General features: G+C 40.2%; 1 protein-coding gene across 1 annotated transcript; it reads right to left on the reverse strand.

The window, feature by feature from the left end:
• Positions 1-13,643: 13,643 nt before the first annotated feature.
• On the reverse strand, positions 13,644-42,368 carry FAM47E (family with sequence similarity 47 member E). Its single transcript, XM_017514739.2, is given in 8 exon segments — positions 13,644-13,721; positions 15,847-15,924; positions 18,241-18,396; positions 22,013-22,219; positions 24,650-24,797; positions 29,608-29,747; positions 36,866-37,211; positions 41,994-42,368. Coding segments are annotated over 8 exon segments (1,227 nt in total). The 5' UTR covers positions 42,068-42,368.
• Positions 42,369-72,089: the final 29,721 nt, after the last annotated feature.

The raw sequence follows: 72,089 nt of genomic DNA on the forward strand, positions 1-72,089 counted from the left end.
GGAGGGGAATTAGACGCCACATTTTGAAAGAGTATCAAATAATTTGTGGACATATTTTAAAACAAACACAAATCCCCAAATCAGAGGCTCTTTGGAATTTGCTAAAGAAATATCATGTCTTGAAACTGTTGAACTGGGAGAGAGAGAGATAATGACTGTTTAGTTTGCCAAGGTAAGATGTCATTTGAATTCACAGCTTTGTAGGATACCTTATGTGAAGACAGAACATTGGAAAAAGTGAGTCCCTGAATCCTGAAATGGGAACATATGGGAAGATGTAGTCAGCTCCAAGTACCTTAAACTCTCAACCCTATGAAGATATGCTGCTCAGATCATCTGCTGCAGAGAGCATCACTGGCTAGTGGACCAAACTGCTCCCTCCCTGGATCCTCCACCCTCACACTGAGGCCATCTCATGGGCTAACCCTAGCCAGTGACTGAGCATGCCAGAAGCTCCAAGGTAGTCCCATTCTGGCAAGATGTGAGACTCCTCCTCTAGGTAACTTTAACTTCAGGAATTTCCACTGGGCTGGCAAACCTTTATTTGAATTGTGCTGCAGTCCAAGATTATTCTCATATCAATCCTCCTTCCTTCCCTTTTTCCTTCCACAGAGATCATAAAGTCATCATAGCCTAAAGGCTCTCCGTCTTTTCCCATTTCTTCCCTCCGTAAAGCTTATGAACATCTATTCCCATCTTTCCATCTGCTTCTCGGCACACCTGAATTAATGCAGCCTTCCTCATCAGATGGCTACTCTTCTTCATGATGAATCTTTTTCCATCTTTCATGAAGACTCTGTAATGTTATCTTTGTGGGAGTGACTTTACTGGAGGTAGGGAAACCAATTCTCTTCATTCTTTGCCCCTAGCATTCCTCATTGCCTTGAATTCTACAGTCAATAAGATGCTGCAGACAGGTTGTACCAACTCACAAAGGTCAACTGACAAATTTTCAAAAATTTGGTGAGCTGATTGCTAAACACAACCATTATTAAAACAAATTATATATATTTACAGTTAAATAAATGATGTGAAAAGCAAAGATAATTACAAACTCATCACTTCCTAGTTATTTGATAACTTTTCACTATTCTTTATGCTGCTCAGATTATGTATATGTATTATATCTGGGTGTTGGAAATACTCTATAATCCTGTGCTGCTTGCACTTGTCTTTGAATTTTGGAGATCTGATTTAGACATGCTATTTCAGTTCATTTTTTAAAATAATCTGAGAGGTTGCCGATTTTGAGTGCAGCCTGAAGCAAGGGTAGGCTTTCTCGCTGATCCAGGAAGCTCTGTCTTCTGATCCAGCGGATCCAATGTTCTTGAAATGCCTGTGGCAGATAGGGCTGCTGAATGGAGCTTTGGAACATCCAGAAAGAGGAATAAAAGAACAGGTTCTCAGGGTTTTGCAGCCAAGCCATGGATTCTGTGGCATATAGCTTTTCTCCTTTTGAGAAACAGGAGAAAAGTTGGCTTGTTGCTGGGCACTGGTAAATACAGCAGCGTGATCTCATGGCTAGTGCCCATCATCAGGGGGCTATCTGGTCCACCACGCAGTAAAGGCAGCTAACATTTAGTGTGTGTCCACAGTGTGCCAAGCTCTGCACTAAGTGCTTTACTTGCAGCATTTCCTTAAATCCTCACCACATTTCTGGGAAATAGTACTATTATTGTAATCATCCCTATTTTAGATGAGAAAATTGAAGCAGAGAGAGGGTAAAAGCAATCTGACCATAGCCATTTGGCTAATAAGTGGCAGGACTTGGTTAGAACCCAGGATCTTTGGCTTCAAAGTACCCGTATTAAGTTACCAAATTGTATTGCTTCTTATAATCAAATGGAAATTTCCTATATAAGAATGGGCTTGAGCAGAAATTGAAGACACAACAAATTGCATGGTGTTCTGACTCCTATGACAACATGACAGCACCAGCCACAAGTGGACGACAGCAACATTATAGCCGAATTTGAAGGTGACCCTGAAGATCAACAAAGGGGAATCTTTCAGAGGCAGAATTTTAAGCATTTCATCCTGCTGACCACGTTGTCTGAAAGGAGAAATGGTATGAGGTGCAGATATCACCAATTAATGCTCAGTAGCTGACGGTTTAGCTCAACAGCCAAGACATGAAAGGATAAAGAATGCAAGTCTGGTGACAAGGATGTTTGGAGGAAGAGGTATCTATGGGATCTCTGAGAATGAATTGAGAGCATGAGGATATTTGGTTCCTTGTGAATGCCACCCAAAGGACTCCACTGGAGAGGAGGTAGGTGCTCAGTAGTCAAGAGAAGAGGTTGACCCGGCCCCTGCATGCCAACACTCTCCTTTCTGCAGACACTCCACTGTTGCCCAATGAGCAAAGTAGGCCTCGTGGCAGAAACAGAGGCTACATGGGGGTTCAGCAACTTGGATTTCCCTCATCAAACCTGATCTGGCCACCGCTTCTGATGAATACTTATTTGTCCAGGAAATTAAACTAAACTTAAGTCCTTGATGAGAATTAGGTTTGAATGGAACAAAGCCAGAAACAATGTGCCTGGGTAAAGAAGTGGCTTTTCTCCAGACCACCACTAATAGCTCTGTTGCTCAGCACCTGAAAGCCAGACTGGCTTGCAGAGGATCAGCTCTCCCCCTGGTGCTCCTTTGGACTTCCAAACATGTGGGCACTTTAATGAGTTGAAACTTTAAGGGAGTATGGGAAATGCAGCCATTAATTTTCCAGCCTCTACGGTAGGAAGGCAAGCTAAAGGGAGTCATAATGGTTGTTGAGTGAGTGGGTTCAAAGAATGTTCCAGACTTCTTTCACCATCTTAAAAGGGGCAGTAATTTATCTTTACTGGAATAGTAACTTATTCTGGATTGGGATTTGCTGACCCTGCCCAGTGAATTTCTGCCCACACCAACATTCATAGACTTACTGAACACTTACCATGGTATTTCACTCAACATTGGTTCTCACTAAGAAACTAATTTTACACCAAAAGTAACAAGGCAATGGGCTGTCATATTGGGCTCACTGCTTCTGTGGTGTCCGCCATCACCCAAAAGTGTCTGGCCTCATAGACAGTATAGTAAAGACTCATTTACAGCTTCAACTGAGAGACAATACCTTTCAAACAGCAGTATTTATTCTGCACCAGCAACCGCATATGCTGTTTCTCCATGTCCACCATACACGGGTAGAGCATCAGGAGGAGCACTTCCTTCAGAACCACTTGCAAAATTGTTATGTCTTAGCTGGTGATTTAAAAGCTTGAGACAAGGTGTCTATCAGTAGAAAAAAAAATAATAGTTTCATTGAATTAGAATCTGAGAGTGCTACCTGGTCATTGTATGGGCTCCTCACAATCCCTGAAGAACAAGAAAAAGAGAGAACTATATGAATCATCAATAACAAGTGAAAATTGATTTACAATAGAGTCATGGAAATCAAAGGATCCCTTGGAGTTCCACCTAGTGTTGTCATGTCTACTAATAAAAATGTCCTGGCTGGTCAGGACCACCAAGGCTCAGGCCCTTTGCAAATAAAGGCTTAGGTCACTCTCTTGAGTCAATAATTCCTAGCAGCTAAGGGACTGGCCAAAGGTGAAAAGAATGTGAAATGGGAAGTAGGGAAATTATATATAGCAACTATGGCCTCTTGATCAGTTGTAGAAATGAATGAATACTGTTGCATTTTCTTTCTTGCCATGTCATTTTTATGCCATTTTTTTTTAAAGTTTCTTCTTCTTCCCTTGTCTCTTTCTCCACTAACGGTGTGTTATCAGTGATCAAATTTAAAATGTAGTCAGTTCAGCATACAGATTACTGAGATGAGATTGTGACAGGCCCGGAGGATGAAAGGCCAGCCCCCAGGGATTTTGCATTTGAAGGCAGATTCAGTAATGGATAAAACTTTGAACTCATCCTTTTTGAGAAGATGATTGTGTTCTCGTCTGTAGGAGGGATGGTTGCACTAATTAGAAGAAAGGGTTTTTTTTGTTTGCTTTTTAATTTTGTCATTTGAGATGGAGTCTTGCACTGTCGCCCAGGCTGTAGTGTAGTGGCACGATCTCAGCTCGCTGCCATCTCTGCCTCCTGGGTTCAAGCAATTCTCTTGCCTCAGCCTCCCAAGTAGCTGGGACTACAGGTGTGCACCACCACATCCAGCTAACTTTTTTGTATTTTTAGTAGAGACGGGGTTTCACCATGTTGGCCAGGATGGTCTCAATCTCCTGACCTTGTGATCCGCCTGCTTTGGCCTCCCAGACTGCTGGGATTACAGGTGTGAGTCACTGCACCTGGCCAGAAGAAAGGGTTTTTTTGTTCCTTATGCTTTATTCTTTATGATAAAAAGTAGATACTGATATTGGACATTCAGGAGGCTAGTTATCTGAATTCCATATTCTAAAAGGCACCTGAACTCCCTGACCTATGGCAGAGTCCCCTCACACTGTTGGAGCTGGAAAGCCATACACTACTTTTCTCTCCATACCTCACTCATAGGCATGGATCTGACTCCACCATTTAAGTCCTTCAACTGAGACCCTGAGATGAGTAGGCAGAACCCACACTGGGCACAGATGCTGCTGCTGGGTAAGGTGCTGACACTAGTGTTGCATCCATTTTCAAAGACAGCAGTGATGGTGGCCCTGGAGGTGATTCCAGCATCTGATGATGGTGACTTCGTGCTGGTTGCCATGTCTATGCCAAGGTCATCAGTAAAGATGTGTTCTCCAGCTCAGTTTTGAAGCGTGAATTCAGGTATTGTTCCTGGGAGGGCAGATTCCAAATCTGAGCCTTTGTCCATAAAGATATTCTGTGGATCAAGATGAAAAGCAGGAGATCTAGCAAGATGGCTGATTAGGAACAGCTCCAGTCTGCAGCTCCTAGCAAGACTAATGCTGAAGGTGAGTGATTTCTGCATTTCCAACTGAGGTACCCTGTTCATCTTATTGGGACTTGTTAGGCAGTGAGTGCGGCCCACAGAGGGTGAGCAGAAGCAGGGTGGGGTGTCACCTCACCTGGGAAGTGCAAGGGGCTGGGAACCTCCCTCCACTACCCAAGGGAAGCTGTGAGGGACTGTGCTATCCGGCCCAGACACTATGCTTCTCCCACGGTTTTGCAATCCTCAGACCAAGAGATTCCCTCGTGTGCCTATGCCACTGGGACCCTGGGTTTCAAGCACAAAACTGGGCAGCTGTTCAGGTGTGGAGGGGAAACCCTGCAAGAGCCGAGGCAAGTGTCTGAAGCCTCATCATGTTCTCATATAAACCTAGAATTAGAAAAGAATTAGAGATATAGTTACATAGTTATTCCTATATATATAATCCTAAATAATCACATAGCTATTCATATGTAATCATAAATATATACACATATATAATCATATAATCTTTAATCTTACTAATAAGTCTCAGGTTAAGAAGTATGGGACTGAAGTGGCATTGGAAAAGAGGTGACCCTAAAGCAAGATGCTCTAAGTCCTCTGCCACTGACACCCGCATAAGGCTGCTGGAGGATGCCTTGGCTGTGCAACAGTGCCAGCGCTGTGAAAACGCCCGCTGTTTAGCCAGCTACGGAAGGAGACGTCCAAGATGGCCGAGACGTCTCCTTCCCTGGAGGAGTAAAGAGAAAACTCCACTTTCCCAAGCTCTTGTGGTAAGCCTGACGGCTGTCAGGAACACCCACAGACATCCAGGGGCTTAATTGTCTCTGTGTGGTGCTGTGCTTCAGCGGTCACGCTCCATGTCTACTTTCAAGTTCTGCTTCTGCACCTGGTTCCTCTCTTCCTTAGAAGATAAGAATTAGTAATGGTAAGATAAGTCTTAGTGACCTTGTTATTTCTTGACAAGTATGAAAAAGTGCCGACGCCTTAGGTTTTCTCCTCGCCTCGGTTTCTTCAAAGTCTTGGGCCCCCTATCTCCAAGACACGTGATTTACCTGACCCTATCACTGACCGCCATTACCTCATCCTACCTGCCTTTCCCCCTGGTTTTGTACTCAATAAAAGTCAGGGTGTCCAGGCACTCGGGACCACTGCTGGTCTCTGTGATTTGGTAGTAATGGGCCCCTGGGCCCAAACTCTCTTTTCTCTTTCTCGGTGTCTTGTGTCTTTTATTTCTACAGTTTCTCGTCTCCACACCAGCAAAGAGGGACTCATGGGACCCCGTAGGGCTGGACCCTACATTCAGGCAGACACCGAGCTAGCTGCAGGAGTTTTTTTTTTTTTTTTTTCATACCCCAGTGGTGCCTGGAACCCCAGCAAGACAGAACCATTCACTCCCCTGGAAAGGGGGCTGAAACCAGGGAGTCGAGTGGTCTTGATCAGTGGATATTACCCCCATGGAGCCCAGCAAGCTAAAATCCACTGGCTGGAAATTCTCACTGCCAGGACAGCAGTCTGAAGTTGATCTGGGACACTCGAGCTTAGCGGGGGAGGGGCATCCACCATTACTGAAGCTGGAGTAGGTGGCTTTCCCCTGACCATGCTAAGGACTGGGAAGAACTAAACACAGTGAGGCAAAGTCACTGTGGCCAGACATCCTCTCTAGATTCCTCTTCACTGGGCAGGGCGTCTCTGAAAGAAAGGCAGCAGCCCCAGTCAAGGGCTTATAAATAAAACTCCCATTTCCCTGGGATAGAGCATCTGGGAGAAGGGGCGGCTGTTGGGGTAGCTTCAGTGGACTTAAACATTCCTGCCTGCCTGCTCTGAGGAGAATAGTGAATCCTCACAAGGAGGGTTCTCCCAGCACAGCACTTGAGCTCTGCTAAGGGACAGACTGCCTCCTCAGACTTCAGACTATCGTGCTTGCAGTGAGAATTTCCAGCCATCTCTCCTGACTGGGAAAAACCTCCCAACAAGGGTTGGCAGACACCTCATTCAAGGTAGCTCTGACTGACATCAGGCCGGTGCCCCTCTGGGATGAAGCTTCCAGAGGAAGGAGCAGGCAGCAATCTTTGCCGTTCTGCATGATACCCAGGCAAATAGGGTTTGAAGTCAACCTGCAGCATGCTGCAGCAGACCTTCAGAAGAGGAGACTGACTGTTAGAAGAAAAACTAACAAACAGAAAGCAATAACATCAACATCAACAAAATGGACCCCCACACATGGAAACCCCATCCAAAGGTCATCAGCCTCAAAGATCAAAGGTAGATAAATCCATGAAGATGAGAAAAAAACAGCACAAAAATGCTGAAAATTCCAAACACCAGAATACCTCTTCTCCTCCAAATGATTGCAACTCCTCTCCAACAAGGGCACAAAACTAGACGGAGAATGAGATTGATGAATTGACAGAAGTAGGCTTCAGAAGGTGGATAATAACAAACTCCTCCAAGCTAAAGGAGCATGCTATAACCCAATGCAAGGAAGCTAAGAACCTTGACAAAAGGCTACAGGAACTGCTAACTAGAATAACCAGTTTAGAGAAGAACATAAATGACCTGATGCAGTTGAAAAACACAGCATGAGAACTTTGTAAAACATACACAAGTATCAATAGCCAAATTGATCAAGCAGAAGAAAGGATATCACAGATTGAAGATCAACTTAATGAAATAAAGTCTGAAGACAAGATTTGAGGATAAATAATGCAAAGGAATGAACAAAGCCTCCAAGAAACATGGGACTATGTGAAAAGACCAAACCTATGACTGATGGGGTCCCTGAAAGTGACAGGGAGAATGGAACCAAGTTGGAAAACACATTTCAGGATAGTATCCAGGAGAACTTCCCAGCCTAGCAAGACAGGCCAACATTCAATTTCAGGAAATACAGAGAACATGACTAAGATACTCCATGAGAAGAGCAACCCCAAGACACATAATCATCAGGTTCTCCAAGGCTGAAACAAGGGAAAAATGTTAAGGGCAGCCAGAGAGAAAGGTCAGGTTATCTACAAAGGGAAGCCCATCAGACTAACAGCAGACTCTGCAGAAACCCAACCAAGCAAAAAGAGAGTGGAGCCAATATTAAACATTCTTAGAAAAGAATTTTCAACCTAGAATTTCATATTCAGCCACACTAAGTTTCATAAGTGAAGGAGAAATAAAATCCTTTAAAGACAGACAAACACTGAGGGACTTTGTCACCACAAGGCTTGCTTTATGAGAGCTCCTGAAGGAAGCATGAAACATGGAAAGGAACAACCAGTACCAGCTACTGCATAAACATGCCAAATTGTAAACACCATTGATGATATGAAGAAACTGCATCAACTAATGGGCAAAATAGCCAGTTAGCATCATAATGACCTAATCAAATTCACACATAACAATATTAACCTTAAATGTAAATGGACTAAATACCCCTAATTAGAAGACATAGACTGGCAAGTTGGATGAAGAGTCAAGACTCATCAGGGTGCTGTATTCAGGAGACCCATCTCACATGCAAAGATACACATAGGCTCAAAATAAAGGGATGGGGGAATATTTACCAAGCAAAAAAAAAAAAAAAAAAAGCAGGGGTTACAATCCTAGTCTCTGATAAAACAGACTTTAAACCAACAAAGGGCATTACACTAGTAAAGGGATCAATGCAACAAGAAGAGCTAATTATTCTAAATATATATGCACCCAATGCAGGAGCACCCAGATTCATAAAATAAGCTTAGAGACCTACAATGAGACTTAGACTCCCACACAATAATAGTGGGAGACTTTAACACACCACTATTATTGTGTGGGGTGTTAAAGTCTAATATTGACTATTATCTGTCAATATTAGATCAACAAGACAGAAAATTAACAAGGATATTCAGGATGTGAACTCAGCTCTGGACCAAACAGACCTAATAACTATCTACAGAACTTCCCACCCCAAATCAACAGAATATACATTCTTCTCAATACCACATTGCACTGATTCTAAAATTGACCACATAATTGGAAGTAAAACACTCCGCAGCAAATGCAAAAGAACAGAAATCATAACAAACAGCCTCTCAGACCACAGGGCAATCAAATTAGAACTGAGTATTAAGAAACTCACTCAAAATCACACAACTACATGGAAACTGAACAACCTGCTCCTGAATGACTACTAGATGAATAATAAAATTAAGGCAGAAACAATGAAATTCTTTGAAAACAATGAGAACAAAGATACCACGTACTAGAATCTCTGGGACACATTTAAAGCGGTGTTCAGAGGGAAACTTATAGCACTAAATGACCATATCAGAAAATGGAAAAGATCTAAAATTAACACCCTAACATCACAATGAAAAGAACTAGAGAAGCAAGAGAAAACAAATTCAAAAGCTAGTAGAAGACGAGAAATAACTAAGATCAGAGCAGAACTGAAGGAGATAGAGACACGAAAAACCCTTCAAAAAAATCAATGAATCCAGGTGTCAGTTTTTTTAAAAGATTAACAAATAGACCACTAGCCAGACTAGTAAAGAAGAAAAGAGATAAAAATCAAATAGACACAATAAAAAATGATCAAGGGGATATCACCAGTTATTCCACAGAAATACAATCTACCATCAGAGAATACTACAAACACCTCTACACAAATAAACTAGAAAATCTAGAAGAAATGGATAAATTCCCAGACACATACATCCTCCAAAGACTAAACCAGAAAGAAGTCAAATCCCTGAATAGACCAATAACAAGTTCTAAAATTGAGGCAGTAATTAACAGTCTACCAACCAAGAAAAGCCCAGGATCTGATGGATTCACAGCTGAATTCTACCAGAAACTGGTACCATTCCTTCTGAAACTATTCCAAACAATAGAAAAAGAGGGACTCCTCCCTAACACATTTTATGGGGCCAGCATCATCCTGATTCCAAAACCTGGCAGAGACACAAGAAAAGAAAATTTCAGGCAAATCTCTCTAATGAACATCAATGTGAAAATCCTCAATAAAATACTGGCAAACCAAATCCAGCAGTACATCAAAAATCGTATCCACCATGATCAAGTCAGCTTCATCCCTGGGATGCAAGGCTGTTTCAACATATGCAAATCAATAAATGTAATCCATCACATAAACAGAACCAATGACAAAAGCCACATGATTATCCCAATAGGTGTAGAAAAAGCCTTTGATAAAATTCAACACTCTTTCATGCTAAAAGCTCTTAACAAACCAGGTACTAATGGAACATATCTCAAAATAATAAGAGCTATTTATGACAAACCCATAGCCAATATCATACTGAATGGGCAAAAGCTGGAAGCATTCCCTTTGAAAACCGGCACAAGACAAGGATGCCCTCTCTCACCACTCCTATTCAGCATAGTATTGAAAGTTCTGGCCAGGGCAATCAGGCAAGAGAAAAAAATAAAGGTATTCAAATAGGAAGAAAGGAAGGCAAATTGTCTCTGTTTGCAGATGACATGATTGTACATTTAGAAAACCCCATCATCTCAGCCCCAAATCTCCTTAACTTCAGCAAAGTCTCAGGATACAAGCATTCCTATACACTAATAATAGACAAGCAGAGAGCCAACTCATGAATGAATTCCCATTCACAATCGCTACAAAGAGAATAAATACCTAGGAATCAACTTACAAGGGATGTGAAGGAGAACTTTTCAAGGAGAACTACAAACCACTGCTCAAGGAAATAAGAGAGGACACAAACAAATGGCAAAACATTCTATGCTTATGGTTAGGAAGAATCAATATCATGAAAATGGCCACACTGCCCAAAGTAATTCATAGATTCAATGCTATTCCCATCAAGCTACCATTGACTTTCTTCACAGGACTGGAAACATCTCCTTTAAATTTTATATGGAACCAAAAAAGAGCCCACATATCCAAGACAATCCTAAGCAAAAAGAACAAAGCTGGAGGCATCAGGCAACCTGACTTCAAACTATACTACAAGGCTACAGTAAGGAAAACAGCATGGTACTGGTGCCAAAACAAATGGAATAGACCAATGGAATAGAACAGAGGCCTCAGAAATAACACCACACATCTAACAACCATCAGATCTACAGTAAACCTGACAAAAACAAGCAATGGGGAAGGATTCTCTATTTAATAAACAGTTCTGGGAAAATGGCTAGCCATATGCAGGAAACAGAAACTGGACTTCTTCCTTATAACTTATATAAAAATTAACTCAAGATGGATTAATAAAGGTAAAATCTAAAACCATAAAATCTCTAGAAGAAAATCTAGGCAATACCATTCAGGACATAGGCATGGGCAAAGGCCTCATAACTAAAACACCAAAAGCAATGGCAACAGAAGCCAAAATTGTTAAACGGAATCTAATTAAAGAGCTTCTGCTCAGCAAAGGAAACTGTCAACAGAGTGAACAGGCAACCTACAGAATGGGAGAAAATTTTTGCAATCTATCCATTTGACAAAGGGCTAACATCCCGAATCTACAAAGAACTTAAACAAATTTACAAAAACAAATAAGCAAACAAATAACTCCAACAAAAAGTGGACAAAAGATATAAACAGAGACTTCTCAAAAGAAGACATTTATGCAGCCAACAAACACATGAAAAAAAGCTCATCATCACTGGTCACTAGAGAAATGCAAATCAAAGCCACAATGGGATATCATCTCACACCAGTTAGAATGGCGATCATTAAAAAGTCTGGAAACACTGGATCCTGGGGAGGATGCAGAGAAGTAGGAACAATTTTACACTGTTGGTGGGAGTGTAAATTAGTTCAATCATTGTGGAAGACAGTGTGGCAATTCCTTAAGGATATAAAATCAGAAATATCATTTGACCCAGCAATCCCATTACTGGGCACACCCAAAGGATTATAAATCATTCTACTACAAACACGCATGCACATATATGTTTATTGAAGCACTATGCACAATAGCAAAGACTTGGAACCAACCCAAATGCCCATCAATGATAGACTGGATAAAGAAAATGTGGCACATATACACCATGGAATACTACACAACCATAAAAAGGAATGAGTTCACATCCTTTGCAGGGACATGGATGAAGCTGGAAATCACCATTTTCAGCAAACTAACACAAGAATAGAAAGCCAAAGACCACATGTTCTCACTCATAAGTGGGAGTTGAACAATGAGAACACATGGACACAGGGAGGGGAACATCACACACCAGGGCTTTCCAGTGGGGTGGGGGACAAGGGTAGGGAGGGCATTAGGACAAATATCTAATGCATGCAGGGCTTGAAACCTAGATGACAGGTTCATAGGTGCAGCAAGCCACCATGGCATATGTATATGTAACAATCCTGCACATTCTGCATATGTATCCCAGAACTTAAAGTAAAATAATTTTAAAATAGATATTCTGTGAATAGAGTATCTTTTTAATAAATAATTTTCCTTTTAATAAATCATTTTTTGATTAAATTATTCCAAGTGTGTTTCATAGAAAAAAATCTAGGATACATTCCAATAAGTGAAGAGCAGTTATTACGGACCCTAAAGGAAGAATTAGTGTTTTCTATGTTCTTTTTGCTAGTCTATGTTTTCTGATTTTTCTAATATGAGCATTAACTTTTTTTCAGACACAAGATCTCACTCTGTCACCTAGGCTGAAGGGCAACTGGCCTGATTCTAGCTCACTGCAGCCTTGAACTCCTGGATTCAAGCCATCCTCCTGCCTTGGCCTCCCAAAGCACTGGGATTATAGGAGTGAGTGGTCATACACAGACAGCATTAGCATTTTAAAATAAAATATAATTTTAAAAGGTAATTAAAACACATGTCATCTTGAGTTTTCATTAAACTTTCTGACCTATGACCTTATATTATAGATACACAATTATTATCAACGCTAACATGCCTGTCTTAGTCCATTTGTGTCGCCAAAGAGGAATACCTAAGGCTGGGTAATTTGTAAAGAAAAGAAATTTATTTGGCTCAGAGCTCTACAGGGTATACAAGAAGCATGGTGCCAGCATCTGCTCCTGGTGAGGGGTGAGAGCTTCAGGATTCTTCCACTCGTGGCAAAAGTCAAAGGGGAGTTAGCATGTGCAGACGTCACATGATGAGAGACCAAGCAAGAAAGAGAAGGAGCCAGGTGCTTTACAATAACCCATTCTCACTGGAACTAGGAGGGAGAACTCACTCGCTCCTGTGAGAATAGCACCAAGGCATTCAGGAGGGATCCACCCCATGACGCAAACACCTCAGACCACTCCCCAACTCCAACACTGGGGATCAAACAGCAACATAAGATTTAGAGGGGCCAAACAAACCATATCCACTCATGGCAATGCCAACAAAAGGAAAAAACATCTCAGTAAGTTTAATTCAAAATGAAAGAAAATCATATTGTAAAGGAAGAGGAAAGGAGGTACTCACTCAATACCAAAGGGAAAGCCTGAGAAAAGGTAATAGAGTAATTCTGTTTTTATTTATGGTTTTATTTATTTTTACAAATAGTTGATATGACTATATAATATTGATAGCTCTACAAAAATGTGAGATTACATGTGACTATTGATCTCATGGATGATAAAGTATACAAAGTGTTGATTAACTGAAGCAGAAATCCATTGAGAAACATGTATAAGCATCAGTTATTCCATTAATAGATGTTGCCAAGTCAAAGTTGAACATCCACAGTGGGACGCTCATCACAAATTTTGTTTAATCTTTAAAAGGAGACAGAGAAATAGCCAAGTATGTAGTAATAAAATATGCTTAATCATTCTCCTATGATTCTTCTATGCTTGAGTTCATTTTATAGGAGACTTATTACATGCACGTTTACATTCCTTCCCTATATACATATTCTCAAGGAACTAAAAAAAAAATGAGAGAACCTTCATTAGATTGACAAACAAAAGTGGTACAGTACAGTCCTCCCCCATAGCCACTACCATACCCAACTCAAAATTTCACACTCTGATATATATCCTTTCACCACACAAAATCACATGTTAATAATCTGACCATGATAGATGTTGGTCTTTGGAAGGTAGTCACACAGTATCAGAAACACTCAGATGGAATACAGACTTGTTCTGTGCCCAAGCCTGGCCCAGCCCAGCTCAACATAGCCTTGTGCTGCCCATCCCTGCTGCTAAGGCTTGGGAACCATCTGTGCAGCAGAGGGAATGAGGTTGTGGGTGATGCATCATAGAGATATTCCAGCAGCAGATCCTGGAATGTAGGTAAGTGCATATGTTCACATAATACATGTGAATGTATATATACATAGGAGGTTAAAAAAAGAATGAATGTTCACATATATATTTAAGTAATGACTGTGCATACACACACACAAATATATTTATACACTCTGTGTGTAATGCATATATATCTTATTCCCCGAGATAGAGTCCCTTCTCTCATTCAGTTGAAATCTTATTGATAAAATAAGAAGCAGGATGTAAGAATAAAGGGACAAAATATTGCAGGGTGTTGACTGACAGGTGTTCTCAGAGGACTCGGTTGTGATCAGAGGCATCGTCTCTCTAGTCATGTGACTGAGAAGAGGGCAGCCAGTGTGTCAGGCATGCTTCCTTTTGCCCAGAACTGAACTAAATGTTCAGTAATAGCATGGATTAAATCAATAGGGGACACATCAAAACGGAAAAAAAAAGTGTGTTTGCCACTAAAAATGTTAAGATACAAAAATGAGTCACAATAATATCAAGAGCAAATAAGGATTTATACATACACGCACATATACCACAGAGGTACATCTTCACATATCTAATATGGACATGTAAACACACAACCATGTAATATTAAAGCTATATATGCATATTTTATATTATATATATATAAATATACTTATGTAAACATTATATACAGATTATGCCATTATTTGTATAAGTATATTAAATATATCTAGGAGGCCTATTATTGATATTCAAAGCTAAAGGGAGCTCCTCCAAACCAGTTATATAATGGAGTTTCCTAATCTCAAATCTCCATTTCATGTTCTAGACTTGTCTGATTTTACTCTGAAACCAGCTGATTCTGAGCTTGGTCCTACATTTATTTGCCAGCAGTATTAGCTATTTTTAGTTCTATCACTCTTGGAAAAACAGAAATCAAATCTCCCATTTCCAGGAACTTCTGACCATCTCAGTTGTACTGTCCCCTGAAGACCCCAAGGTACGTGCACACAGAGGACAGTGGACAAATGCATGACATTATCAGCTATCACTTCAGCCCCAGATGCCTATTTTGTCTCCTGCTGCAGCGACAGGCTGATCTGGGCACACTGCTCCAGGCAGCAGGCCCTCCTGCTCCATTTTCCCTTCTGCCGACTTCCCACTCCACCCCTGTTACAAGTGACCATCCAAAGGGAGCTGCATCTTGTGGAGGTGCTGGGACCATCTTTACAAGTTAGTGAGGGGAAACCAGGAGGCAGAAAAGAAGAAAGGAATAAAGACAGAAGACACTGGCTAGGCCTCCCAGGAAGTGAACGTTTGCCTTAGCCTGTTTCCACCTGAAGCACAGCTAATAGTGCAATGATAAAATTGCAAATCCCAACTCTATTTTGTCCTAACCCAAGACACAGCTCTTTGTCCTTAGATGAGGATGTAAAGGAGACTTGAAACTTCCTAGAGAATTCAGGGTGTTGAGTAACAGTTGGAATTTGCAAGGCCCGTGCCCCGTACATAGACCTCTTACTGAGGGCAAACCCAAGAAAAACGAGTCAAAGATCGGCAAGGAAATAGCATCTCTGACAATAGCGGAAACCAAATAGGCAGAAATAATAAGGAGAAAATGCCATATCCTATCTCTGAGTCCCCATCTGGGGAAAAGCATGCCCTTTCTTCCAGGGGCCTGTCTTGGTATGTGCCTATCAGAGAAGTATTTGGGTTTTGTCAGGGTCATAACCTCGTCCCATCAACAACTGTGAGCCACAGAGCCCCTCAACATGGCCTTCTGAAATGGCCCTTTACTCACACGTGGCCTCTGGTAGCCCCTGCTTAGAATGAAATCCTTAAAGGCAACTGTTCCATGAAGGTCTGCAAGTGACTCCTCCTACATTTAAAGAAAAGAGTACCCACATTTAAAGAAAGGTCAGCCATTAGAAGTTGATTTCATATTTGTTCTCATCAAAAGTATGTAGCTCTTTATAAAGTATCTCATTTTAAACCATGTCCTTATTGTTTTTGAATATGTGTGTCATGTTCATGAGTTGATGAATAGGAAGGCTTTTAAAGATGTCCAACTTCTCTCCTTTCCCTTCCCTTTTCCTTATCCGTGTATTACGGATGGGCAACACATTTTAGCAATTAGACAATTATTGACCTATGATGTCTGGAATCTAACCTATTTAACATTAACAGTATGTCCACAATTCATAGATCTGAACTCCAAAGGACATGACAATAAAATAGGATTTGATCAGTTGCAACATCTGCAATATTTATGCATATTTTTAGTTTTCCTTTACATTTATTTTAATTAAAAAGTGGATGCATAAGTTTACACAATTGCAATTCAGTACTTTAAGACCATTTTTACCTTCCAAACAAAATCTGTCAAGAACAGTCAAAACTCATGAGTTCCCAGAAAGACAGTCATGTTGTCATAATTACTGTCTCTTACCAGTACCCCAAAGTGCCTGTGTCTTGTAAATTGGGGTGCCACGGCCTAGTGGTACCACCTATAGTAGATAAGGTACACCATTCCTCGGGTATTAAAGAGGTGTAATTTATAAAAATTATTGTAGAAGAATTCCATTGTTATGAATCTTTCCTGTGTCTAAGCTTCCTGATAAACAATTTTTTACTATAAGTTATATCGATTATATTTCCAAAATTTACATAATGCTAATTTATTAGCTCACTGTAACCATTTTGACAAACATCTTTACTAGCATTTGTCATCAAAATGAAATATGTGTTATAAAACTTTTGAAGTCTTTAAGAATTAGTCATTAAGAATATGGTGTTATGTTTTGTTTTGTTTTGTTTTTTGAGATGGAGTCTTGCTCTGTCACCAATGTAGGGGCATGATCTTGGCTCACTGCAACCTCCGCCTCCCAGGTTCAAGTGATTCTCCTGCCTCAGCCTCCCAAGTAGCTGGAACTACAGGTTCCACGCCACCACGCCTGGCTAATTTTTGTATTTTTAGTAGAGACAGAGTTTCACCGTGTTGGCCAGGATGGTCTTGATCTCCTGACCTCGTGATCCGCCTGCCTCAGCCTCCCAAAGTGATGGATTACACATGTGAACCACCTTGCCTGTCCAAGGATACTTTTTAAAAAGAGAGCTCTAGACACCATTCATAGCTATTTTTCATTTTAAATATTAAATTTGAGAAAATGGCGTTTTTTTAATAATAAAGTGCAACTGGAATAGCTTTATGTTACATATTAGATTCACATAAATTTAGGCTCTCCAAAAACCATACTAAGAAATTTTGGACTTATCTAAACATGTGGTGCTCATAAATTTGTGTCATACCTCACACCTGAAAATAAGAATTTATATCCAGTACTGGAAAAGATTAAAATGACCATCCTTCCTGTCTTAGCTTTCCAATCTGAAGAAGACAATTGATAAGTGATTACTGATGAATAATAAGTCTAATTCATATTGTATTTGACTTTCTCAAAGTGTTTTCACATGTTATCTGGGAGAAGTTTGGGGTCTGTTGAAAAAGAGGTTCGCAAATATCCTCATTAAAGTACTATGCAAGTGCTGCATCAATATTTCCAAATGTCAGGGCTATAATGAGTATCTTCTTTCCATTAGATAATTTTACACAAGCAATGGGCAGGCACAGAGTTTGTCTGTAGTAAAATTGGAGCACATCCTTGTTGCGAGTGTTTGTTGCTTTGCAATATCAAACAGTGCTGAACCTTTGTCCTTTTCCTCTCAGACAGCTCCTGCAACTTGGACCAATTGCCTAAAAGAAATTTCCTGGTTGAAATTTTGAATTTTTTGACATTCACCCACAGCTGATAGCAAACAAGCTTCACATTTTGTTACCCAAAGAGAACTCATGATATCATATCTATTCTGGGCACTGAGGTGGTCCTACCAAGTCACACCACCCTTTGAACAATTATCCTTGGGATAAATTGTTCCAAGAATGGTGGAATACCATGAGTAGCTGTCCAATCTTTAAAGATGTTGTGTCTACCATGAAGCCAGGAGATTCCAAGTCTTGCTTATTACACATTATGCATGATTTGACTTGGCTTACTTCTTGCTGAATTCAATATGCAAGTTGTAGGGCTTTCAGGAGCCTTTGTATTATGCCACAGAGTCTGGTTCAGTATGAGGGTGGAGGACACACTGTGATCATCTTAAGCTCAGATGATCAAATCCTAGCGTAAATACATTCCTGTTCCTGAAGCTCCTTTTTAAAATTCTTCTCTTGAGCTTTATGTGGGACCTCACGGTCAACCAGAGGCTCGTCAGCTCTTTGCTTTTTCCAGAACTTGGGGTTCAAATACCATGCTCTATACTTCATCTTCACCCACTTTGGCTTACAAGGATTCTACGGAGAGTAATATAATTCCCAATGCCATTGATTTTTTGTTTGTTTGTCAATACATCTAAAGCTTAACTTAGGAAAACAGGATCATTACCTTGAATTTAGGTTGGTTCTTGCCAAAGTATTTTGTGAAGTTTCAGCATGCTTTGATTTTACAAAGTAAACATTAAAGTTCATGATTTAAAAAATAATGCAGTGGTTAATAACATGGCCTTTGCATTTTGACAGACCAGGGTTCACATCCAGCTTTCCCCCAATTAGTAGGTGTGAGTCCATGATCAAATTACATAAACTCTTTATCTGTAAAATGTAGAGAACAACAGTATATACCCCCACAGGGCTGCTGTGAAGATTAAAGGAGAGAATGTATGTAACACAGCTAGAAATCACGTATAAATCACATACTTCCCTCTAGAGTAAAGACCTTGAACAATACTCAGTCAACCAAAACAATCAGCTGTTAGACTTACCATGAGCCCAGCACAGTGCTCAGCCTTGCACATGCTACATTATTTTTTATCAAACTGCTAACACCAAGCTCTTGGCTTAATTGGAAGAGAGAAAGAGGAAGATGAACCTATCTCATTCCCTTCTTTCCCCACTTCCTCAGTAGCACATCAAGGACATCAGGAGAACCTCTTGTTGGTTCATAGACTGATACTGTGAGTGCAATACCCACACTGTCTCATCACAAAAGGGGTTCTAACTGTTGCATGTTAGAAACATGAAACCACAAAGATTCTGTCCCTCTCTCCTCTCATGCACATTTAAACTATATGGTGGAATGCGTGGGGCATTCTAGAGTTGAGCCAGATATGCCTGTCTAAGATAGAAAGAATGGGACAGGATAGACAGGAGGGAAATCTCTTCTAGAGTTGGATTCAGCACTGTGATCTCTCGGTTCCAAGCATACGTACCACCTTGCTATTTCCAGAGCACCCCGTCATACTTCTGCCTCAATGCCTCTACACACACTGTTCCGTCTGCTGTAGTGGGAGCAGTGGCTTGCTCCTTTACCTATTTCATGTCATCTTTTCAGTGGCATCTTCCCTAGCCATCCAGTTTAAAAAATGGCAACCCTCTCCCACACTCTTTGCCTTCTTTCTCTTCCTCACTTTTTTTAATGACCCTCATTACCATTTCTATGCTGTATATTTTCTGATCATTTGTCTGTCTCTCTTCTCATCCTCTAAAATATAAGCTTCAGAAATTATTCCCAGCTACATCTCTTTGGCATCTAGAATAATACTTAGGACATAATGAGTGCTTTATAAGTATTAGTGGAATGAAAGGTTTCTTAGCTTTGGCACTAGTGACATTTGGTACTGGGGAACTCTTTGTATGTGAGTGCATGGCTGTCCCATGAATCATAGGATGTTTAGCAGCATTCCTGGATGTGTGTGGCTGTCCCATGTATCATAGGACATTTAGTAGCATTCCTGGCATCTACCCACTAGATTCCAATAGCATCACCCAAGTGGTGACAACCAAAAATGTCATTTCTAAATATTGCCAAATATACCTGAAGTGGGGGAAAGAGAGCAAATTGCCCTCTGATGAGAACGACTGAAATGAAATAGGGAAGGAAAGAGATTGGAGAAGAGAGGGGAAAAGGAGAGGAATGGAATCTATACACTGCCACGCTGAAGAACTTGAGTTCTGGAATATGCTATGTTGTTGGGTAACTGGTGGTCTTTCCAGACTCAACATAAATGTAATTCCTGATGTGACACGTTCGTGAACATGCCCTCACCCTGTGCTTGGTGGAATTGATTACTTCTTCCTATGTCCTGCACACACCATGACATCATTTCGCTATAGCTAATCATTCACCTGTTGACCCCACTAGGCTGTAATCTCCGTCAGTGCAGGAAGCAGTCCTCCATTTTTGCTTCATTCATTCCCAGCACTTTTGAACACATAGTGGTAGGTGATCAGAAACCTACTACTGTTTTTGAATAAATGCATACACAAACGGATGAATTAATATGGAGGGCAAAGAGAGATATATAAAATGGAGGCACACAATGCTGTGAGAGATTAGATGTAAGAACAAATTAATGTCAACCAAGGGACCTAGAAAAGCTCCATGGATGAAGTATTAAACGGAAAATTCCAGAAATAATTCATAAGGTTTAAACTGTGTGCCATTCTCAGTAGCATGATGAAATCTCAAGCCATCCTTGTTCCATTCCTCCAGAGATATGATCATCTCTTTGTCCAGATCATCCACACTGTACACACCACCCGCCCTTAGTCACTGAGTAACTGCCTGTTACCAAATCAGAAAAACAAGCATATTTAGGAGATAGTACTATCCAAAGTTTCAGCATCCACTAAGGATCTTGGAACGTAACCACTACAGATAACAGGTAACAGGCAACTACTGAATCTTTTTAAATGAGGTAGAACAAGGTTTTGTCAGACACACAAAAGCTGAAAGAATCTATCACCAGCGGATCCACACTGGAAGAAATGTTAAAAGAGGTCTTTCTAGTCAGAAGAAAAAAGACACTATGTGGAAATATATTTTCAACTTTTGTATAGTGACCCTCCATTTCCCAGGCAAAAGCTCAATTTTGGCAATAACTGCCGTGGTTTGTAAAGCAGTGTTTACACAACTATTTCTAAATACTGGGAATTGAGCAATTTAATTCAGCCCAGATTCAGGACAAGCAGTGGTTCAGGCCTCGGGTGTGATGGACATAATTTGCCTGTCTAATATCATTTTGCATTTTACCTTTTAGAAAGATGAAAGGAAAATGGGAAAATAAAAGTGCTGATATTCATGATGAAATGCATAATTTTCATAAATCTTATGCAGTGGAGTCAAGGATAGAAATATCATGCGTGCCAAAATAGGTTGGCAAATGTGTTCAACTGTAAAGGACAGCATTATGTCCCAAATATTGGAAGTATATCAAAGATTATGTATAAAAGGCAGAAGATAATTAGAAATAAAATATTGCTTTTCACTTTCAGGGAAGGGCTCTCCCCTCCAATTAGGCACTTAAATCTGTTGTTGACTCACACAATTTGACTTGTGTATGTATGTTTGCAGTGAAACACTGTGTAGAAAAGTAAAAAAAGTACTTTAGGGGCCTGTAGTCCTTCCCTTTGGAACAGGACATGTTATTTTTCCTTTCTATTGCCTTGTTCTTCCATCTTTACAGCAACTTGGTGTTGAGGAAACTTGTTAATCATTAGGCAAGCATGTGGTCAAGAATGATGGCTTGTGGTCAGTAAGACTCCAGCAAAAATTCAAGTATGCTTTAGACATAATATGAACAGCACTCACAATAATTAACTGCAGGATTTTACTCTTGCATTCATGTATATTTCTACTGACCTTTAAAATTTCAACATATAAAACACCTAACAAATTATCTCTGAAAATGACTAGTCAGATATTAAAAATAGTCCCAAATGGCATGCCTTGTTTGTATAACCGACTTTGTTATAGATATTAAACATGCATTTGTTTAACAAACATTAATCATGAAAAAAATCAAGAATTATACTTTACAAAGCCGGTACCCTTGGCATACCAGAATTCGAGAACTTTAAGACTTCAATACAATTTTCTTTGATTTTCAGTCTGATTCCCTTCTGCAGTTACCTGTGGTTTCTGGAGTTTCATCTCGTATCCTGGTTTCTGGAAGAACTCTGGCTCCTGCAGTTTACTGAGCCCCACACTGGAGCTATGCTTTATCTCCAGAGGAACCTGATTTAGCCTCACCGTGTGGAGCGCATCATGGCTTGGTTCAGTCTGATAGTCAACATCAAACTGTTTCAAGATGAACTCTTCATCAATGGCCGAACTTCCCTGGAAGAGTTTCACACTGCATGAATTGAGGGCCATCGGTGAAATGCTCCTTGCTTTCTTCTTTAATCTAAGGGAGGTAGTTGGCCATTACTGGGGAAAGAGGTAGTTTGAGGAGAGGTGGGAAATGCTTAGTCAGCATTCATTGAAGACAAGAAGTGTTTGGGGTCTGGAGGGCTTTGTCATTAAGAGACAGCTTAGGACTTTGCAGGAGTCCTAAGTGAGGGAAATCATGAGTCTGAGGGAAATTCAGTTTGATCGACAGCAAACTTCTCCAGCACTTTATAGCAGTGGCATCCCTAGAAGGATTTTCCAGACTTGTGTAGATACAGCAGTGTTTTCTCTGCTGATAACTCTGAATAAGGGAAGCTGCCGGGTTCACAGCTCCTACTGAAGGAGTGGTTTTAGTCAGCCGCATTCTGTACACAGAAAAACTTTCACCATTTCCTTCCCTCAGCCACAGCCGATGGGAGTAGAGATGGTCACATTAAGAGCAGCTAATCTGTATGCTGAGCATTTACCAATGATATGGCTCAAGGCTGAAAGAGCTTAGACTCAGTAGAATCTCCTACTGGAAAATAGAAACTGGGAAACACAGAGAGGATGAAGTCACCAGCAGCTGGCGTGTTTGGAGTAAAATTTAGAGAGGAGTCATGAAACAGAGACAGAGGCATAAAGGGACAAGTACAGTCAAAGCGAGGCTAAAGTAATAATGGAGCAGAAATAAAGCAAGCAGAATCAATGAGGTGACAAATAAACAAACAGCATGGAAGGAAAAGCAAAAGCTAGTGCTATGAAGAAAAGACCACAGAGTGTGGAGGCAGGGACCTAGCTTGTGGAATGACAGCGAAGAGTCAGGGAGCTTTGTCACAGGGTCTAAAACCAAAGGCAGTTACCAGAGAAGCTACACTCTTACTCCAAGGTCCCTTAAGTTTCCTGCCTTGGAAGAGGAATCATCTCCAGCAGGAGGAATGGGAGAAGTGGATGCTGGAAATCAGGCAATCCAATCTGAACAGATGATGGACAAGCAGTGGTTTGGATACCAGGCATAGTGTGCGCCATCTGCCTCATCCAGCATCCCTGCTCCAATCACCCTCTGAGGAGTCTCTTCCTCACTCTCACTCTGCTGCAGTGGGCTGGACACCGCCTCTCTTGGCTTCAGGGTTAGGTGTATGTCCTGGCCTAGCCAATAAGCATATTCTATCATCTTAGTCATAATGGTTAATTCAAGCACAAGCATGTGCCCCAAGTTAGTCCAGTGAGAGTAATCCTTGGATGGAAAAGCATTGCTCTCTTCACACTTACGTTGCTTGCTAGTAGGATATAAGCTTGGAAGTCTGAGTAGCTACTTTTGCCATTTCTTGGGGAAATACTGATTGAGAATGAAATCCAAGTTGCACAGCCAAGAGATAGGAACACCTAAAAATATTTCAGCACTTGGATCCAGCTGTGCCTGAAGTTCCGACTATATCTGGATGCTTCCCTTTTCTCTTTCAAACCAATCTGAATTATATTTCAGTCACTTGCTAATGAAGTAAGTAGCTTGATGTTTAAAAGTACTAAAAAATACACTGACTAAAACTAACACTCAAAAGATGGGGTGGGGGTGTGGAATGCAAATCCTAGAGACCTTAAATCCAAGAAAAGCATCAGGTATTTAGACATCCACAGAGACTCAGGAACAGGAATAAGGAACTATATAGGTTCTTGGAAGGAGCACAAGGGAAGACTTCGATATGTGAGTCAAAAGTCTCTTCATGTCAGATTTTTTTTTTTTTTTTTGAGAGAGGGTCTTGCTTTGTTGCCCATGCTGGAGTGCAGTGGCATGATGACAGCTCATTGCAGCCTCGATTTCCCAGGCTCAAGCAATCGTCCCACCTCAGCCACCTGTGTGGGAGGGGCATGCCACCACACCTAGCTAATTTTTATGTTTTATACAAAAATTCAAGGTTTTGCCGTATTGTCCAGGCTGGTCTTGAACTCCTGAACTCAAGCAATCCACCCTCCTCAGCCTCCCAAAGGGCTGGGATTACAGGCGTGAGCCTCCACACCTGGCATGTTAGAACATTTTTGTGTGAAGATTATAGTCAAGGATCCCTGCCCAAGTACTCCTAGACAAATATAACTAGAATAATGAGTTGAAGGAGTAAAAGACAGAGAGAAAAGAAAGTCCTGACATTAAAATGGAAAATGAAAATATGAAACAATTGCAATGATGTGAGATGTAAACATAAATGGTCAAATTAGCCACAAGCTTGCAAACTTTCCAGAAATTTCATCTACCAGGAATATTTCTATTTATAAATGATAGAAGACAATAGTTCCTTTATGACTTTGATGATTCAATTTAGATTTTATCCAATACTGTTTTTTAATAAAAGCAACTTTGAGCATGTAATTTAAAAGTAGGCTTAAGTATTACTATTAACTTACAAAAGTAGTAACCCAGCTGCAGAAGTCACTAACTGCTTTGCGTACATTTTCATGAAGACGAAGACTATTTTCATGGGACAAATCCATTTTATGTGGATTTTCTTCATAAAGCCATTGGCCTGAATTTGACACAGAAGTCTTCTTGGAACTAAAGATAGTAAGATCATCAAATAGCTACAATATGAGACACAATGAATTCAAATGGATTTCAAAAGGTTTTGGAGGCAAAAGAAGATCATAAAGCAAGTGTTTCTAACAGTCTTTTGCAAGCTCACATACAAATTATATTTTTATTTTTCAAAGATCACATTCTCATTACCAATATCGTAATGACTAGTATATCATGATTAGTTATAATAATTAAAACTTATATAGCATTTTACCATTATACATTGATTTTTAAAATTTTGAGTATCATTTACTACACCATGTACTGGGTAAAAGTCCAAATTACTGTGCTTGAAGTCTACCAAAACCTCAGGCAACCTTGACAAGTAGGAGTCATCCTTGATTTCTCTATCATTCCCAAAATTCAGCCCAGTTACAGTCTGGCAGATTTTTAACTCTGTCTCCTTCTCTGGACTGCTCAAAAACGCTCTTTGCTAGTGTCTCTGCATCATCAACTCCTGTGCCACCCCCCAACCTCCAACCCCCAATCCATTCCCTATACTGCAGCCCAAGCAGTCATTTCAAAATGCAGCTCCGGACACATCAAACGCATTCACCCTTCTTCGCCATCAATAGCTTCTTTATAAAAATTGAGATATAATTCATCCACCATGAAGTTCATAAAATTTACCACTTGAAAAGTGTATGAAAGAGTACCCTTTATTTATTCACAAAGTTGTGCAACCATCACCACTATCTTGTTCCAGAACATTTTTATTTCCCCGAAAGAAACCCAGTAGCCATTGATAATCACTCACCATTTCCCCACTTCCCGTGCTCCTGGCAACGACTACTTATCTGTCTCTGTAGATTTGTCTATTCTGGGCATTTCATCTGAATGAAATCGTGCAATATGTAGTCTTTTGTGTCTGGCTTTTCTCACTTAGCATAATGTTTTCAAGGCTCATCCATGTTGTAGCATGTATTAGTCATTTATTCCTTTTTATGGCCAATATTCTATTGTCTAGAGAGACCATTTTTTATTTATCCATTCTCACAAACATATCCAGTTGATGGGCATTTGGGTTGTTGCCACTTCATGCTTGTTAGGGACAATGCTGCTATGGACACAAGCTTTTGTGTTCAACAGGCTCTTGCTCATTCTCCAATAAAGACTTAAACCTTGACACAACCTCCAAGGCTCTTCATGGCCTGGCTCTGCAGGTTCTTTGGGACTTACCACTCTTTCTCACTCTCTGAGCTCCAGCCAATGTGGTCGTCTCTCAGTTCTGTGAATTCATGCTACTCCCAGCCACTGGGCCTTTGCTTGAGCTGTTCCACCTGACTGCAATGCTGTCACCATTTCCTCATCCCCTTCATGTCTCAACATACATGTGTCTTCCTCAGTGAGGCATCCCCACTGGCTGTCCCCTGGACCTAATTTTCATAGCCCTTGCACCTTTTATTCATAGCACTCATATATTAACTTATCCATCCATTCATTCAACAAATATTCAGTAAGCACTGACGATGTGCCAGTCATTAGAATTGAACTGTAAATAAAGTTAAGCCCCTATCCTCATAGAGTATACAATTGAATAGGGGAGACAGTTAGCAAACAAACATATTCCAGGTGATTATAAGTGATATAGAGAAAATAAAATAGGACAGGAGGGATGGAGAGTGATTGCAGGGAGAATTTTATTTGTACAGATAAGGTGTCTCTAGTAAAGTAATATTTGATCAAAGACCTAAAAGAAGAAAGGAATCAAACCAGGCACATTTCAAGTCATGCAGACAACAGACAGAAAAGAATGGCACGTGCAAAGACCCTGAGCTGGGAGTGTGCTGAGCATGTTCAAAGAACAACAGAGTCCCACGGAGAGGAGTAACTAAAGAGTAGAAAAGCAGAGGCTGAGGCTTGAGCGGTGACAGGGACCTAATAATACAGTACTTTAAAGGCAGTTGTAAGGACTTTGGATTTTACTATTTTACTCAGAAAAAAAAAGGAACTGGAGAATCTCAAGCACAGGAATGACATTATACTTAAGTTTTTTAAAGGATCACATCAGCTACTGTGTGACAAGTAGACTTGAGAGAGAGGGTCTCGGGTGGAGGCCATGAGACCAGTTAGTAACCTATTGCAATAATCCAGGCAAGAGGAATGGAATCTTGGAAAAGACTGGTGTGGAAAAGGTGAGATTCTGGATACATTTCGAAAGTAAAGCCACTACCATTTGCTGGCAGATTGCAACTACTGTTCCAGAAAAAACTGGAAAGATGAGGTTGCTATTTACTGAACTGGGGAAGACAGAAGGAGGAATAAGTTTGGGGGAGAAACCAACAGTTCAGTTTTGGGTTTGTTCAGTTTTGGCCTGAGATGCCAGTTAAACATCCAAGGACAAATATTGAATTATCCATATACAGATGAACCAGAGGAGGTCACTTGCTTGTGGGTAAATGTGCTGAAAAGACGTCCAAGACCAAAGTATTTCAACACTGAAAGGTAAAGAAGGACCACTAGAAGACGACTACGGAGAGGTCTGTCAAAGAGGACGTTCCAGAAGCCAAGTAAAGAAAGTGTTATGAGAAAGAGGATGTGATCAATTACGTCAATTGCTACTATGTATACATCAAGTATGGTGATCCCTGAGAGCTGATTTAGTAACATAGAGGTCAACGGTGACTTTGACTAAGGTCAGGTTCAGTGGAGTGCTGGAGATAAGAGCCCTGATTGCTGTTTAGAGAGAAAAAGAAGACTGAACATGAGTGCCTCTTTCAAAAAACTTTGCTCTAAAGGAAAGGAGAGATTATATGGTGAGGGGGAGTTGGTGTCGCTTGCATCTTGCCAGCACGTGGATGTGATCATCAACCTGGAGGTTCATCAGATTATCTGCTCAAGAATTTTTAATCTCCAGCCATGCCTCCCCCCGTCCCCTCTGAGCAGTCACTGAGTGGGACTGAGCATTCTATCCCTCTAATCACTTGGTCTTTCTGGTAACCAATCACATTCTAAGACAATCTGAGGGCCCCAACCTGAGCACCTCATTAGCATAAATTCTGCAGTGACTAAAAGGGGCTCGTTATGAATAACAAAAAGTATCCCTGTCACTCAGGAAATCCCAAGGTTTTTAGGAGCCCCGTGTCAGCAGCAGGGGACAAAGACCAAATATATTTACTACATCACAGATTCCTACAAATAACACTCCTCTCACTCCCCCACCCAAGTTCTAAGCAACTTGAAAAATAATACAGAGAGCAAAGACAAAAGCCAAAATATCCCCTTCTCTGCTAACAGCAGCCCTGATAGACGACATGGCTTAGGTCCAAGAGGACCCAGAAATTGGCAGACCCTTCCACCCAGTCCCCTGCAGGGCTAGACCAGGGCAGTCCTCTCCTCTAGAAGGGGGAAGCAAGAAGCAATTGTGCTTCCCACAGGCCGGCTTGCTCGTCATTAAAGAAAGGCAGAACCGAGACAAGCATGCCCAGTTATCCTTCCTACATTTACCAGGAGATGGACTGAAATATCATAAGAGTAGAGTTCCTCTCACCTTGTGTGTTACCCTAACAAACATGCATAATGTAATGCAGTGGATTCTCTCTAAATCCACCTCCATGTAGGTAATGTGTGTGAACAATCAAGCTCTACATGGCCCCCACCAAACACACTGACCATAGTCCACACCCCTCGAAGTGTCTGGGTGCTGTGGACAGGCTACTCTCTAGTTCACCATACTCTTCAGCACCCATCAGTGAGGTCTTTAATTTCAAAAGTCAAATGTAGGCCGGGCACAGTGGCTCATGCCTATAATCTCCACACTTCGGGAGGCAAAGGTAGACAGATCACTTGAGGCCAGGAATTCAAGACTAGCCTGGCCAACATGGCAAAACTCCATCTCTACCAAAAATACAAAGATTAGCCAGGCGTGGTGGTGGGTGCCCATAGTCCCAGTTACTTGGGAGGCTGAGGCACGAGAATCGCTGGAACCCAGGAGGCAGAGGTTGCAGAGGTTGCAGTGAGCCAAGATTGCGCCACTGCTCTTCCAGCCTGGGTAACAGAGAGAGACTGTCTCAAAAACAAACAAGAAAACATATGTATCCCAAATCTATTTGTGTCCAGAATACTTATCACTGCATTTATGTTATTTAATTAAATATTATATTGACGAGGGAATCAGAAAAGTGTTCTAAAAGGGAGATGCTTTCATTAAATGCAATGCTTTGAAAAGGGTCAATGAAGGTAGTATCACAAGTATGAGTTATGCAAAAAAGATGGGTGGAAACTCCAAGCAGTGGACCTATACTCAGAAAAAAGGCATAGGTCAGGCATGGTGGTGCACACCTGAGGTCCCAGCTCCTCAGGAGGCTGAGGCAGAAGGATCATTTGAGTCCAGGAACTCAAGGCTGCAGTGAGTTGTAATCTCTTCACTGCCCTCCAGCCTTAACATTTCTTGGGGCACAAAGGATGATACCCCAAAAAGTATGGTGCTTTGGCATGTGGAGCACTTTTGAATTAAAGGAAATTGGAAAGCCTTAGAAGCTGCCTCAAAACCAAGAATTTTCTAACCTTCACTGTTAGAAAATCATAACATAGGGAGCATAGGGAGGGACTCTCCCTCTGGAATTTCCTTATAGATACCTGTGTCTGCATCGTTGCTGGATAAATCACATCTATTGAAGAAATAAGCACTATTCAGAGCAGTATCTAGGACTCCTTTTCCTCTTCCTTGGGAACTTAGTTACATTTCCTTCCTTAGAATTATTCTAAAGATGAGAAGCTTTAAGAAGATAATTCCTAGAATGTTTCATCGGGTGACAGCAATGATCAAGGGCTTAAGAACAATACTCACGGTCCCAGGTAGACTTGGGTAGAACATTGTTTTAAAAGCTTTGTGGGTTCCTTCATTCCCTTCCTTGAATCCTGACAATAAGCCCATGTGTCCTCCAGCTTCTGGTCAGGATCGAGCACTTCCAGCACGCTTAATAAGAGCTGCAAACAGAAAATAGTCTAAGAGGAAAAGAAAAACACGCTGAAGAAGAGAGTCCTCATTCTACAACAAAACAGACCAACTTGCCCTTCATTTTCCTTTTCAGTCCATCAGTGCTGTTCACCAACTTCTGTGCCAAGCATCATGCTGAGTGCTATGGATAGATTTGGACCATAGTTCCAAAAGACACAATCCCAAATGTTAAAATCCTGAAAGATCACAGTCCCTAAAGTCTAACATCCTCAAAATCACAATCCCAAAGATTAAAATCCAAAAACTATAATTCTGGAAAAAAATATTACAAAAAATTATTTTAAAGGCACTTAAATTTTTAAATGGAGATTTATTTGAGAAACACAAAAATGAGAGAACACTTCATAGGCCACTATACACAATGAACTAGGCAACAATAATATACATATTTTTATAAGCATAAACACTCAGGTATACTAGCAAAAGTCACATGGGTATAATATGAGCAGGCAAACCATATTCATAAAGAAATAGCTCAAAAAGTGAAATGTATAAACGCATATCACTATGGTTGGCAATTGTGTGCACTCTGCTTCATAATTTTAGTCATCTGAAATACAGTGATGGACAACCTAAGCTTTTTGACAAAATCAATCAAAAAGCATTATGGGGCCGGGAGCAGTGGCTAAGGCATGTAATCTCAGTGGTTTGGGAAGCTGACGCAGGAAGATGGCATAAGGCCAGGAGTTTGAGACCAGCCTGGGCAACATAACAAGACTCGTATCTCTATAAAAAATTAAATTTAAAAAAAAGCCAGGCATAGTGGTGCACTCCCGTAGTTCTAGATGACTTAAGAGGCTGAAGAGAGGATCCCTTGAGCCCAGGAGTTTGAGGTAACAGTGAACTATAATTGCACCACTGCACTACAGCTTGGGTGACAGAATGAAAGATAGATTATGGAAAATTACACAGAGGTAGTCCATAAGATCTGGCAGGCATTCACAATCCCTAACTATATTTTGAAGTCTTGCATCACAATAAAGAGTTTTTTTTTTTTTTTCTTTTAGGGCTCTCCTTGGAGAATACGTTCATATTCATTTTCTACATGGCACTGCTCTTTTTAAAATTCTTCCGTGATTCAATATACACTCACATGTACTCATACAAACCCCAAAGCTGGCAGAAACAATACTGGTGATCCAACAGCAACACCATCTTCTTATCTTACTTAGCCTATAGTTATTTTTTAACCAATTAGTAACATCACTGATCTCTTCAGGCAAATACAGCTTTAATTTATTAACACCTCCTGGAATTTCAGCAGCTGTAAGGAATGCCAATGCAAACAAATGACACTTTTTTTCATGTTTATTTTCTTCCTTCAAAAAAACTTTTTATCTTTAAAATTTTTATTATAGATTTGGGGATACATGTATAGGTATATTACATAGGTATGTTGTGTAATACTGGGATTTGGATTTCTAGTGAATCCAGCACCCAAACAGTGAACATAGTACCCCATAGGTAGTTTTCAATCCTCAAAACCCTCCCAGCGCCCCCTTTTGGAAGCCCCAGTGTCTATTATCTCCATCTTTATGACCATGTATACCCATTGTTAAGCTCCCACTTATAAGTGAGAACACATGGTATTTGATTTTCTGATTCTGAGTTATTTCACTTAGGATAATGGCCATCCATCCATCTTGCTACAATAGGTATGATTTCATTCTTTTTATGGCTGCATAGTATTTTGTGGTATATACATACCAAATTTTCTGTATCCATTCCATCACTGATGGACACTTAGGTTGATTTCATGACTTTGCTATTGTGATAGTGTTGTGATAAACATGAGTGAAGGTGTCTTTTTGATAAAACAATTTATTTTCCTTTGGGTAGATGTAGAAATGCTAGGTTGAATGGTAGTTCTGGTTTTAGTTCTTTGAGAAATCTCCATCTTGTTTTCCATAGAGTTTGAGCTAACCTACATTCCCAACAACAGTGTATAAGCATGCTCTTTTCTCTGCATCCTTGTCAATATCTGTGATTTTTTTTATTTCAATCATAGCCATTCTGACTGATACAAGATGGCATCTCATTGTGGTTTTAATCTGCTTTTCTCTGATGATTAGTGATGTTGAGCATTTTTTCATATGTTTGTTGGCTGCTTGTGTGTCTTCTTTGGCGACGTGGCTGTTCATGTCCTTTGTACATGCTTTATATTTTTCTTTTTCTTTCTTTTTTTTTTTTTTTTNTTTTTTTTTTTTTTTTTGAGACAAGGTTTCACATTCTGTCACTCAGGCTGAAGAGCTGTGGTGTAATCATGGCTCACTGAGGCCTCAACCTCCCAGGGATACCTCCTGGCTTTGCCTACTTTTTAATGGAGTTTTTTTTTTCTTTTTTCTTGTTAAATTGTTTAAGTTCCTTACAGATTCTAGACAGTCCTTTGTCACATGTATAGTTTGCAAATATTTTCTCCCATTCTGTAGGGTGTCTGTTTACTCTGTTGATAGTTTCTTTTGCAGTGTAGAGTTCTTTATCTTAATTTTCATTTGTCTGTTTTTGTTTTTGTTGCATTTGCTTTTGAGGTTGTAGTCATAAATTATTTGCCTCAGCAAATGTCCGGAAGAGTTTTTTGTAGGTTTTCTTCTAGAATTTGTATAGTTTCAGATCTTACATTTAAGTCTTTAGTCCATCTTGAGTTAATTTTTTTATATGGTGAAAGGTTGGGACATAGTTTCACTCTTCTGCATATGGCTAGCCAGTTTTCCCAGAACCATTTATTGAATAGGGTGTCCTTTTTCCATTGTTTATTTTTGTCAATTTTGTCAAAGATCAGGTGGCTATAGGTGTGTAGCTTTATTTTTGGGTTCTCTATTCTGCTCCATTAATCTATGGGCATATTTTTGTACCCATACCATGCTGTTTTGGTTACTGTAGTCTTGCAGTATAGTTTGAAGTTGGATAACATAATGACCCGCAACTTTGTTTTTTTGCTTAGGATTACTTGGGCTAATTAGGTGCTTTTTTGATTCTGTATAAATTTTAGAATTGTTTTTTCTAATTATTTGAAAAATGATGTTGGTAATTTGATAGGAATAGCACTGAATCTGTAGGTTGCTTTGGATAGTATGGTCATTTTGACAATATCGATTCTTCCTGTACGTGAACATGGAATATTTTTCTATTTGTTAGCATCATTTATGATTTCTTTCATCAGTGTTTTGTAGTTCCCCTTGTGGAGGTCTTTCTCTTCCTTCGTTAAATGTATTCCTAGGATTTTAGTTTTTTGTGGCAATTGTAAACACTATTGAGTTCTTGATTTGGTTATCAGCTTCAGCATCGATAATGTATAGAGACACAACTGATTTTTGAACACGAATTTTGTATCCTGAATCTTCACTGAAGTCATCTAGGAGTCTTTTGGATGAATCTTTAGTTTTCTGGGTGTAGGATCATGAAATGATTCATTTTTAAACTGAAGTTTCTGTCATTGCCATGTCACATAGCCAATCCATTCATCTGAATTTCTGCCTATGTGTTGGACTACATGAAAAAAAAAAAAACCTTATTGGTAGCTCAAGTTCACTTTTAGAAGCTTTAATGACACTTAATTCGAAACCTGTCATTTTGGCTTCAGGATTCAAAGAAATCCATTTTCTTCTGCACAGTCTGCCAAATCCTCAAACAAGTGATTATAAAGTACTTCACTTGTTTCTAGTCATTAACATATAAAGAAGCAGATCAGGTTTAGAATTTCCAGATCCAGCAGGGACATGAATTGTATATCAATGATTTTAAGAAGTGGGGACAGTCTTGAAAGTGCCATCCAATAGCCAAAGTGAAACATGCACGAGTTTTTCTATGTTAGATAGTGGTAAATATAAGAAGTCTGTCTTCCTTAACAGTCAAATCTTTAAACAAGAATAGTTCACCATTTTATGTGGTTATAACACTGGAGGAATCTCAATATCAGCAAATGTCAAGGTCGCTCAGCTTGCCAAATTCTTGTAATTCTCTCACAAAAGGTGTCACATGCTTGAAGGCAAGCAGTGTGTTATATGCGAAGGGGCAGAAATTGTACACAATTGAATAATTTGGCAGAGGAGATTTCGTAGTTTTCATCTGCATTTTCAGTTATTCTATGATCTTTGAAGTACTGAAACACTGACATCAGATCTTCCTGACCTGCTTCACTCAGACTCACACACTAATCTCCTCTGGAGACCTCCTCACAGACACATCCAAAATAACGCTTTATCACATTTCTAGGAATTCTTTAATGCAGTCAAACTGACACCTAAAATCAAGACCACAAGTCCACCCCTTGTCAGGTTGGCGCTCATACTCATCTCCTTAAACCGTATTTAATTTCCAAATAAAGACGATAGCAAAGTAATAGATCCAACCACCATGATGCAACTATCCTGCATATAACCAAAACCACACTAATCCCTTCCCCAGAATTTGTCTTTCAGGATTTCAATATTCAGGAGTTTAATCTTTCAAGATTGTGATTTGTGGGATTTTAGACTTTGGAGATCTCAACATTCACGATTATGGTGTTTGGGACTATGTCTTTCAGCACCACTTGGATAAACCTCCCATCACCTGGACACTGGCTACACTGCCTTTTACTAAAATTCTACTTCCTCTAGAATGGAATATGTCCATTCTAGAGGGGCCCTAGTCCCCAAACGCCCACTGAGTGAAGTGCTTCTAAAGGATTTCTGTGGTTTTTGACTGCCCACTATCTACTTTTCCTCTCATTACTATCTGGATTTTTCCTTGGAGAATCACCTTTCTCTCCACTCTCAACATGCATGGTCTAAATTAGCCTGACCCCATCCTCACTCCTCAGGCAGACCAGATAATCAGAACCACAGTGACTGACTTTGGAATAGGTACATGATCAAAGTTGGACCCGTGAAAATTAGGCTATGGAATTTTTCTGGGATCACGCAAAAAAAATGTGTTCTCTTTCTGCTGGGGTTGCTAAGTGGATAGAGCTTAAACCTGGATCTTCTGATGGCCACCTCAGCACCATAACAGAACCTGCCTCAGCAGGAAGCCAACACACCTATTTGGGGAGGTCACCCATAAAAATAAGCGCCACAATCCCAAGCCATGCCCATGTGCCATCTGAGGTGTGTGAAAACAATCTCTCTGTCGTGGACTCAGAAGCTCTGGCCTGCAGGAGGCAGTGAAGGAAAGACCCAGAGAGTAGTTAACTGACAGCGATTCTAGCTGTCCTTTCCGTAGACTTCTCTGCCACTGATCATTTATTTATTCTTTCATTTAAAATCATTTATTTTGTGTCCGCCATAGGACAGGGATTGGTGGTACACAGTGAAAAACACAAAGTCCCTGCTCTTGTAAGCTCTACTGTAGGAGGAGCACAGTGGTGGTAAGTGCTACAGTGCAAAATAGGGCACAGTAAGGAACAGCGTGTGAGGGTGGAAGGGAAGTGCTATTATATACAGGCCTCTCCAATCAGAAGACATTTGGGCATTGATCTGAAGGAAGTGAAGGAGTCAGCCAAGCAGCCATCTGGGGCAAGTGTTCCAGGCACCAGAACAGAGAACTGAATTGGACATGCTGATAATGTCCATGGAGCAGCCAGGAGGCCAGGGTGGTTGGAGTGGCAGGAGTGAGCGCAGAAGAGCAGGAGTGCAGTTGGAGACGGAGCAGAACAGGGGTACTGTGGAGAGCAGAGCACCAGGGCCATTCAGACCCCGGCAACAACTCTGGCTTTCTCCGAGTGAGAAGGGGCACTGGAGGGCTCTGAGTAGAGGTTCGCCTTTCTGAATCACTGTCTTTCTCTCTGTGTAAATATAGGCTGCAGGGATGGGGATGGGGTTGCAGTCACTGCTAGCTCCCTGCCCAAAATCCACTCTGCCTTTCTTCCTTAAACCTGATAGAACCTGGGTTTTGCTCAGGTTCAATGCCCAACTCTGAAACTCAATTTGCTAGATTCCCTAACAACTAGGAATAGTCAGGTGAAAGAGATGTTTACTGGTAAAGTATAGGGAGCCAGAGTAGCCCACCCCCTCTGGGGGGATCAGCAGCAAGGCTGCTGTGATCTTTGGTCGAACTTCAGGGAAGCGAAACTACAGTAGGAGAATGTGTATGCCTCAGAGAAGAACAAATGGGCTTAGAGAGAGATAACCAGCTTTCTCTGACCTTGCTGTAAGATAGTTTCTAGCTGAAGTATGTTAACTGAAGTACGAGAATAATATTCACAGGCTGTTCTAAGTAACTGTACCCTTCCTCTGCTATGTGCTTTGTAAACATATAAAATAAAGTACACTGAGGCAGGTCGGGGCTGAAGAGACTGACATCCTCACCTCTCGGACCACCTGGCCCAGCTTTCTCTCTGTCTGTGTCTTTCCTTATCCCTCACCATTCCCTCGTAGGTCTTCGAATCCTTGTGCAGCTCAGGACGCAGCACACGCCAGAGGAAAGCTATTGTTTGCCTAATTAAAAGAGAGTCAGCTGGCCTGCACCTTTTAGCCTTTGTCCCTTCCCTCTTCTTGTCTGAAATACAGACTCAATGCCTGGAAGCATGGAAGCCACTTTGAGAAACAAGGATAAGAGATGCATACTAAGGATATGGAGCTAAAAGTCGGGAGAGGCCTGGGACATTGGTGACATCACAGAGCTGCTGCTGTCCAGCCCTGGCCTGGACCATTAGGTGGATTTTCCCCACATCCTTTCTGGTCTCATTCTTTCCACCTGTTAATAAGCATTTAAGGGCACCTCCTAATACCAGGCTGAAGAGACAAAAATAAGACTAGACAATTCCCTTTCATTGTTTCCTCCCCCAAAAAAGTCACAACACAAAGTACAGTAGACGGGTAGAAATTATGGGGAACAGAAGTCATATGTTTCTGGTTTGTGGCACCTTTGTAAGTTGAAGGGCTCCACAGGAAGCAAAGAGAGCAGTGTGCATGTTGCTGCTGGTTGTGCTTTCTGGGAGCAGAGGACAGAAGGCTGCTCTGAGGCCCACAAGAACTCACACTCTGGGGGACTTTCATTGCTCCTCTTATAAATATGTCACCCTCTCATGGGGACTCCCTAGACATTTAGATAGAATTATTTGCAAGGCCCCAGTGAAGCCCCTCCCACAAACCCTAGGACAGATCACCTCTACAGGCATAGCTTCTTCCAGATTTGGGTGGAGCGCCAAGGGATGTGGGGTCAGGCGGGCCTCCACATCCTCCAGGAATGCCTTCCGAGCCTGCTGGGCTGGCGAGAGCTTGGAAAGCAGGTCTGCTTCCTTGGGCAGCTTGATCTGCCTCTTCTTTGGGTCCAGCTGGGGAGCTCTGTGATAAATCCGGGGCAGAAAGCCCTCCTCAGGGACCTGAGTGGCCAGACCGGTGCAAGGGGGGCAGCCCTTCTTGAAGTCATCCGGCGCCTTTCTTAGAAATACCCACTGCCGGCTGTTCAGGGACGTGGGGAACTTCAGCCCATTCTTGTGCTTTGTGAAACTCCTGCAAGGTAGATAGATTCTCTTTGTACCTAGAAGACAGCATGCATGCTCATAGTGACCACAGGACTTGGGTGGGAGAAGGAGGTGGTACAGAGGCTGGTCTCCAGCTTTTGGGGTAAGGGATAGGGGAAGAAGGAGTTAATCATATTCCTAGTTCATAGCACAGTATTGCTGCTCTGTACAAGGCCCCTCTCCTGCTTTCTTGTCTATTTTATCCCTGCATCCCACTCTCACTGGTCTTCCTTGCAAAAGCAAAACTGCTCTAGTGGATTTGGAATATACCCTTTGTTTGTACACATCTTTGAAATTCTGAAGTGTCCTTTTGGGTGCATGCACTCTTAATTTACATAAATGGCAATATTCTGTTTCTTGTTTATCTAGCACTATATTTTAAAAAGACCCTTCCATGTCACTCTATATAAATCTAATTCATTATTTCAATTGCTGCCACCACATTTCATCTCTCTAATCGCTTTGTGAGGGACACTCAGGTTGTTGCCTTTCCCAAGGACACTTTCTCTTCACTAAAAGGGACAGAGTGCAGTGGGGTGGGAAGAGCCTGGATCCCAGTGACAACTTGGTCTCCAACTAGCTGAATGGCCTTGGCTCTTCATATAACCTCTGTGGGTTCCCCCTAAACTCAGGGGATCAAAGGTTGCAAAATGGCTGTCCATGGGCTACATCAAGCCAACAAACCTGTCATTTGGTCCTCCTGTGTTTTAATAAGAATCATATTGGCTAACATAAATCGAGAATTTTCAATATAACAGGCACTGTTCTAAGTGCTTTACACATATCAGCATATTTAAATCTCATAACAACCCTATGAATAAGGCATGAGTATTATTCCCATTTACAGTTAAGAAAATTGAGCACAAAGAAGTTAAAAACAAAAACACTTGCCACAGGTCACATGGCTAATAAGTGGTAGAGCTGGGAGTTTAACCTAGGTAATGTAGCTCCAGGAAAAGGTGCTTAATCACTCTACTAGAGTTTCTGATCAATAAAAATGTTCACATAAACAATCAGGAAAAACATCTCCTCTTGGAAAAACAGATTTTTCAAGACCTGTGAACAGCGGGTCCACCTTTCCAAGGAGCCACAATTGGTATAACATGTGTGCTATATACAAACACACCTGAGCACAAGTAAGAGCTGATAAAATCCAAGTAAGGTCTATAGTTCAATTAGCATATTCTGCCAATGACAGGTATAATGGTTGCCCACTTGAGACAAACCATGTGCTCTCTCATTCACAAACTCCCCTCTCCCTACTGCCGTATATACAGCTGCTTCACTCAGCCTTCTTATCCACCAGCCCCCTGTTGGTGCTGAGTAGTTAGGGCATAGAGACGAGACAGAAGAGACAGATGGGCAAACAGGAAGGAAGCAGAACCAGCTCCTGAATAACCTAACACAACTAGCCAACACCAAAGCCAGGACTTTGAATCTGAGCATCTCATTATTCTCACATACTGCAATGTCTTAGATGCTTCTGGAGTCTTTGTGTCCTTCCCTGGAGCCTCTTCCACCTTCAAGCCCCTTTTATCCATAATGTCTTTTTACACCAAAGGTAATCATTGTTACAAAGTATTTTTAAGAGATTCGCCAGTTCTTTTCTAGTGAGTCCTAGAAGCTTCTTACTTGTTGTATAGATGTGTGCCTGTGGTTTAAGAGCTTAACCCAACTCTACTGTGAAAATCTAGATGAAAGGACACAAAAAAATGAATTTACAAAAAGCTACTCTCTGCATTTAATAAATCATTCTTTAATAGCTAAATGGCAGAAAGATGTTGAAATTACATCTAATCATAAGATTGATGACTCATTCAGCATGACCTATTAGTAACTTTCCATATTATTAAATATCTTCACAAAGTTTATTTTATGCACATTACAACTAATTCAAGCATCCAAGCACTTCGTGAAATCAAATCTGAAAACAAATATTTTTGTTTAAGCACAGCATACAACTCAAAATGGGGAATGTATGTGGCAGTGAGCTGAAGCTTCATAGAATGTTAGAACCAGCAGAGATCCTGAAAGAAATCCAGTCCATTTTTTTCACTTTTCTTTTTCATTCTGGTTTGTTTGTTCGTTTGTTTCAGGACAGGGTCTGCTCTGTGGCCCAGGCTAGCATGCAATGGCAATTATAGTTCAATAGCTCACCGAGGGTTGAATTCCTAGGCTCAAGGAAACCTACAACCTCAGTCTCCCAAGTAGGTGGGACTACAGGTGTGCACCACCATGCCTAGCTGATTTTTTAAATTGTTTTTGTAGAGACAGGATCTTGCTATGTTGCCCAGGCTAGTCTGAAACTTCTGCTAAACTGATCCTCTGCCTCAGCTTCCCAAAGTGTTAGGCATGAGCGATTTTACTCTTTTCTTTCCTCTTTCTTTCTTTCCCTTTCTTTCTTTCCTTGCTTTCTTTTTTTTTTTTTTCTCACAGGGTCTTGCTCTGTTTCCCAGGCTAGAGTGCAATGGCATGATCTTGGCTCACTGCAACCTCTGCCTCTCAGACTCAAGTGATCCTCCCACCTCAGCCTCTTGAGTAGCTGGGACGACAGGTATGTGCAACCGTGCCTAGCTACCACTTCCCTCTTTTCAACAAGGAAACTAAGTTCCAAGAGGTGAGTGAGGCAACCAGTCTAGAGGGAGGGCTCTCCTCTACCCCACATGGCCTCTCATAGCTAATAAGCTTACCACTCTGCATTATGTTAGGTTCAGGAAAAATCTTGCTTGGCCCATAAAATAAAACTGAAAACAAATTTTTCTAAATATTTACTGTTTTCCCAGACACTAGTACATGGTATGTGGATATTTCCCTCTTTAAGATTTGCAAAAGAATATTGGACATGTATCCTAAAGAAATGAAAAAATATGTTCTTATAAAGTTCTGTACATAAATGTTGATAACAGCTTTCTACATAATAGTCCAAAAACTGGAATGTCCAAAACAACATGAATGTCCTTCAACAACAAACAAACTGTAGTACATCCACAGCAAGGAACACTACTCAGCAACGAAAATGAGCTATTGATACAGACAACTTGGATGGATCTCAGGGGTTTTATGATGAGTGAAAAAGAGCCAGTCTCAAACAGTAATAATCTGCGTTATTCTATTTATCTAACAATCTCAAAAGAACAAACTTAGAGAAATGGACAGCAGCTTAGTGGTTGCCGAGGGCTGTGGTGGGAAAGAAGTGACAGGAAAGGAGTAGCACTAAGTGGTACCTTTGTGGGTATGAAACAGTTTTGTGTCTTGATGGGTACATATGATCAAATGTTACAGAACTATGTACAGACACAACAGAGTGCAAGAAGAGCTGATAAAATCCAAGTAAGGTCTATAGTTCAACTAGCATATTCTGCCAATGACGTTTCCTGGTTTGGCAACGTACCATCGTTATGTAAAATGGTACCACTCTAAGCAGCTAGGGGAAGGGTACATGGGACCTCTGTACTATTTCTGCAACTTCTTGTGAGTCTACAGTTATTTCAAAACAAAGTACTTCGTTTTTTTTGCGTGTGCTTTTTTTAGACAGAGTCTCGCTTCAACACTATGCCGGAGTGCAGTGGTGCCATCTCCGCTCACTGCAACCTGCGCCTCCTGGGTTCAGGCAATTCTGCCTCACCCTCCCGAGTAGCTGGGACTACTGGCAGGCGCCGCATGCCACCACGCCCGACTAATTCTTTGTATTTTTAGTAGAGATGGGGTTTCATCGTGTTAGCCAGGATGGTCTCTATCTCCTGACCTGGTGATCCACCCGCCTCGGCCTCCCAAAGTGCTGGGATTACAGGCGCGGTGGCTCCCAAAAGTGCTGGGATTACAGCCCCGGCCAAAACAAAGTTTTTAAATGGGGAGAGAGGATTCCCAAAGAAGCTCTTATGAATAACTGCTAGAAACAACTATGAATAATTGCAAACATGTACACAATACATTCTACGTGCCAGGGACAAGTTTGCATGTGTTACCTTCATTAATCCTCACAACAATTTTAGCTGATTCCTAAGTTATTGTCCCCATTTTATAGTTAGGAAAGTGAGCCCAGAAGGAGCAACCAACTTGCCTAAAGTCACCAGGCAAACAGGAGGAGAATCAAGCCTTTCTCATTCTAGACTTTGGAATCTTCACCACCACATCGTGCTGTCTCCAAGATAAACGAATTCCATTCTCAAAGGGTGCTCAACGAGTCGGCAAAGGCAAAAACCTTGTTCCTGCTCTGAGGTTACGACAACCATACAAAATGTCCGCAGACCTCCTTGGTACCCCAGGCGCTCCCAGCCCTGGGCTCCACTTGGCCGCAGCCCTCACCTGGATGCCAAAGGCTCCATGGGCAGCTGATGCCTAATATCGGATACAGGGTTTCGGGCACCCCGGGGCATTAGAGAACAGTTGGTTGACTAGGCCAGAGAAGGGTGGGTGGCTAGTAGGAGGGCTCAGAGTCCTGGGCTAAACCAGCCTCCGCAGACGACTCGCGACCATCACTTTCCCATCAGAAACGGGTATATTAGTCTACCTCCCTGGGGGCGTGGGATGCGGGGGTCATCAGGAGGACAGAAGGAAAAGTCCTTTGCGAAGAGCAGAGCCGAGCATTGGTTATCTTATAGAGTTATGGTGTACGCACGGGGGCATTGAGGAGGGAAGACAGGCAGGACCTCCCCCAGACCTTCTGCGTCTGTGGGCCCATTCCCCGCCCCCGCCCCAGCAAGCACGGGTTCCAGGCGCCCCCGCGCGGCCCACGTGGGATACGCCCTCGGCCGGTGCGCCGCGCGCTTACCCGGACCTGCAGTTCACGCCCTCAGGCGCCCGGGCCAACGTCCCCGGCCCGAGCCGCCGCCTGCTGTCCGCCATGCTGGCCCTAGCTCCGCGGCCACCGCCCGGGGCGGTGTGTGTGCCCTGCCGCCGCCCTGTCGCTAGGAGACCGCGTAGCCACTGGCTGCCCGCATTTGCCTGGGGCTTTCGGCAGCTTCAGAAGCCCCGCTGCGCGGCCCAACCCCTTCTCCGACGTCTGGGGACGTGGACCTGGCCGGGGAAAGGGTGACGGAACCGGTCCTTGGTGTAATCACGCTTTATTCTGCTGGGAAGTCGTGTTCATCTTCCCATAGAAACGCGCCATAGACTGGATCAGGTCTTTTTTGCGCATCATCGTTTCAAAAAACGTTTACTGAAGGAAAGAAAGGAAGAGACAAGAGGAGCGATAAAGAGATAGAAAAAAAAAAAAAAAATAGAAAGGAGGGAAAAGGAAGAGTTTTTTTTTTTTTTTTTTGAATAGATTTCTAAAGGTTGGGAAAGGCTTTTAGCAGGGAGATGTTTTCCTGGAGGTCTTGGAACTCTCTTGGTTTCACAGCCTCTTGTTTCTAGTCCCCAGCTGATTTCCAGAGGCCCTTCCAGCTCCTGTGTTGATTCTTCTGCCTTGACTCACTTCTGGCAGACAAGTACCATCCAGTCGGCCCTGGTAGGCATGTGACCGCATGATATGGATTGCATGAGGGTGTGTTTCGGTTTTACTAAAGTCATTTGCTACTTCTGAGTGTTTCTGATTTAAATATAAGCATTGGTTCTGCTACTTAATAATTATGCACTCCTGGGGGCAGAGTACTTACATTTTTAAGCTTCATTAATTAATTACCTAGCCTGAAAATGGGGAAAATAATAGTATCTACCTATAGGGTTATTGGGGGCATTCGATGAATATAAAGAAATTAACACAGTGCCAGCATTTAAGAATGCTTCAAGAATTATTATTATGCAGAGCAGTAGTATTCCAGCTGTGAACTGGGGATAGTAATATTTGTCCTGCCTACTTCACAGAGCTGTTGTAAAAGTTAGTTAATGGAGAAAGCTGTGTAGGTAATCATTATAAGTAGCCCAATTAGCTATTTTTATTATCTTTGATATTTACCTGATTGCTGATGCAAACTTACTGCTTTGAGGCGGTAGGATTTCTGGAGAACTTCTGTGAGAGCTGGGTCAAAGGTGTGGTTGTCTAGGCTGAATGGAGTCCTGCAGGAATGATTTGTAACAATTTGTCCAGATGCTTGATTAAACTAAAAAGCTTCTGCACAGCAAAAGAAATAATCAGCAGAGTAAACAGACAACCACAGAGTGGGAGAAAATCTTCACAATCTATATATCCAACAAAGGACTAATATCCAGAATCTTCAAGGGACTCAAACACGCCAGCAAGAAAAGAACAAGCAATCCCATTAACAAGTGGACTAAGGACATGAACAGAAAATTCTCAAAAGAAGATGTGAAAATGGCCAAAAAACATATGAAAAAAGGCTAGACATCACTAATTATTAGGGAAATGCAAATCAAAGCCACAGTGTAATACCATCTTACTTCAACAAAAATGGCCATATTCAAAAAATCAAAAAATAATAGATGTCAGTGTGGATGTGGTGAAAAGAACACTTTTACACTGCTGATGGGAATGTAACTAGTACAACCGCTATGGAAAACAGTGTGGAGATTCCTTAAAGAACTAAAAGTAGATCTACCATTTGATGTAGCAATTCCACTACTGGGTATCTACCCAGAGGAAGAGAAGTCATTATGTAAAAAAGATACTTACACACACGTTTGTAGCAGCACAATTTACAATTGCAAAAATGTGGAACCAGCCCAAATGCCCATCAATCAATGAGTGGATAAAGAATTTTGGTATATACAGGATGGAATACCACTCAGCCATAAAAAGGAATGAAATAATGGCATTGGTAGCAACCTAGATGGAACTGGAGACCATTCTAATTGAAGTAGCTAAGGAATGGAAAACCAAACATTGTACATTCTCACTCTTAAGTAGAAGCTAAGCTATGAGGATGCGAAGGCATAAGAATGATACTTTGGGAACTTGAGGGGAAGGATGGGAGGGGATGAGAGATAAAAGACTACACATTGGATACGGTGTACACTGGTCTGGTGATGGCTTTACCAAAATTCAGAAATTGCCACTGAGGAACTTATTCATGTAACCAAAAAAATAAACAAATAAAGGATGCCCAGAAACCTTCTGAAGGAAGCATTTTACCTGAATCTCCAAAGGTTGTGACAAAAAGAAGAAAAAGCTGGCTACAATTTGTATATCAGCAAGCAAGAAATAGAGTTTCCTAAGGTGGCTTTCTATATATTTTCTACAGTTTCAATAATTTCTTTTAAAAATATTTAGCAAAGTAATATGTTGGTAAGTTATCACTCTTAAATAAATAAACAATTCTTCCAGATGCCTAGTGTTTCTACCAATTCAGGACTGCTTTCTAATTTCTCAGCTTAAAGTTCTATTGGTTTTTTGTTTTGTTTTGTTTTCTGAGACGGAGTCTCTGTTGCCCAGGCTGTGTGCAGTGGTGCAATTTCAGCTCACTGCAGCCTCCTGGATTCAAGTAATCCTCCTGTGTCAGCCTCTTGAGTTGCTAGGATTACAGGCATGCACCACCACGCCCAGCTAATTTTTGTATTTTTAAGAGAGACACGGTTTCGCCATGTTGGCTAAATTCTATTGTTTTTGTTATTCAAATTCTTGTTTTTCTGGAGAGCACCGTGAACTAAGTATTGCTGACCATATAGTAAAATGCTACAGAGAGAATAATTAGTCCTTGAGTGGGAAAGATGTAGTAATAGTGTTTGAAAACCATATGTGTGTGTGTGTGTGTGTGTGTGTGTATATATATATATATATATATATATATGAGTAATCCTTTTGGAAATGAAATGGCCACCTTACCTGACAAAAAGTCTAGAAATAAACACCTGGAACATCACCAACTTCATTCTTAAATAACATATACTCACTTGATACTCACTTGATACATTTCACCTTTGAGTTGAGAAAGAGAGAGAAAGAGAGAGAGACTGGGAGATTCTCTAATGACTACAATTATGATATGGAATGTATGGACACAAAATTACCATATGAAGCAATTATCAACTTTTGATGATGCAGATGTCATGAAAATAGGTGGTTTCTTATTTATTTATTCAACAAACACTAGAAACGAAGTACAAAGGTGATGAGGATCAAGTCTGTTTTATTCTCCATTGGATCTCCAGTGCCTAGCATGCTACATAACAAATCAATAGTTATTGAAGGAGTATATAATGTGTGCCAGACACAGTACTAGGAACAAGATGGATAAGATCCCTACCCTTAGTCTTGGAGAAATCCTACCTACATGCAAAGTAATGAAATTGGGCCTTTACTTTATACTATATACAAAAATCAACTCAAAACAGATTAAAAATGTAAATTTAAGACCTAAAACTACAAAATTCTTAGAAGAAAACATAGGGGCAAATATGTACAATTTTGAATTTGGCAATGGTTTCTCAAAATGATACCAAAAGCTGAAGCAACAACAACAAAAATAGATAAATTGGACTTCATTAGAATAAAAAACTTCCGTATATTGAAGAACACAATCAAAAGAGTGAAAAGATTACCCACAGAAGGAGAGAAAATGTTTGCACATTATATACCTGATAAGAGTTTAATATCCATAATATATTTAAAATCTCCCACCACTCAACGACAAAAAAAAAGTTTAAAAATAGACAAAATATTTAAAGAAGATATACAAATGGCCAAAAAGTACATTAAAAGATGTTCAACATCATTAGTCATTAAGGAAATACAATCGAAACCACAATGAGATATTACTTCACACCAATTAGGATGGTTATAATAATAAGAAACAACAAACAAATAGAAAATAACAAGTGTTGGTGAGGATGTGGAGAAATTAGAACCCTCACGCATTGCTGGTGGGAATATGAAATGGTACAATCACTGTGGAAAACAGTTTGGCAGTCTTCAAAAAGCTACGCATAGGTTTACCATGTGATCCATCAACTCCGCTCTTAGGTATATACCTAAAAGCCTCAACAACAGGAACTCAGATACATGTACATCAATGTTTATGACAGCATTATTCACAGTAACAAAAAAGTGAAAAGAACCTAAGTTTCCATCAACAGATGAATGAATAAACAAAATGTGATATATATATATACATGGAAAATTATTCATAAAATGAATGAAATTTTGATACATTTTAACATGGATGAACTCTGAAAACATGCTCAGTGAAAGAAGTCAAATGCAAAAGGACAAATACTGTATAACTCCATTATATGAAATATCTGGAATAGGCAAACTCATTGAAATAGAAAGTAAATTAGAGATTATTAGGGACTGGGAGAAGGAAGAAATGAGGAGTTCGTGCTTAATGGATACAGAGGTTTTTGGGGGGATAATGAAAAAATTTTGAAATAGTAATAATGATTGCATAATATTGTAAATATAATTAATGCCACCAAATTATAAACTTTAAAAAATGGTTAAAGTTACAAATTTCATGTTACATATATTTTGACACAATTTTTTAAGTTGTAAAAAATACCCAAGAAAAGAAGGAAGTTTGAAAATTAATGAGCTAAGAATCCAACTTAACAAATTGGAAAACTAGTCAAATAAATTGCAAAAGAGGCATGTTTTTAATGTTGAGCAAAAGAAGCCAGACGTCAAGAGTATACACTGTGCTCCTACTAATATGAAGTTTTAAAACAGGCAAAATTAATTTATAATGATAAATGTCAGAATTATGGTTACTTGGTGGGTAACTGACAAAGAGAAGGCATGAGGGAGTCTGCTAGGAAGATGGAAATGCTCTATATCTTGATCTGGTTACTGGGTATGTAAGTACATATGTAACATTTTAATAAGCTGTACACATCAGATCTGTGCATTTTGCTATATAAGTTATTCATTAAGAGAAAAGCGAAAAAAAAAAAAAAAGGAGGATTTTCCATTAGGAAAATAATCCTAGAGAATTATCTTCCCCATTATTACATAAAGAAACAAGCATCCCGGGAGCCCTAGGGCACCCTAAAGTCTGCAACTTTCCCCTAACAGTTCTTATTTTGTGATACTCAAACAGGGAAAGGATATTTAAAATATTTAACGACCAGTAAAGCATATACAGTAACTAATCAGGAAGATGGCCAGCCAGATTGCAACAGCAGAGTCCTAGAGCCCCCTAATCATAATGGCAATACCTTCCTTTAGTTGCTCATCTTAGAGAGAGTGGCTGAAACAGTCAAAGCACAGCAGTCACTCAGAATTGCTCAGAGCAGTGGCTATTTACCAACCAACACAGTGTTTTGACAACCATTACGGTCTTAAACCTTGCTTACCAGCTTACTATCAATCTTCTCTCTCACCACAGAATCCCCCCAGACATTTTCCTCCACAACGCTGTAAGTGGCTTCTTGAAAACTGCCCTCAATGTAACTACACCTGTGAACCAAATAACAATGAGGGCAAAGGGATGACACCAGTAGTCAACAAGAACATTTCTCACTTGGTCAGTTGCATTGAGCATGATGCCAGATAGGGGATTGCCAATAAAATTGACAAGATTCCTGCCCTCAGGAGGTTATGTTTCAGTGGTTGGATGGATCCCTTAGTTCAGTCAGGCTGCAATAGGCTAGACATATTCAAATGAAAATAGTGGAGATTTATACCTCCACTCTTTGTTGAACAGCAAACCATGAAGAGTGGATGGGATGTAGGGATACATTGCCAGTGGGAGTGTAGCTAGGACAATTATTAGGAGAGCAATCCGGCAGGACTTATTCAAACCAAGCATATGGTATTTGCCGGCTGATTTGTTCTTCACCACCTCTGCTCTGCCCTGGCATCAGCAAGCTGCATGGGGGGCTGGGTTTGGCTACTGAAAGCACTAATAGGAGATTGGGGATGGAGGAAGGGAACAGTCAGGCTATTTTTCTCTCTCCATCTCTCTCCTGTTTATAGAAGCATCTATATTTCTTCCTTCTCTTTTAGCTCCCACCAGGTGCTATCATTCCAGCTTTTGTCAGATGACCCAAACTCTTGGTTCCAAGCAATTCCTGCAGTTTAGGTGTGTTAGGGGCTTCCTATTATTGTCAATCTATAGGTTGCTTATGTTCCCTGTTTGGCTCTCAGCTCTTTCATCACCTCTGTAACTATTCCCTGCATTAAAATCTTAGTTTTACACACTTAGAATGACTTCTGTTTTCCTGGTTGTACTCTTAACCAATGCATATGTTACTTATGACTCAGTATTTCCACTGCTAGATATAGGAATCCAGAGGAATTCTCACACACAAGGTAAGATATATGAGGATGTTGCCATAGCATCGGTATTAGTGTTGGTGAGTTGGGGGCAATGTGCATGTCCATTTCTGTGAAATGAGTGGATAAAATGGATGGATAATTAGGCATCATTAGAAGCAATAGTCTAGACAGATACTCAGCAACATGGTTAGACTTTTAAAAATATATTACTGAATGAAGAAAAACAGGATGAAATTTTTACTACAACATGGTTTATATTAAAATGTATGTATAAAAAACAAAAATATACCTCTTAGAAGAACTCATACAGAGAGAAGACATATGTCAACACTTAAGAATGACTGCCTATGGAGAGGGCAGGGGACCAGAAATGGAGAATAGGGATGAAAATGAATGAATGAATGAATAAGAGAGGGTCTTGGATGCAATTGATAGTGGAGTGCCATAAATTTAAGATTAACCAATGTCTGTACCTGAAGTAGAAAAAAAAAGTTGCCAGAAAAATTGTTAACTTGGTGGCATTGAGCTACAATTCCAAGAATGCTTTGTAGGTTATGAAATACTAAAATAATACCTGCCCCAAATCCAAGTTAGTTGGCAGTCATAGGAACAAAATCATGGGACATGGTGAAACAAGAAGCCAGGGCTAGTATCAGATACTAGATAAAGCAGGAGGTGTTGTCAAAATTCCATGGCAATTTTATGTGAACTTTGCTGATTTACTTGCCAGCTTCATCAACATGAGCAGAGATTATGATTTGGAGTCTTGTGGCTTAATATGTGTTTTAGTCAGTCCAGGCCACTATAACAAAATACCATAGACTGGGTAACGTATAAGCAACAGAAACAGCTCTGAAGGCTGGAAGTCTGAGACCAGGATGCCAGCATGGTCAGGTTCTGGTGACGAACTTCTTACCAGAGGCAGATTGACTATTCGCTGTGTTCTTACATGGCAAAAAATAGGGGAAGAGAGCCTTCTGGGGTATATTAATAATGCTGGGCAAGTCTCTCACGGTCTACACCTCAGCTGTTTCTCCTTCAGTAAAATAGACCTAATAATGGTCTACGTTATAAGATCGTTATGGGATACAATAAAGGAATAATGTAAAGCTACACTCTCCAATAGAAGTATAATGCAATTCACAAGTGTGAGCCACGAAGTACACATTTTCTAGTAGTCATTTTTAAAAGTAAAGAGAAACAGATAAAATTAATTAAAATAATATATCTTATTTAGCCCCACATAACAAAAATATGATTTTTAACATGTAATCAACATAAATATTACATATTTTACATTCTTTTCCATATCAAATCTTTAGAGTTTGGTGTGCACTTTACTTTCAGTACATCTTAATTTTGACAGGCTACACCTCAAGTATTCATTTGCCACATGTGGCTGGTAGCAACCATATTAGACAATAGAAATAATAAATATTTACCCAAGGGTCTAGCACAAAGAGGCACTCAATGAATATTGGCTCAAACACACTCCTTGGGTGTGTTAGGCTGTTTTTACATTGCCCTAAAGAAATACTGAGCCTGGGTAATTTATAAAGCAGTTTGTTTAGCTCACAGTTCTGCAGACCATGGAAGCAGCATGGTGCTGGCAACTGCTTCTGGTAAGAGCCTCAGGAAGCTTATAGGCATGGCAGAAGATAAAAGGGGCACATGGTGAGAGTGGGAGCGAAAGACAGAGGGAGGAGGTGCCACACATTTTCAAACAACCAGAACTTGTGAGAACTCACTCACTATTGCAAGGACTGCACCAAGCTATTTATGAGATATCCACCCCCATGACAAAATACCTCCCACAAAGCCCCACTTCCAACACTGAGGATTACATTTTAACGAGATTTGGAAGGGACAAATATCCAAACTGTATCACTAAATTTATCCATAAGTTTCCTGTATTTCTTACTCTATTATAAGCATAGAAAAGATTTGTTAGCAACACAAGCTTGAAACCACATATAGGTCACATACTTCCTCCATTTAAGCTATTCTTGTCCTGTTTTCTCCAGGAAATAAGATGTTCCCTGTTTTTCCTTCTGATATGAGAAGAGAGTTGTTAGCCCTCAAGCTGCTCAGATGAGGGACTTTCGCTGAGAACCAAGACGAAAAGTGTAGCTTCTATAAAAGATTTCACTGGATTTTTGTACTAATGAACAAATGTTTTTTGGACAAGTAGATATTTAATGTGCTCTTATTACCACTAGAGTTAAACATATATTATAAATTCTTATGTCTTTAAAACTAGAGAGAGGATTCTGGGAAGATGGCAGAATAGAAACCACCAGGAATCTGACTTCCCACATAAATAATTGTTCTAGCAGAATCTGTCTGACATAACCGTTTTAAAACTTTGGGGTCTGTTGAAAGCTTGCAAATTCTAGGGGAAAAGTTGGACAACAAGCTGCAGTTAATTTCAGTGAATTTCAGCCCAGTAATAGCCAATAGTAGCCAAACCCTATTTGTTAGCCTTGTGTCAGGCAGCTGTGTATGTGTTCCTGGAACAGTTTGCACACAACTTGCTGGAGCCAAGGTGGGAAAAAAAATCTGTCCTCCAAATATTAGGGCTTTGATTGCTGATTGTTGCTTCTGATTACAAAGGTGCAGAAGAAGAAATGACGGCCATTGTTGTTGCACCTTCCCCCATTGTGGCAAACCCCACCTCCTCTGGCTGAAGCGACTTCCAGGGGAGCTAAATAATTAGAGTCTTTCTCTGCTTTTCATTTTTTCCTTTTTCTCCATTTTTGGAAGCCAGATAATGACATTCAAAAACAACTGTAAATACAGAAGATATTAGAAAGTCATTGTGCATGCCCAGGTACCGGCTTAGAAAAGACCCAAGGAGGCTGTAAGCTTATACTTCAGGCTAATCCTCACCACTGAGACAGCCAATAACAAAAAAAAAAAAAAAAAATTAAAAGTAAATAAATAAATAAAAAGTTGGTAAACCTGGGGAAGGAAAAATCTGATTTTCAGGATTACCAGATTATTAGATTCAAATGTCTAGTTTTCAACAACAAAAAAACCATAAGAGATACAGGCAAATATGGCCCATTCAAAGGAAAAAATAAACCAACAGAAACTGTCCCTGAGAAAGATCTGATGGAAAATCTATCAGACAAAGACTTTAAAACAGCTGTCTTAAAGTTACCCGAAGAACTAAAGGAAGATGTGGGAAATGTCAAGAAAATTGTGTATGAACAAAATGGGCATATCAATAAACAGACAGAAAACCTAAAAGGAAACCAAAAAGAATTTGGCTTCCAGAAAATTTCTGGAACTGAAAAGTACAATAGCTAAATTTTTTTTAAAAACCTGGTAGAGAGATTGAATGGCAGATTTGAGCAAGCAGGAGAATCAACAAACTTGAAGAAAGAGCAAGGAAAATTATTGAGTCTGAGGAACATAAAAAAAAAATGGAAGAAAACAGAGCCTAAAAGACCTGTAGGAAATCATCAAATAACCCCACACATGCTTTGTGGGGATTCCTTGAGGAGAAGTAAAAGAGAGAAAGGGTCAAAGAGATTTATCAAATAAATTATGACCAAAAACTTCCCAAATTTAATGAAAGGCATGAATATAAATATCCAAGAGACTCAGTGAACTCCAAGTAGAATAAATTCAAAGACACACCAAAAATATTCCCATAAAACTGTTAAAACCCAAAGAGAAAATGTTGAAAGCCACAGAGAGATGTAATAATCACATATAAGGAATCCTCAGTAAGATTATCTGCAGATTTCTCATTAGAAACTTTGGAGGCCAGAAGGCAGTGGGCTAACTAAGAATCTGATATCCAGCAAATCTGCACTTCAAAAGTGGGAAAGAGATTAACACATTCCTAGATATACAAAATCTGAGGAAATTTATTACCACTAGAACAGCTGCCCTGAAAGAAATGCTAAAAGACATCCTGCAGGTTGAAATGAAAGGATACTAGGCAGCAAGTGGAAGCTATATAAAGAAACAAAGACCACAGTAAAAGTAAATATATAAGTAATTATATAAGCTAGTATTATTATAAAAATGATATATTATTCACTTTTATTATAGAATTATTTAAGAAACTAATACTTTTTTTTAAATTCCTAGTCTAAAGGCTAGTATTATAACTTTGGTTTATAGTTCCACATTTTGTTTTCTGCATAACTTGAGACTAGTATATTTAAAAATCATCATTTTTTGGACACACAGTGTATGAAGGCAGAATTTTGTGGCATCAGCAACTGAAAAGGATGGAAATGAAGCTGTTAAAGGAGCAGAGTTTTCATATGTTATCAAAGTCAAGCTGGTATAAATTCAAATTAGAATGTTATAACTTTAGAATGTTAAATGTAATCTCCATAGTAACCACAAAGATTATAGGTAAAGAATATACTATTTCCAGGAAATGAAAAAGGAACTTAAATGTTTGACCACAAAAAAATCAAGTAAGCACAAAAGAAGACAGTGATGCAGAAAACTAAGGACAAAAAGTTACAAGGCTTATAGAAAACAAGTTGGATGGGTATGGTGATTCACATTTGTAATCCCAGCACTTTCAGAGACTGAGACAGGTGGATTGCTTGAGTCCAGGAGTTTGAGATCAGCCTGGCCAACCTAGGGAGACTTCATCTCTACCAAAAATAAAACATTAGTCAGGTGTTGTGGCAAGCACATATAGTCCCAGCTACGTAGGAGGCTGAGGTGTGGGGATAGTTTGAGCCTGGGAGGTTGATGCTGCAGTAAGCTGTGATTGCACCACTGCACTCCACCCTGGGCAATAGAGTGAGATCTTTTCTCCAAAAAACAGAAAGCAAGCAAGAAAGAAAACAAATAGCAAAATGACAGAAGTAACTTTCTCTTTATCGGTAATTACTTTAAATATAAAAGGATTAAGCTTTTCAATCAAAAGACAGAGATTGACTGGGTGTGGTGGCTCATGCCTGTAATCCCAGCACTTTGGGAGGACTGAGGTGGGTGGATCACAAGGTCAGGAGTTCAAGACCAGCCTGGCCAACATGGTGAAATCCCATCTCTACTAAAATAAAAATAAATAAAAATAAATAAAGTTAGCAAGGTGTGTGGTGCACACTGTAGTCCCAGCTACTCAGGAGGCTGAAGGAGGGGAATCTCTTGAACCCAAGAGGTGGAGATCACACCACTGTACTCCAGGCTGGCGATAGAGTGAGACTCCATCTCAAAAGAAAAAAGAAAACAGAAATTGGAAGAATGAATAAAAAAGCAAATCCAACTACATGGTGTCTACCAGACACTCACTTTAGATTCAATTTATTAGAAAATAAATTGAAAATGAAAGGATGGAAAAAGAATATTCCATGCAAGTCATAACAAAGGCAGAGCAAGGGTGGAAATGCTAATATCAGATGAAATAGACTTCAAGTCAAAAAAGTTTAGCAGAGATAATGGATATTATATATTTATAAAAAGTCCAATACAGCAAGAAGATATAATAATTGTGCACCTAATAACAGATCATCAAAATATACGAAGCAAAAATTGACAGAATTAAAAGTAGAAAAAGACAGTTTGACAATAATAGCTAGAGACTTCAATAACCCTCCTCAATAATGTAAAGAACAACCAGTCAGAAAATACATTTAAAAATAGAAAACTTGAACAAAACAATAAACCAACTATATCTAACAAACATATAAAGAAGATTCTACTCAACAACAATAGAAAACACATTCTTCTCAAGTGTATGTAGAAACTTTTCCAGGAGAGACCATATGTTAGGCCACATAATTTGTCTTAATATATTTAAAAATACACAATATCTTCTCTGACCACACAGAATCAAGTTAAAAATAAATAATGGAAATAAAACTGAAAAAAATACAAATTTGTAGAAATTAAACAACACACTCTTAAACAACCAGTGAATCAAGGAAGAAATAACAATGAAAAATTAGATAATACTTAGAAATGAATGAGAACAAAAAGAACATACAAACACTTGGGGACACAGTGAAAGTAATATGAAATGGAAAATGCAGGCCGGGTGCGATGGCTCACACCTGCAATCCCAGCACTTTGGGAGGCCAAGGTGGGAGGATCACAAGGTCAGGAGTTTGAGACCAGCCTGGCCAATATGGTAAAACCCTGTCTCTACTAAAAATACAAAAAAATTAGCCAGGCATGGTGGCATGTGCCTGTAATCCAGCTTCTCGGGAGGGTGAGGCAAGAGAATTGCTTGAACCTGGGAGGTGGAGGTTGCAGTGAGCTCAGATCATGCCACTGCACTCCAGCCTGAATGAAAGAGTGAGACTTTGTTTCAGGAAAAAAAAAAAAAAAAGAAGAAGAAAGAAATGGAAAATGTGTAGCTATAAATATTTACATTTAAAAACAAGAAAGATCTCAAATCAATGCCAAATCCCACAATTTAAGTAATTTAAAAAAAAAAGAAATCCAAACTAAACCCAAAGCTAACAGAAGGAAAGAAATAATAAAGATTAAAGCAGAGATAAATGACATAGAGAATATAAAAATACTAGAGAACATAAATTAAATCAAATGTTCGTTCTTTGAAAAGATTAACAAAATTGACAAACTTGTAGCTGGATAGACTACAAAAAGGAAAGAAGACTCAACTTACTAAAATCAGATATTAAAGTGGAGACATGAATACCAATTCTACAGAAACAAAAAGGTTTATAAGAAAGAACTGTGAACAATTACATGCCAATAATTTGGATAATCTAAATAAAATGGTCAAATTTCTAGAAATTCAAAACCTTCCAAGACTAAACCAGGAAGAGACAGCAAATCTAAACAGACTTATAATTCATAAGGAAATTAGAGATCTGACAAAGAAAATCTCTGAACCTGATAGCTTTTTTGGTGAATTCTACTAAATATTCTAGAACTAATAGCAATTCTTCTTAAATTTTTCCAAAAAATTGAAGAGGAAGGAATACTTCCTAACCTATTCTATTAGGCCATTACCCTGATACCAAAGCCAGAAATAGACACTACAAGACAAGAAAACTACAGAACAATATTCCTTATGATATTGATGTAAAAATCCTCAACAAAATACTAGCAAACCATATTCAGTAGCTCGTTAAAAGCATAATACACCAGGACCAGCAGCTGTGGTATTATATATATGTGTGTATATATATATATATATATATATATATATATGTAATACACACACACACACACGTGTGTGTGTGTGTGAGTGTGTAGTTTTGTTTTGTTTCACTTTTGAGACAAGGTCTCGCTCTGTTGTCCAGGCTGGAGTGCAGTGGCACAGCAGTCTCAGCTCACTGCAACCTTTGCCTCCCAGGCTCAAGTGATTCTTTCACCCCAGTCTCCCAAGTAGCTGGGACAACAGACATATGCCAACATGCCTAGCTAATTTCTGTGTTATTTGTAGAGATAGGCCTTAACCATGTTGCCCAGGCTGACCTTGAACTTCTGGACTCAAGGAACTCACCCAACTCAGCCTCCCAAAGTGCTAGGATTACAAGTATGAGTCACCACACCTGGACTCATATAGTGTTTTTGTTCACTATATAAGATATGAGTTTTGGACTCATAACCTCCATATTCCCTATTACAGTCTTTTGTTGTGATTTTGGATGTGTTAGGCTTCAGGGGCAGGCCTTGGGAAAAGGAATCTCTCTGACCTTTTCCTGCCTTCCTTTTGCCTGCCCCAAGGAAGGGTTCTAAGCTTGTTCCACCTTTCTTGTGGGTCTTAACACCCTTCCCAGAGAAGGTCCTGCCCCATACCCTAGAGGAAGAAATGCCAACATCATAAAGCTTCTGTAAAAACCCAGGAGGACTGCAAATGGGGAGCTTCCCGATAACTGAAGTGTGGAGGTTCCTAAAGGGTGTCATACCCAGGGAGGCCATGGTAGCTCTGTTCCCCTTTCCATACCTTTCCCTATGCATTTCCAACTGTATCCTCTATAATAAACTGGTAAATGTAAATAAGTGTTTCCTTGTGTTCTGTGAGCCACTCCAGCAAATTAATCAAACCCAAAGAGGGAGTCATGGGAACCCCAACTTACAGCTGGTTGGTCACAAGTTCTGGAGGCTTAGATCTGTGACCAGTGTCTGAAAGGGCAGGGCAGGGCATTCTTGGAGACTGAACCTCCACCATGTGGAACCTGATGGTATCTCCAGGCAGATAGTATCAGAACTGAATTGAAGAACACCCATCTGTTGTGTGCTGCTTGGTATATTGGAGAAAATCCCACCTCTTTGATCACAGAAGTCTTGTTTTATGTTGATGACTGTTGTGGTAGTGTGAGAGCAGAGGAAAAACATGGCTTGAGGGTTTTTCCAAAGCAACATCAATGAAGCAGAAAAAAACCCACATAATTATTTCAATTGACGAAGAAAAATAATTTGACAAAATTCAACATTTCATAATAAAAATACTCTACAAACTAGGAATAGAATATACCTACCTCAACAAAATAAATATGATATTTGAAAAAACCCTAGATAACATCATACGCAATGGTGAAACATCGAAAGCTTTTCCTTTAAGATTAGGAACAAAGCAAGGATGCTCATTTTTGTTGTTCTAGTCAACATAGTACTGGAAGTCCTAGCCAGATAAATTAGGCAAGAAAATGAAATAAAAGTTATGCAAATTGGAAAGGAAGACGTAAAATTATCTCTGATTGCAGTAACATGATCTTATATGCATAAACTCCCATGGATTACACACATCCACATGCATAAAAACTATTACAAACTAACAAAGGAATTAATTCAGTAAAATTGTAGGATATAAAATCGACATTTAGGCTGGATGCAGTGGCTCATGCTTGTAATCCCAGCACTTTAGGAGGCCACAGCACACATATTGCTTGCGCTCAGGAGTTTGAGACCAGCCTGGGCAACATGGTGAAATCCTGTCTCTTTGAAAGATACAAAAATCAGCCAGGTGTGGTGGCACATGCCTGTTGTCCCAGCTACTCAGGAGGCTGAAGTGGAAGGATCACTTGAGCCCAAGAGGTCGAGGCTACAGTGAGCCATGATTATGCCACTCCACTTTAGCTTGGGTGGCAGAGTGAGACACTGTCTCAAAAAAAAAGAAAAGAAAATTAACATTTTAAAATCAGTGTGTTTCTATATTCTAGCAATGAACAATCTGAAAAGGAAATTGAGAAAAAATTCCCCTTATGATAGCATTAAAAAGAATAAAATACTTAGGAATTAACCAAGGAGATAAAAGACATGGAAAATGAGAACTTAAAAAACATTGCTGAAAGAAATGAAAGAAGAGATCAATAAAAGATATTCTATATTCATCAGTTGGAAGATTTAATATTGTTATAATGTCAATACCATCCAAAATCATATCCAAATTTAATGCAATATGTATTAAAGCTCCAATGACATTTTTTTGCAGAAATATTTTTAAAAATCCTAAAATTCATATGCAATCTTAAGGAATCCTGATAGCCACAACAATCCTTAAAATAAAGGAAAAAGTTAAAGGATTCACACTTCTTTGTTTCAAAACTTAACACAAAGTTACAATAATCAAAACAGTGTGGTACTGGCACAAAGACAGAGATACAGACCAAAGATTAGAACAGACAGTCTAGAAATAAATCCTTACATTATCTTTAACAAGGGTGCTAAGATTATCCAGTGGGGAAAAGATGATCTTTTTGACAAATGGTGCTAGGAAAATTGAATATCCACATACAAAAGAATAAAATTGAACCCTTACCTAATATCATTTACAAAAATTAATGCAGAATAGATCCATAACCTAAATGTAAGAACTAAAACTATAAAACTCATAGAAGAAAGCATAGGGCAAAGCTTCACAACATTAGAATGGTCAATGATTTCACCATAAGCACAGGCAACAACAAAAAACACAAACTGGATTGTATTAGAATTTAAAAACTTTGTGCCCCCAAAGATAGTATTAACAGAGTAAAAAAGACAACCCACAGAATGGGAGAAAGTATTTGAAAATCATATATCTAATAAGAGATTCTTTATATCCAAAATATAGAGAAAAACTCCTGAAACTCAATAACAACAAAAAACAACATGATTCAAAAATGGGCAAAGGACTTGAATAGACATTTGTATATTCCAAGATATACAAATTGCCAGTAAGCACATGAAATGTTGCTCAACATAATGAATAATTAGGGAAATATAGATCAAAACAACAATGAGATACCAGCCCACCCTTATTAGGATGGCTATCATTTTTAAAAACAAAGAAACAAAATAATAACTGTTGGCAAGGATGTGGAGAAATTTGAACTCTTTTGCACTGTTCGTGGGCATGTAAAAGGGCACCACCAGTGTAAAATGGTAGTTCCTTAAAAATTAAAAGTAGAATTACCATATGACCCAGCATTTTCATTTCTGAATATATATCCAAAAGAAGAGATAACAGTATCAAAGAGATGTCTGTATACCTGTGTTTATAGCAGCATTATTCACAGTAGTTAAAATGTGGAAGCACCCCAAATGACTATTGGTGGATGACTGAATAAGCAAAATGTGGTATACACATACAATGTCATATTATTCAGCCTTAAATAGGAAGGAAATTCTCATGTATGGTATAGCATGGATGAACCTTGAGGATATTATGTTAAGTGAAATTAAGCCAGTCACAAAAAGACAAATAATGTATTATTCCACTATATGAGATACTTAGAGTAATCAAATGGTGGTTTCCAAGGGGTGGGCAGAGGAGAGAATGGGAGTTATTGTTTAATGAATATAGTTTTGCAAGATGGAAAGACTTCTGGAGATGGATAGTGGTGATGGTAGCACAACAATATGAATGTACTTTATGCCACTGAACTGTACACTTAAAAATTATTAAGATAGTAAATTTTGGGCCGGGCGCGGTGGCTCAAGCCTGTAATCCCAGCACTTTGGGAGGCCGAGGCGGGTGGATCGCGAGGTCAAGAGATCAAGACCATCCTGGTCAACATGGTGAAACCCCGTCTCTACTAAAAATACAAAAAATCAGCTGGGCATGGTGGCGCGTGCCTGTAGTCCCAGCTGCTTAGGAGGCTGAGGCAGGAGAATTGCCTGAACCCAGGAGGCGGAGGTTGCGGTGAGCCGAGATCGCGCCATTGCACTCCAGCCTGGGTAACAAGAGCGAAACTCCGTCTAAAAAAAAAAAAAAAAAAAAGATGGTAAATTTTGTTATGTATGTTTTATCACAATTGAAAATTGGAAAAATAATAATAAAGTTTTTAAGAAATATTGTCTCTCTACCTAACATGATTAAATGTTGTAACCAATCGAGTGTGAAATCACCACTGAGACAAAGACTAGGCCAAATTACAGGGTCTTTATTGCCAGCGGAAATGGAGGACTTGCGTCTCTCTAACCCATGGCCCTGAAAGGAGGGTATTAAGACTTTTTATGCCCATAAACCACCTCCTGCGTGGGGGTGCGGATGAGGGGCTTTGGACACTCCGAGGGCCAGGGGACTTTGGACATTCTAATTGTTACTTAAGTGGTTTACAGAAGTCAAGATAAGCATTAGTTTACACATTATCTGGGTAGGTTGGAAATTACAGACCTTAGTTATTTATAACACATCGCAGGGGCCAAGACGGCGTGGGTTTGGACTGCTTACCTGTCACATTAGGGTTACAGAGAGCAGTTTCAATGGAAAGCTGAGATATGGTCGAGGTATGCAGTTTCTGGGACAATTACCATGTTACATAAGCACCCTCCTTATCTCTTTCCCATCTCTCCTAGATTATCTTGGGCATCTGAACCTAAGCAGGTGCAATAGATTCATTTGATTATCCCCTTTAAATCCACTCCTTCTTGGCCTCATAGTTGCCTTTAGCTGCCTACTTCTTGGTGATCACTAGGCTGAGCTGGGAATTCTGACTACTGCTACTGGCTGGGCTAAAGATAAATGTACGATGAGGAAACCAACTCCCCAGTGCCCTGGCAGGATCCCTCAGCCAGCCCACAGAGCAGTTGTTGTCCATTCATCTTGGAAACTACACACTCTTATTTTTAGAAAGGGACAAACAGGTTTTTGAGCAAGATGAAAATTCAACAGGGAAGTGGAGGTAGAGAAAAGCCTGTTCTTAGTTCCTGAAGACTGAACCAGACTTGGAAACACCAGCCTAACCCAAGATAACCTGGGAACATTCTGCCTAACCTGGGTCAACCCTGTTACAGAGGAATATTTAGAGTCTTGACAGGAAGAGACCTTATAATTCCATAGCCTTCCTTATGGATCTGGCTCCCCATTAGATACAGAATAAATTCAGACTCCTCAAGCAGACTATTCAAAGCCTCCCAGGTTTGGTCTGCTCACCTATCTTCTCTTATTTTCCAATCCTTCTTCTCTCTAATTATATTATTATACTTTCTATTCTTCCCTTCCATATACTTTCCATCTTCATTTTGTTCATGTTGCCTAAAAATTATTTAGTAGCAGGTCTTGACTACTATCTTTGCAGTTCCAATTCTAATCTCACATCTTCCCAGAGGTATTAGTTGCTAACTCCTAATTCAAAGAATATTTTCCTCCCTGCTTTTACCTACAATAGAGCTCTCTTCATAGGCAGCTTTCAATTAAATATCAAGCATTCAGCATTTTTAGTGAACAGTATAGATGCCTCTTCAGTAAATATTCAACCTTTTGCCCTTTGTGCAGTAGTCGTTGATTTTAGCAGAATGACTGCACATAGCTCTGATTGACTTTGATTAGTAGAAACCAATCACTTTAATTACATTCCACCAAGAACTGGTTAGGATATGGACAGTAACACAGTTCAAGTCAATCAGTGCATAGCATTTCCTAGGTATCTGGTTCAGATTGATCCAGTGTTCAGTGCAAGCACAATGATTTAGGGTAAAGTGCAAATTCAGTGGTTGGGGAAAGAGGAAACCTTTTTCATGTTTTCAATGCTATTTACCATTACAATTTATCATTAATCTTTTTAATCACCAAAAACATTTGAGGTGATTGACTCTACCACTGAATTTGAGCTATTAGAAGGCAAGAAATTATTTACCATTTTTCCTAGCTTCTATCAGGGTGGCTTAGTTTATTTGGGTAGCTACAATAAAATATCATGAATCGGGTGTCTTATAAACAACAGAAGCTTCTCACTATTCTGGAGGTTGAAAGGCCCAAGATCAAGGTATATTGGTGTCCGGTGAGGGCCCAGTTTTCGGCTCATCAGGTGTGCCTTCTTGCCGTGTCCTCACATGATAGAAAGGGAAGCCGTTACTGTCATCCCCTTTTATAAGGGTGCTAATCTCATTCGTGAGGGCTCCACCTCCATGATCTAATCGCCTCAAAGCCACCACCTCCTAATACTGTCCTTACATGGTAGAAAGGGAAGGAGTTACTCTCAGCCCCTTTTATAAGGGTGCTAATCTCATTCATGAGGGCTCCACCTCCATGATCTAATCGCCTCAAAGCCACCACCTCCTAATACTGTGAAAATACTGTGAATTCAGCAAATCTAAGACAAGTCTGAGTTAATTTAGAAAGTTTATTTTACCAAGGTTGAGGATGTGCCCATGACACAGCCTCAAGAAGCCCTGATAATGTGTGCCCAAGGTGGTTGGGCACAGGTTGGTTTTATGCATTAAGGGAGACATGAGACATCAATCAATATATGTAAGAGGTACATCAGTTCCATCCAGAAAGGACGGGACAACTCAAAACAAGGACCCACCACCCCTAAGGGGTTTCCAGGCAATACCTAGATGAGAGACAAAGGGCTGCATTCTTTTGAGTTTCTAATTAGTCTGTTCAAATGAGGCAGCCAGAATATGCATCTATCTTTGTGAGGCAGAGGGATGACCTTGAATAGAGTGAGAGGCAGATTTGACCTGAGCAGTTCCCAGCTTGAAGGGGCTCAAGATATTTTTCTTTCACAATACCATCATCTTGGGGGTTAGGATCTCAACCTAAGAATTTGAGGAGGGGGGTACACATTCAGACCTTAACACATAGTAACTTGTAAGGAGCTAAACAAATGTTCATTGAATATACGTTCAGTTTCTGTGGGGTTTGAAGTCTACATTCCAATGATGAGTCTGACATAGTTTGGTGTTATATGTGAATTTTTGGTGCCACAAAAGAAGTAGCACTCAAATATAAATTCAATTTTCTCAGCAAGGCAACTTTACTTTCTGTAGAAAGGGTGCTCCCGTTAGCCATCTTGCCACAAGAGGACCCTGAACAAAGGAGGCAGGGCCATTTATATCTAACGAATCCACCCTACTGCTGTGTCCTGATTCCATTGGCTGGAACTGGACTTCACAGTCTAGGCTGCAACTGGTTGGCTAACAACTTAAAACTTTCCTAAAGATGTAAAGGCAGAGGAGAACAAAGAAAAAGAAGAAGTAACTTGAGAATGCTAAAAGAAGCAATAACATTTCCAAATAAGGAAGGAGAATAAGCTATGATCTAAGACTTGCCTGAGCTTGTCTAGGCATGTCAGGGCAAATATCTAGGCTAAAGTGATGAACTAAGAACACTGGGTGCACTTATTTCTTCATTATGACTAACGGCTACTTTAAGAATATTAGCAAAAGCTTTAAAATAAATTAACCTTTGAAGAAACTATTATTTATTCATAATGAACTAAGAGGAAAGCTTTGAAGAGGAACCTTTTATTTATTCTTATTTCCTACATTTGAATAAATGTGCCCACCCAAATCTCATGTTGAATTGTAATCCCCAATGTTGGAGGTTGGGCCTGATGGGAGGTGATTGGATCGTGGGGTTGGGTTTCTCAGGAATGGTTTAGCACTAGCCCCTTGGTGCTGTTCTTGTGATAGTGAGTGAGTTCTCAAGAGATCTGGTTGTTTAAAAGTGTGTAGCACCTCTTTCCTTCCCCTCTCTCACTCCTGCTCTGGCCATGTGATGTGCCTGCTCCCCTTTCAACTTCTGTCATGATTATGAGTTTCCTGAGGCCCCCCAAGAAGCCAAGTAGATGCCTCCTGTGCAGCCTGTGGAACCATGAGCCATTAAACCTCTTTTCTCTTCTCTTTTTTTTTTTTTTTTTGAGATGGAGTCTTGCTCTGTGACCAGGCTAAAGTGCAGTGGCACGATCTCAGCTCACTGCAACCTCCACCTCCTGGTTTTGAGCGATTCTCCTGCCTCAGCCTCCTGAGTAGCTAGGACTACAGGTGCGTGCCACCACACCCAGCTAATTTTTGTATTTTTGGTAGAGATGGAGTTTCACCATGTTGGCCAGGATTGTCTCCATCTCTTGACTTCATGATCCACCCACCTCAGCCTCCCAAAGTGCTGGGATCACAGGCATGAGCCACTGTGCCTGGCTAAACCTCTTTTCTTTAGAAATGACCCAGTCTCAGGTATTTCTTTATAGCAATGTGAGAATGGACTACCACAGAGAATGTCCAAACTTCTGGGTTTGTCCTCAGAATAACTGTACTTTACTCTCTTTTATACTAACCATACATGGAGCATGACTGGGACAGACAGTCATCAAAGGGACTAAAATTAACCCTGAGTCATATATTTACCTTCACTGTTTTTCATGCTATCTCAAGCCAATGTTTACCTTGTCAGCCAAAAACCTTAGAGCTTTGCCTTGTAAAACTCTAACCCCCCTCCCCCCAACTATCTGAATGGACTTTCTCAGCCAGGGCACTTTTAAAATTAAACGTGAGAGACTGGTTCAGGCCATGATGGGAAGTGGGGCTGGACATACCTCATTATACCTTTCCAGCATTAACATCAACACAGACTTTCAATCTGATAAGAAACATTTTACAACCTAGTCTCTCTGAAGCCTATTACCTGAAGGCTTCTTCTGCAAAAAGATCTTTAGTCTCCACAATACTTTGTCTTAATCCAGACATTTCCTTTCTACTAATCCCAGGTCTTTAGATAAACTCAACCAATTGTCAACCAGAAATTGTTTAAACCCATCTATACCCTAGAAGCCCCTGACCCCACCCCACCCCTCCGCCCCCTACCCCACCACTATCAGTGTCTCACCTTTCTGGACCAAACCAATGTATTTCTTAAATGCTTGATTGAAGTCTCATGACGCTCTAAAATGTAAATGTCTCCCTAAAATGTTCTAAGCTGCACCCCAACCACTTCAGTGAGGGCTGGGTTATAGACCACGGTCACTCATATTTGCCTGAGAATAAATCTCTTTAAATATTTTACAAAGTTTGACTCTTTTCATCAATAATCTAGATGTGGGTTCTACCAGACTGCTGCCGTTTCTATCCTGTGCTTTTCACAGATCACCTTTGATTATCTCATTATATGAAATAAACATAATATGAAAAAGTTTCAGACTTGGTCAAAGACCAAAGACATTTTGATTGCTACAAAAGCAAAGGAACTTAGATGATTCAGCTTATACTGGAGTGAATCATTTAACATCTGTTTGTTTTCATTATTTTCCTTTAACATTCTTGTGAGAACTATAAAGTGACTTAACCTGAATGACTAGCTTGACAAGTTTCTGTTGGGTGGGGACTACTAAAAAAAAAAAAAAAAAAAAAAAATGTTCTTTAATCACTCCAAGTCACTTATGACATGTAAAAAATTCAAACCAATTGTTTCACTTTTGGTTTGAATATTTTACACGTCATAAAAAATTGCTCTGGTGCCAGAGGTTAGAAATGACAGCTAAGAGCATAACATTGGCACCAGTCTGCAAGAAATGAGTCTTAGTTCTACTGTTTACTGGCTGTGCAACCTTGGGAAAGTTATCTAACTTCTCTGTGCCTTAGTGTCCTCGTCTGCTAAAATGAGGATAATAACAGCACTTACCTCATCAGATTGTGTGAGGATTAAGTTGATTATCACATATAAAGTGCCTAGCATGTAGTTAAGCTCCCAGTAAATACTAGTGTTATAATGCAGAGGATTTCTGAAACGGGAACTTGATCTAGAACTAGCCAATGAATTTCAGTTATTTGTGGGTCTGCTTTGTGAAACACCAGCAAATGGTCTTAACGTAGTCATATGAAAATGAAAATCACTTTCTTTTCTCTTAATGGGTTGATCTTTCTTGAGGCCCTAACTGGGTATCCCTGTCTGTGCTTAGTTCCTAGCTTCATGATCTTGGGCAAGTTAATTCATTTCTTTGAAACTTTTCCAGTTTTTTTTCAAATGTAAAATGGGGATAATAATTCCTACCTCCCACAGTTCTAAAAGAGGTAAAATATGAGTGTGCCTACTGCTATCCCTGCCATAAGAGGCTTCTCCTCCTAACTCCTTCTAATTCCCACCTTAATTTTAGCGAGGACAGATAGCTTTTAGATTTATTTCCCTAAAATGAAATTTATCTTAATTTATTTTTATTTTTCAGTAGGGAGGATGGCTGCTGGTCCCCACCCTGCCCCTCCTATCTTAATTTAATTTTACTATTTAAATCAGGTAAATAACTTTTTTTTTTTAAGAGACAGGGTCTTGCTCTATTGCCCAGGCTGGAATGCAGTGGCACAATCCTAGCTCACTGCAGCTTCAAACTCCTGGGCTCAATTTATCTTCCCACCTCAGTGTCTCAAGTAGTTAGAACTATAGGCACATACACCATGCCCGACGTTATATGTAAATTTTTGGTGCCACAAAAGAAGTATCACTTGAATATAAATTTTCTCTCAGCAAGGCAACTTTACTTTCTGCAGAAAGGGTACACTCACCAGCAGTTTGCCATGAGAGTACAAAGAACAAGGGAAAGGCAGACATACTTATCCCTTACGGACTGGCCCCTACTGCTGTGCCCTGTCTCCATTGGCTGGAGCAGGGACTCACAATCTAAACTATACCAACTGGCTAAAAAGTCGAAACTTTTCCTAAAAGGGTAAAGGCAAGAGAGAACAAAGGAAAAGATGAAGCCATTTACAAGACTTAAAGAAGCAATAACATTTCCAAATAAGGAAGGGGAATTAACTATGGGCTGAGGCCTGCCCGGGCTTGTCCAGACATGTCAGGGCAAATATCTGGGCTATAGTATAAAAAAGAAATAAATCTATTTCTTCATTATAACTAACAGCTACTTAGGATTATTAACAAAAGGCTTTAGAGTAAATCAACCTTTGAAGAAGCCATTACTCATCCTTAATAAGCTAAGAAGAAAGCTTTAAAGAGGAACTTCTATTTGCTTTGATTTTCTATAACTGGCTAACATTTTTTTTCCTTCTGTGGAGATAAAGGTGTTACTATGTTGCCCAGTGAGGTCTCGAACTCCTGGTTTTAAGTGATCCTCTCACCTTGGCCTCCCAAAGCGCTGGTGAGACAGCCACGTGGGAGGGAGTACCCTGGAAAAACACCAACTAACCTGCGCACTGGGGTGGAGCCTCGGAAAGTTCAGGCGGCAGGGAGGAGTCTGGCCCCTCTCTTCCAGTGTGGAACCTGGGATTCTAATGGCCAGGCGGGAGCCATTCTAACAGGGACCCTGGCCTAGCAAGAGTACCTGTTTCCTCCTTTTCTTCCTTTTCACCCAGTAAAACTCCATCTTACTTGCCATTCAAATGATGTGTGAGACTGAATTTTTGTGGCGGTGGGAAAAAGAACGCCATCTTTAGCTTAACTAAGGAAACAACATCCTGCAACATTTTTGGCTTCCAACATGGGGCGTGAGAAGCGGTGGGTGAAATGGGGACTCAAAACCTCTCATTAAGGCTCCTAAGCCTTTCATCCTCAGACTTCTGAGAGTAGGGGAAATCATGCCCCCACCTCCCATCACTCCCCAGCCTTTTCATGGCCTTTTCTTTCCTTTTGCGAGATGGACCAGTGGGTAGCAGCTCCTTTCCACCCTCCCCTCCGTGCCAGGCTGGGACACATGGCCCAATGTGCCACAGGCAGCTGGTTGGCATTTTCTGCCACATGCCCTTGGAGTCTCACTGGGCCAGAAAGACCAGCTCTGACCCACAGCAATTAGACTTCCGTGGTGAAGGAACCACTTGCGTAAGAATAAAAGGTTCTTTCCCAGGCATTTTTAAAACTTTTTTTCTTTTCTTTTCCCCACCCCATCAGCAGTAACTTTTAAAGTTTTTTTTCCTTTTTAGAAGACACTTTACTAAACCAGCCCTCGCCTCCCAACCATCACTGTTTGTATTCTCTGCAAAGTTTTGGTTCTGAAATCAAGCCTTCATCTTGTTTTACATCCTGGGGGCATTGGCTCTAACTGCTTGATAAGGCTTTGTTTAGGAATCCTGCCTTAGGGGAGGAGCTCTCTCTGGTTCCATATCTGCATGTTTGTCTAGCCCTGTCTCTTAAAGAACCCCACCCAGGGACTGGGTTTTCTCCAGCCTGTCTGTGCAGGGGTGTGTGTGTGTGTGTGTGTGTGTGTGTGTGTGTGATGTAAAAAGAGCTCTAATTACGGTGTGTGTGCGCACGAGTGTGTGTTGTCTGTAAAAAGAGCTCTAATTGGCCTAAAGAAAGACAGCACTCTGATCTAATATTTTTTAAGGGAAGATAAAAGCTGTGGTGCCTTTCAGTTCACGTGACTTTAATCTTTGAGAAATAAAAGCATCCTTAAAGATTATTGGTAAAAAGGAGATGTCATTAAAATATAAATAGGTGGGCTAAATAATACAGGTCAGATGCAAGATTTGCTAAACGTTTTAAGGTTACAAACTGCTTTTTGGGTTTTGAGAACTATTTGACTTGCAGGCTTCACAGTTGGTAAGGCCTGGGGACATATGCAACTAACCAGCCCTTAATTAAGAAGGCAAAACTTGACTGCAGTTAGCACATGATTAGAGCAACTTACCAGGTGTTAAAAATTCTAGGAATTACCATTATAACATGTAGTTGAGACTACTGGAAATAGAGTTACATGCAAGTTAAGAATAGTAAAATGTGTTTTTGCAGTAAAAGGTTATAAGGAGGCATGGCAATGTAAATTTTTGCCTAGGGTTAAAGGATTGAGTTAGATAGAAAAAGCTGAAGGTTCAAACAAGTAGTGGAAGAATTATGGAAATTAATCTTGCAGAAGAGGTTCTCTATGCGACCATATTAACTAAATTCAAAAGGGTTATAAAAGGTTTTTGCTTCTTTAAAATTTCTGAGTCATAATTTTGGCAAAATAGTTTACATAATGTGGAACTCTCATAATATCAAGTGCTTTAAACATATTTCATAGACTTACAAAAATCAAACAAGTTTCAAAATTGTCTTTCCTGACACCTGGCTTTTCAGATAGTCCAGAGGACCCCTGAGACATCCAGAAAAGAGAGGTAAATAGGATTATTTGACATGTTTAGGTACATGAAATTGCCAAAATGATGTTCAATCTTCTTTATGTTATATTTTTGTCAATATTAATACATGTTCCAAAAGTGTATAAGATTTCCAAAATTCTAATGTCTAAGCCTATGCTACCAATCATAATTAAGGTTTATGTAAACCACAGAGAAACTTACTGTAAACCACAGAGAAAAACAAATTTGCTAATTGTGTTTCTGAGTGTAACTACACTGGACATTTTGCTATTCACAGACAATTGTTGTCTTGTTTTCTTTTCAAGAGATAATTTACAATAAGCTGTAGAACTTTAACAGGTGCTCTCAAATACAGGCTTCTGATAACTTTGGAGATTGTGATATTGGAATAAAGGAAAATGTGCGGGACTCATGAAGAGTTGAATTGTTCACAAACATCAAGCAAAGCAAGAATTAACTAAATGGACTGAACTCAGAAGACTGAAGCAAATCTTTTTGACTTTTGCTTGGAATATTGCTCATCCTCATTTTGTTTTTCAGAGTCAAGGAAACTTATTTTGAACTGTCTACAGCCTTTAATAATTAAGCAAGGTATACTCCTATAACCAAAATTTAGAGCATGCTTGTTTCTCTTTACCTGGTTCCTCTAGAATTTGAAAACTCTCTGTACGTATTCATAATTTATGGCAATATAGTTGTTTACATCAGTGCAATAAGAATCCGTTTTTCTTTTGCAATAGGACGAAATTGGAAAAACTGGTTACTTTACCAAGGCTTTGACTAGAAGAGTACGCTTTCCTTTAAGGAGTGAATCTTGACTTGCAAAGCCGATAAAAGCCCAGTGAGGAAACTGGCCTCATACCCTTGTTTACACAGTCCCTGCACAGGGTTCCTGACCTGTGGTTAGTAAAGAATGCCACTTTCTAACAGGTCCAGGAACTTCAACTTTATCTTGGGACCTTAAGAGGAGGGGATTACTCAACTCACAGGTATTTGAGGATAAACCCATGGCTTGGCTCAGCTTTAAAAGGTCTTATCTGAGATTCCTTGTAGAACAAACTTCCATCAACGCCAATCCAAAAGGCCTATGTAGAAATAATTATTCTTGCTATACTTTCTGCAAATAATCAAGCCAAGTATACAAACTATAAAATCTATTTTGCAAACAACTCAGTCCTATCATGATTTTTAGTTTTAACAAAAATGAGGACTGGTGAGTGAGAAATCATGTTTCAAAACCTATCATATATTTGTCATTAAATTCTAAACTCACTAGTTGTTTTTAAGTTTCACCTACATTTTCAGACTAATTCTGCTTGTTTCTGTGAACCAACCAGCAATCTCCATCTGCAGCTCAGAAAGAACAAGAGAAATGGGTAATGTAAAAATCTGGATCAATATTCTAGTTCTGAGCAATTATCCTGCAAACCTCCCAGGTGATTGGAATAAATAGGATGCCCATTACTTGTATGTTTCCTTTTGGGAAAGTAAGACCAAGGGAGCCAACAAAAGCTAAGCACGAGGCACTCAAATCTTAGCAAACATAAATATAGCTATTAGTTATCTGTGTGTGTCGTAAGGCATTCTTTCCTCACCCCTACTGGAAGAGGACTCAGTTCCACAGTTTCACCTTAGCATTCAGCTTATGATAAGGAGTCCATGCAACTCCCCTGAGACCCATTTTTGTCCCAAACCTAATTCCAAGATTTGGGCCAAAGCCCTGGGAAAGAAAACTGGATCTAAGGGATCCAAAGGCAGATGAAAACAGAGGTTAAAAGGCACAGAGCAGGTGAGTGTGGCTGATTCCTACTGATTAAGCCAAGCCCAAGATTCCTGTTTTGTGGACAAAGGCCACATTGTATCCATGGCATAAATGAGGTCTAGGGAATTCAAGGCTACTGACAGCAAGGGAGATAGGGCATATGTGGGCAACAGTGGATGATTTTCACATCCTGCTTCATGAGTACAAGTCATTTTAACACCCATGGCGGTGACTGCCAAGGTGGCCAGGACTTGGGGATGCAAGGACAGAAGAGGGAAAGAGGACGCTCTTCCCTCTGTCCCTCACATACCCCAAGTATCTATCGAGACAGGAAGTTTCCAACTGAAACTTTTTGACTGGGCACAAGCTCTATTGAGCAGAATCCAAGTGTTGAATGGCAACTGCTGCAGAAAGGAGCACAGGAGCCAAGGCCCATTGTGCGGGCAGACAGGGAGGGGCAGGTGGGGCCGGAAAGTCATGCTTGCTGTCTCAGCAGGAAAGCTTATAGCCTGGGGCAAGGTCTGAGTTCTCACACAGGCTTCCTGGAGATTAATTTGGCACTGTTAGTGGGGCTTACAGGGAGCAAGATCAGCCTCATCAATTCTGTAGGACTTGGGTTAGGCCTATTGTTACTGGCTTTCCCCCACTTACTTAGTGACACAGGTGGTCATAATCCCCTTTGGAACATAACCTCATTGGCCTAAGAACTACCCTGCATCCCCTACTGTGGACACGGCAAGCCCTGCCCAAGGAGAGTCTGAGCTCAGATTCGTCTAACCTTGCCCCCGCTTCATGGTTTTTCTCTACTAACCCCAACAGCCGATCACAAAAGACATAAATTTTTGGGAACTCCATGGCCCTGATCATCACCTGAGAAACCCAAATACTTGTCCTGACCAACTTAGGGCAAGCTTATATTGCCATTTTACTATCATAGCTGGTGTCGTCTTGAAAGTGCTGCCTCCTGGCTGGAGGCCATCCAACTCAGGACATTATAGCAACTCATGAAATAACCTTGCTCCAAGAAAGGAGAAAACAACACCTAGTTCCACTGCCTGCAACATCCTGGCTAACCAGAGGGCCTGGGTCTGTCCACATAAAAACTTCACCACTAACATAACCAGAATTCAAGAAAGCCAGCACAGTAAACATATCTACAACCAAGGACTCTAAAAGAGTCTACTTCACTCCTCTGACACCTCAACCAGAGCAGGTGCTGGTATGCACAGCTGGGAAACCCAAAGACAGATCACATCTCAGGAATCAGGCACTTCTCAGCACCAGCCTGGAGCCTGTTAGCCCCACTGGGTGGCTGAACGCAGAAGAGTAATAATAATCATACAGTTCAGCTCACAGAAAGCCACATCCCTAGGGGAAGGGAGAGCATACTACATCAGGGGATCACCCTGTAGAACAAAAGAATCTGGGCAGAGGCCTTGAGTTCCAGCTTTTTCCACTGAAACAGTCTACCCAGATAAGAAGGAATCAGAAAAGTAATTCTGGTAATATGGATCTATAACACTCCACAAAAGACCACACTAGCTCCCTAGCAATGGATCCAAACCAAGAAAAAAACCTCTGAATTGTCAAGTAAAGAATTCAGAAGGTTGATTATTAAGGCTACTCAAGGAGATATCAGAGAAAGGTGAAAACCAACATAAAGAAATTTTTAAAAAAATGCAGGATATCGATGAACAATTTTCCAGAGAAATAGACATCATAGAGAAAAAAATATATCAGAACTTCTGGAAATGAAAGACACACTTAGAAAAATACAAAGTGCACTGGAAAGTGTCAACAATAGATTAGAA

The sequence above is a fragment of the Cebus imitator genome, unplaced genomic scaffold, assembly GCF_001604975.1.
Source record: "Cebus imitator isolate Cc_AM_T3 unplaced genomic scaffold, Cebus_imitator-1.0 Scaffold537, whole genome shotgun sequence".
In the NCBI taxonomy this organism is placed as follows: Eukaryota; Metazoa; Chordata; class Mammalia; order Primates; family Cebidae; genus Cebus; species Cebus imitator.